This window comes from Nicotiana tomentosiformis, chromosome 5 (assembly GCF_000390325.3).
Source record: "Nicotiana tomentosiformis chromosome 5, ASM39032v3, whole genome shotgun sequence".
Taxonomy (NCBI): Eukaryota; Viridiplantae; Streptophyta; class Magnoliopsida; order Solanales; family Solanaceae; genus Nicotiana; species Nicotiana tomentosiformis.
In genome coordinates, this window is record NC_090816.1 from 120109263 (window position 1) to 120181030 (window position 71768).

A 71768-nucleotide genomic window follows, 5' to 3' on the forward strand; every position below is an offset into this window, starting at 1 on the left:
CAACGGTGAAATGTCACCCTTATCTTCCCAAAATAACAACTCACACAACACAACAATTTACACGGAAAATTATCACAGCAACATAATAAAAATCAATTCATATCACAATTTGCCCAATGGCCACAACCAAATTCCAAAGCTACAACCAAGTCAATTAATTTCACAACAAATAGCCAAAAACTCCACATAATGCGTACACCAACCCAAAAACAATCAATGGAGATAAAAAATTACTCAACATAAAACAAAGTCTTCATAAAAATCAAATTTCTAATAATTATATAAACACCTCTTCTTAAGCTCATTTAATTAATTGTTTGCAGAGGGGAAAATCCAAAATTAAATTAAATTCCAATAATTATCAAACAAGCAAATTCACAAAATTTCATAAATAATCAAATAACAATCACATCAAATTGTCATATAACAACAGAGTCAACAACAAGGATTTAGGCACGCTAAGTAGATGATTAAATATACACCAACAATTATCCAATTTACTACAGAATATGCTCAAGACTTTAACTCAATAAACTTTGCACATATAAACCAAGTACGTACTTGTCACCTCGCGTACATGGTTTTCAATTACACAAATTGCACATAAGACTCAATGCCTAAGGGAAAATTCCCCCACTCGAGGTTAAGCAAGACACTTACCTCGACTTGCTCCAATTTAAATCAAGTAGTATGCCCTTTTTCTCAATTTTTCCAACTCCGATCGACTAGAATCTAGTCATAATTAATTTGATACAGTCAAGAAAAATTATAGAATCAATTCCATAAGAAAATACTATATTTTTTCAATAAAAATTCGAAATTAACTCAAAAATTCGCCCGTGGGGCCCACGTCTCGGAATCCAGCAAAAGTTATGAAATACAAACACCCATTAAATCACGAGTTTAACAATACTAAAATCATTAAATTTCGATATCATTTCGTCCCTCAAATCGTGATTTTTTTATTTTAAAAGTTTTCTTCAAAACTAACATTTTCCTCAACTCAAAACACAAATTCAATGATAAAAATGAAGATAAAAAACGTGGAATATATTAAATACTAAGTGAAGAATACTTACCCAATTGAATTGCTTGAAAAACCCACTAAGAATCGCTAAAAAACGAGCTCTATAAATCAAAATGTGATAAAAATAGCCTAACCCTCGATTTGAAAATCTTATATTCTGCCCAGGTGATTGTGAATCGCGAATCCGTAGAAGGGATCGCGTTCGCGAAGAAGAAAAATGAATTGTCCAGTTGTGCTTCGCGAACGTGATAGGTTGTTCGTGAACGCGGAGAGGAAAAATCTAATGGCCCACGACTGACTTACGCGAACGCGAGCAAAGGGCCGCGAACGCGAATAATAAGAACATGAAACCTTCGCGAACGCGAGATGCTCTTCGCGAACGCGAAGAAGAAACATGAGGCTGCCATGAAGAGCTTTGCGAACGCGAGTGTCTAATCGCGAGCGCGGTGGAGGAAAAGACGAACATTCGCGAACGCGATGGGCTGAACGCGAACGCGAAGAAGAGTTATAAGGTGGTCAGCAGTAACACTACGCGAACGCAAGGTGATCTTCGTGAACGCGAAGAAGAACACCATAAAACATAAACAACAGTTCGAAAATAGTCCGTAGCCCATCCGAAACACACCTGAGGCCCCCGGGACCCCGTCTAAACATACCAACAAGTTCCACAACCTAACACGGATTCGCTCGAGGTCTCAAATCACATCATATAACGCCGAAAATACAAATTGCACCATGAATCGAACTTATGAACTTCCAACTTCTAAAACTCATGTCGAAACCTATCAAAGCAACCCGGAATGACGTCAAATTTTGCAAACACGTCTCAAATGACATAACTGAGTTGTTCCAACTCTCGGAATTGCATTCCGACCCCGATATAAAAAAGTCAACCCCCCGGTCAAACTTTTCAAAATTTTGAGTTTCGCCATTTCAAGCTTAATTCCACTACGGACCTACAAATAATTTTTCAGACACGCTCCCAAGTCCAAAATCATCATACGAAGCTAACGGAGCCGACAAAACTCCATTCCGGAGTCGTCTTCACACAGTCCGACAACGGTCAAAATCCTAAGACTTAAGCTTCTTTTTTAGGGACTAAGTGTCCCAAATCACTCTGAATCATCCGTAAATCGAACTCGACCACACACGCGGGTCATAATACATATTGCGAGGATGTTCGAGACCTTAAGTTACTGAACGAGGCATAAATTCTTAAAACGACAAGTCGGATCGTTACAGATAGAGACATGCCTTATGCAGGAGTTTGTGAAGATCCCAAATTTGCTGGTACCACTGGTGACACGCAGGGAATCTCGGGTGGATGTGATGGATTTGTATATGGAGTTTCATTAGGAGATGAAGTATGAAGGGGGGGGGGGATTCTGCCGTGGGTTCAACTTCATGGATTTTATTTTGTGTGGGGTTTATAATGGGTTGGGGTAGTTCTGAAAATAAGGGGAATTGAGAGGTGGGTTTTGTGGGTTCTTTATTTATGATTTTATCCTATACCAGTCTATGTGATTTAAGTGCAATATTTGAAAATAAATTTTTGAAGGAAAAAATATTCTCAAAAAATTGCACATCACGAGATAAATAAATTCTTGATGACACATGATCAAAACACTGGTGGCAATGATGGGTTACAGAGAATCCGAGATAAGCACATGGAGTGGACCTGGGTTCAAGTTTATTTTTAGAATAAGGTTTGAGCCAAGGATATCACAAACAACCAAAAACTTTAAGGGCATCATAATTGGGTATTTCACCAAATAATTTTTGAAATGGGGGCTGATTATTTAAAAGTGGGGTGGGAAGACGATTGATTAAATAAACAGCATGTTGACACGCGAATGACCAAAAAATTGATGGAAGAGATGCCTCATAAAGTAGCGTTCTTGTAGTTTTAATAATATGACAATGTCGTCTCTCTGCAAGAGCGACCCTTTGAGGGGTATAAGGTGGTGAAGAAAGATGCTCGATACCGTGAAGGGCGAGATAAGAGTCAAGACTTTTATACCCCCTCAACCATCAGTATAAAGTGATAAAATTTTGGTATCGAAGTGCTTTTCCATTAGAGGATGGAATTTTTGAAAAAGCTCTTTGACCTCACTTTTATTTTTTCAAGTGTACAACTATGTATACCGCGTGTATTGATCAACAAACAAGCAATAATACAATTCTTTATCAATGGATAGAACTGGAGAGGGTCCACATAAATCACTAAAAATTATTTGAAGAGGTTTGGAACTTATCAAACTCAACTGACTAAATGGTTGCTGATGGGCTTTATTAGATAAACAAGAATTACAAAAAAGAAACTTGTCTCGCTCAGAGAATGGAAATGAAAATTTATTCAAGATATACTTAAGAACTCTAGAATGCAGATGACCTAGTCTTCGATGCCATATGGTCATAGAAGCAGTGGTAGAGGATATGTGAGCTTGCGGAGGTGGTGGTGGATATGACTTGGGCCACTCATAACGTTCTTTCAGCGTGGTTTTTGTCTCGGTAAGCTGTTTTATTTATTTATTTCCGTGACTTTTTCATATGTCACTGTTCTTGTGAAAGCTTTAACTTGCACAAATTCCACCAGATGGTTTCGCTTTATTATGCTTGCATGCTAAAAGTAGAGGATCCCTCAAAGAAGACCTTCGACGAAAATGCAGAGAATATTGAAGCACCACTTTTGGCATGATACTTGAGGCATATGTAGCCATTATACTAAAATTGTCTAAGAAATAGTCCCAAGAGGTTGCATTTACAATGCCAATTAGTCCAGTCTTCCTACGATAGAGCTGTAAATCTTTTTGAAGCTAAGTCTAATCTAGGTTAGAAGAGGTGTATTAATCTTGTAATCTAATTTGTTCTCTGTTTGGTTATTCTTCAATGTACTTCATTTTTTTGTCTCAATTAAAATGTTAGTTTGTACTTTGTACTCTGAACTTTACATGGAAATGGGATTATGGATATATTGGTAAATTCAACAGCTTGCTCACAATAGTAACGAATATACTGTGTGATACGTTGGTTAGTGGTAAGAACGCAAGGTATGATGTGTTGGTTAGAGCATGTAATGAGTTTGAACCTTGCCAAAGACAAAATTATGATATTTAAGTGGTGAAGGACAGAGGGACGCCAAATATCCACTGAGTTTTGAACTGTGCGCTACCGGGCCTCGAGGATTTCTCGGTTATTAAAAAACAAAATAAATACTTAAACTTTACTATAAACTGTTCAAAGTAAGTCTGACCTACAGAGTTGAAAGCTCCAAATATAAATTAGGTTTAGAAATGAAATAGTTATTCTCTAGAGATGATCCAAATGGGAATTCTTTTGTATTAAAAAAAAGAGATTTAGTGCTCAAATGCTACTTTTAGGGTGTGCATATATGAACACTTGAATAGATGATGGAAAGGGGTATCTCTTATTGAATGCATAGTATAAATACAAGTTACAGTAACCAACTTTTTAGAGTTTTATGTAAACCAAATAACTAAAGAATCCTATCTAAATCAAATAGATAACTCTGAAGAACTAACTATGATATCATCTAGTCTAGAAGATAAATGCAATCTAATCTAAAGAGATAAATACTAAGAACAAACTAATAATTACTAGTAATAGAGGTTGTTGGTCCGATACGCCCCCTCAAGTTAGATTATGTGTCACTAAGGCTAACTTGAACAGATTGCGATCAAAGGCTGGTTTGGCAAGTGCTTAAGTAAGCGTATCAGCTAGTTGGTCAGCTGAATGAACATGAACAACTCGAACCGCCTTGCGTTCAATATGGTTGCACACAAAATGAAAGTCCACCTCGACATGCTTCATGCGACTATGAAGGCCCGTATTCTCGCTTAAATAAGTGACACCAATGTTATCACAGTAGATTGTCGGGGTATCTCTGATAGGAAGCCGCATTTCAAGCAATAGGTTTCTCACCCATAACAGTTCGGCAAGAGCATTGGCAACAACTCTATATTCAGCTTCAGTTGACGAGCGAGTGACAGTTTTTTGCTTTTTTGAAGACCAACTGATGAGGTTTCGGTCAAGGAACATAATATAACGAGACGTGGAGGATCTGTCAGTGAGATCTCCAGCCCAATCGGCATCAGAATACACGTGCAGATTGAAATCAACGTTCGGGGACACACGCAGGCCAAACTGAATTGTACCACGAAGGTACCTGAGAACACGTTTCACAGATTTCCAATGAAGATCAGATGGCGATTGCATAAACTGGGACAATTTATTGACTGTATAGGAAATATCCGGCTTTGTAAAAGACAGATATTGAAGTCTGCCTAGGACTCGATGATAGCGAGTTGCATTTGTTAGCGGAGCCCCATCAGAGTTTTAGCAACGCAGAGGCACTCATTGGTGTGTTAGCGCTCTTACAATCAGCCATCAATTCATCATTCAGGATCTCATTAACATAATTAGCTTGAGAGAGAATAATATCATCAGAACTCCGAACCACCTCAACACTAAGAAAATAATTAAGATTTCCTAAATATTTAATTGAAAAATGAGAGGGAAGGGAAGATATAACCTCATTCACAGTGATAGAGTTGCTACCAGTAACTATGATATCATCAACATATACCAAAATAAACATGAAACCAACGTTGCTATGCCGAGTGAATAAGGAGTTGTCAGATTCAGTCTTGACAAATCCCATGTAGGAAAGATGGCCTTTGAGTGCATTATACCAAGCCCGAGGTGTTTGCTTCAAGCCATAAATTGCCTTGCGCAACTTACAAATATGAGTCGGATTATTACCACAAGCAAAACCCGGAGGTTGCGTCATGTAAACCTCTTCTTCAAGGTCACCTTGAAGAAATACATTGTTGACATCGAGCTGACGAAGAGGCCAGTGAAAACGAAGGGCAACAACAAGTATGAGTCGCACAATGGTGGGTTTGACCACTGGACTGAAAGTGGAGTGAAAGTCGACACCCGGCCTCTGAGTAAATCTCCTCGCAACCAGTCTCGCTTTGTAGCGATCAACAGAACCATCCGCTTTCCTCTTAATCCTGAAAAGCCACTTACATGAAACAAACTTCTTAGAGGGATCATTTGGAACAAGTTCCCAAGTGTGGTTATTCAGTAAAGCATCAAATTCATTTTTCATTGCAGCTCTCCACTCCGGATGTTTTTGGGCTTGTTTGAAAGTGTGGGGTACGAGTGTAGGTTCCAAGTGAGTGAAGTAGTCAAAAAGCTTTTTTGGTTTTTGAATGTTATTTTGTGAACGAGTAACTATGTGATTGGGAGAGGAAGGATTGTGCGGCAGGAGTGGTTCTACTTGGTGCTCAACGGGAGGAACAATGGTGGCAGGTGGGGGGGGCATCAAATTTGGTTTGATTTTGGGTTCGGGGTGCCCCGTTGATACACTAACAGTGGTGGCGAAGAGGTTGGGATGGATTTGGTTGATGAATGAGGTAAATTATAGAGAGTTTAAAGGGTGGCAGAGGTCGGGCAAAAGATGAATGCGACGAGGATGGACTCGAATAACGAGAATTGTTAGGAGGAGATAGAGTAGGAAGAGATAGTGTCACGACCCAAAATTTCACCACAAGCGTCGTGATGACACCTAGTCTCTAAGACTAGGTAAGCCGATTTTAATTACCTTTTCAAGCCATTTTTTTAAAAACTAACAGCGGAAATAATTACAAAATACAACCTCCCAAGACTGGTAGTACTGAGTCACAAACTCTAACTGAATACATAGAATAATCACGAGAACCGAATATACAATACTGTTTGATTACAAGTTAACAGTACAATAAAATAAAAAGATTCAAGGGACTGCGACGACCAAGCAGCTCTACCTTGAATCCTTACGATCCCTCTTTAACTCTGCTCAAGTCCGTTGTCTTCAATACCTGGCTCTGCACAAAAATGTGCAGAAGTGTAGTATGAGTACGCCACGGTCGGTACCCAGTAAGTATCAAGACTAACCTCAATGGAGTAGAGACGAGGTACAATCAAGACACTCACTAGTCTAATAACCTGTGCAATATAATATACAAAATAATAGGAAACAAATAACAATAGGGCAACATGAACAACCACTAATATACACAGCAGACAACAAGAATACCATTAATATCGCTCAACAATTAATAAGTACAATTACACCCAATTAAATCAAGTCCTTCAAATAAATGTCTTTCACATATAATTCTTCCAAATAATTCTCTTTCAAATATAATTTTCTCAAATAATTATTTTTCATATATAATTTCCTTAAATAAATATCTTTCCAGTACAATTCTTTCCTATAATACTTTCTAAGTAAAAATACTTCCAAATAAATATTTTGAATATAATTCTTTCAAATAAAAAGTCACCATGTGACACCTCATTTCATAATCATAAAAATACGGGTCTAACCTCATTTTCATATTTTTCGTAAACACAAGTCTCAACCCATTTTCATATTTCCACGACACCTCGTGCCCATAATTAAATCATCATATTTTTCCGGCACCTCATGCCCTTATTTCATATCACAACTGCACGAACAATTCGCGTGCCAATTATCGTTATCATTTCATAAAACAGATTGTTATCAATTTACTATCAACAAGACCTATTGCACAAGGCATTAAAATAGACACAAGAAAAATTACAACATCACATAAAAATTATCAACACCACAACCCCACATCATCACATATCGTCCCTGACAATAGCCACCCTTATCGCTTCTATTGCCACCCTTATCGCTCCTATTGCCACCCTTATCACTCCTATAGCCACACTTATCGCTCCGTCCAGACAATATCAATAGCCACCCTTATCGCTCCTATAGCCACACTTATCGCTCCGCCCAGACAATATCAATAGCCACTCTTATCGCTCATATTGCCACCCTTATCGGTCCTATAACCACCCTTATCGCTCCGCCCAGACAATATTTCAACAAATACAACAATAGTAAAATGTCACCCTTATAACCACATAATATCAACGGTGAAATGCCACCCTTATCTCCCCAAAATATCAACTCACACAACACAATAATTTACACGGGAAATTATCACAACAACATAACAAAAATCAATTCATATCACAATTTGCCCAATGGCCACAACCAAATTCCAAAGATACAACCAAGTCAATTAATTTCACAACAAATAGCCAAAATCTCCACACAATGCGTACAACAACCCAAAAATAATCAATGGAAAAATTACTCAACATAAAACAAAAGTATTCATAAAAATCAAATTTCCAATAATTATATAAACACATCTTTTTAAGCTCATTTAATTAATTATTTGCAGAGGAAAAAATCCAAAATGAAATTAAATTCCAATAATTATCAAACCAGCAAATTCACAAAATTTCATAAATAATCAAATAACAATCACATCAAATTGTCATATAATAACAGAGTCAACAATAAGGATTTAGGCACGCCAAGTAGATGATTAAATATACGCCAACAATTATCTAATTTACTACAGAATATGCTCAAGACTTTAACTCAATAAAATTTGCACATTAAAACCAAGTACGTACTCGTCACCTCGTGTACATGGTTTTTAATTACACAAATTGCACAAATTCCAACTCCGATCGACTCGAATCTAGTCATAATTAATTAGATACAGTCAACAAAAATTATAGAATCAATTCCATAAGAAAATATTATATTTTTCAATAAAAATTTTAAAATTAACTCAAACATTCATTCGTGGAGCCCACGTCTCAGAATCCGGCGAAAGTTACGAAATACGAACACACATTCACTCACGAGTTCAACCATACTAAAATCATCAAATTCCGATATCATTTCGTCCCTCAAATCGTGATTTTTTCATTTCGAAAGTTTTCTTCAAAACCAACATTTTTCCTCAACTCAAAACACAAATTAAATGATAGAAATGAAGATAAAAATCATGGAATATATTAAATACTAAGTGAAGAACACTTACCCATTTGAATTGCTTGAAAAACCCACTAAGAATCGCTCAAAACCGAGCTCTATAAGTCAAAATATGATAAAAATGGCCTAACCCTCGATTTGGAAATCTTATATTCTGCCTAGGTGATTGTGCATCGCGAACGCGGAGAAGGGATCGCGTTCGCGAAGAAGAAAAATGAACTGCCCAGTTGTGCTTTGCGAACGCGGAGAGGAAAAATCTAATGGCCCACTACTGACTTACGTGAACGTGAGCAAAGGGCCGCGAACGCGAACAATAAGAACAGGAAACCTTCGCGAACGCGAAGAAGAAACATGAGGCTGCCATGAAGAGCTTCGCGCACGCGAGTGGCTAATCGCGAACGCGGTGGAGGAAAAGATGAACCTTCGCGAATGCGATGGTCTGAACGTGAACGTGAAGAAGAAGTATAAGGTGGTCAGCAGTAACACTATGCGAACGCAAGGAGATCTTCGCGAACGCGAAGAAGAACACCAGAAAACAGAAACAACAGTTCAAAAATAGAAGAAAGTGGTTCGTATCCCATCCGAAACACACTCGAGGCCCCCGGTACCCCGTCTAAACATACCAACAAGTTTCACAACCTAACACGGATTCGCTCGAGGCCTCAAATCACATCAAATAATGCCGAAAATATAAATCGCACCACGAATCGAACTTATGAACTTCCAAAACTTCCAACTTCTAAAACTCGTGTCGAAACCTATCAAAGCAACCCAGAATGATGTCAAATTTTGCAGGCACATCTCAAATGACATAACAGAACTGTTCCAACTCTCGGAATCGCATTCTGACCCCGATATCAAAAAGTCAAACCCCAGTCAAACTTTCCAAAATTTTGAGTTTCACCATTTCAAACTTAATTCCACTACGGAGCTCCAAATAATTTTTCGGACACGCTCCCAAGTCCAAAATCATCATACGGAGCTAACGGAACCAACAGAACTCCATTCTGGAGTCGTCTTCATACAGTTCCAACTACGGTCAAAATCCTAAGACTTAAGTTTCCTTTTTAGGGACTAAGTGTCCCAAATCACTCCGAATCATCCGTAAATCGAACTCGACCACACACGTGGGTCATAATATATATTGCGAGGCTGCTCGAGACCTTAAGTCACTGAACGACGTATAAATTCTTAAAATGACAAGTCGGGTCGTTACAGATACATGAGTTTGTGAAGATCCCAAATCTGCTGGTACCACTGGTGACACGCCGGGAATCTCAGGTGGAGGTGATAGATTTGTATATGGAGTTTCATTAGGAGATAAAGTATGAAGGAGGGGGGGATTCTGCCGTGGGTTCAACTTTGGGGATTTTATTTTGTGTGGGGTTTATAATGGGTTGGGGTAATTCTGAAAATAAGGGGAATTGAGAGGTGGATTTTGTGGGTTCTTTATTTGTGATTTTATCCCATACCAGTCTATGTGATTTAAGTGCAATATTTGAAAATAAATTTTTGAAAGGAAAAATATTCTCAAAAAATTGCACATCACGATATAAATAAATTCTTGATGACACATGATCAAAACACTGGTGGCAATGATGGGTTACAGAGAATCCGATATAAGCACATGGAGTGGACCTAGGTTCAAGTTTATTTTTAGAATAAGGTTTGAGCCAAGGATAACATAAACAACCAAAAATTTTAAGGTCATCATAATTGGGTATTTCACCAAATAATTTTTGAAATGGGGGTTGGTTATTTAAAAGTGGGGTGGGAAGACGATTGATTATTTGCTTGCTTGAAAGTTTGATTGCTTGGTCCCCCTTAATAATGCTTTAAAAACAATCAAAGTTACATGACTATACCTATGAAAGTTGGAAAATCACACTTAAAGAAAATGCAGCAAAACTACTCTATATTTACAATGAAAAGGACTTAGTCTTCTACAAAGCAGAAACAAGTCTGTTGGCAGCAACTTTGTCTTTAGCATCAGGGTTTGCGTGCGCGACATTGTCTACGCGTGCGGCGCTGTTGGCATCTACCTGTGGCTAGGCGCTGGTGATGGCTATCGGTGGGGTGACAGAGGCACATGCGCGCTTGTCACTTGGAGATGCCGAAATCACGGGGCCGACCGTGGTGACGGGCGTTGGGAGGCTGGCCAGGACGCCACTGGGCGCGTTCAAGGGGTCATGGGACATGGTTGGAAAGCCGCCCATGACATTCTCCCCCACCTGAGTTGGCGACGTCCTCGGCGCCTTCCTTGCAAGGTAATCATCAATCAGGCTCTTATAGGCTTTGAGGTTTGTTCCCCTATCCCAAGTATTCTCCTCTGCATCACATCTCTGCCATTTTACCAAGAACTCCTGGTGATCTTTTCTTGAGGCTTGAATCACTCGATCATCAAGAATAGCTTCAGCACGCCTTTTTCCGGTTGAATTGGGACCTCGAATACTTGGTATTGTGAGTTGGCTTCGTGAAGGATCCTCCATATCTTTCCGAAAAGGTGTCAGGAGACTGACATGGAAAATAGGATGGATTTTCCACCAAGCTGGGGTATCCACCCGGTAGGCAACTTTCCCAATGCATCTTTCAATGGACAATGGTCCAATATATTTTTGCAATAGGCGAGGGTCATGGACCCCTGCAAACAAGTACCGCTTTGGGATTTTGACCATCACTTTGTCTCCCACCTGGTATTCAACAAAGCGGTGATTCTGATCAGCATGCCTCTTCATCCGTTTTTGGGATTTGACAAGATAGCTCTGCACTATCTCCAAATTTTGCTTCCATTCTTTTGAGAAGCTAGCCGCCCGAGGAGATTTTGACATGTTTGGTGCGTTCACTGTGTGTGGGAGTAGCGGTTGCTGTCCGGTAACAATTTCAAAAGCGCTTTTATTGGTACTTGAGCTCTTTTGTGAATTGAAACACAGTTGAGCAGCATCCAGAAGCTTCACCTAGTTCTTCTGTGATCCGGTCACAAAGTGTCGGAGATATTCCTCTAACATGCCATTGAATCGCTCCGTCTGGCCATCACATTACAGATGAAAACTTGAGCTATGACTCAATTTTGACCCGAGACACTTAAAGAGTTGGGTCCAAAAATTGCTAGTGAAGCGTGAGTCCCGATCACTAACAATGTCTTTAGGTAGGCCCCAATATTTGACGACATGAGAGAAGAATAGTCGAGCTGTATCTTTTGCTGATATATATTATGGGGCTGCTATAAAGGTAGCATACTTGGAAAACCGATCCACCACAACCAAGAAAGTTGTGAGATCTCCGACCTTGGGCAATCCAGTGATAAAGTCCAGGGAAACGCTTTCCCAAGGTCTTTTTGGGACAGCTAGTGGTTCTAAGAGCCCTGCCTGCGTCAAGCGGTCTGACTTATCCTTATGGCATACTAGGTAAGTCTTCACATACTGAGCGACATCATCGACCATTTGAGGCCAATAATATGCACGGTGAAGCAATGCCATGGTGCATTCCTCACCGGGATGACCGGCCCACAAAGTATCGTGGCATTCCGCAGGAAGAGCCCGTCGCAGATCACCTCTTTTAGGAATATAAAGTCGGTTCCCTTTCACTTTTAGGAAACTATCTTCGGTGTAGAACTGGCGAGTCTTACCCTGTCCTACCAAATCAACCAAATACTGTGCAGCAGGATCCTTGATGAGTAGATTATGTATTTGGTCTTTTATGGTGGTGGTTACTTCGCTTCCCTTTAGGGCAGCGAGTACACACACCGATGCTAGATCAGCTCTCCGACTGAGTGCATCAGCAACATGATTTGTCTTTCCACTTCGATACTCCAGGTTGAAGTTAAATTCCTCTAGGAGTTCCTGCCACCTAGCCTGTCGACCATTCAGCTTTGGCTGGGTCATGAAATGGCTAACGGTTGTGTTATCTGTCTTGACCACGAATGGGGCTCCCAGTAGATAATGCCTCCAAAGGTGTAAGCAATGAACGACAGCCAAAGGCATAAGCAATGAACTCATGGGCAGCATAGCGCCGCTCTGCATCCTTCAGTTTCCGGCTCTCGTACGCTTCGGGATGCCCTTCTTGTAGCAATACTCCACCAAGTGCATAGTCGGAGGCATCCGTTTGCACTTCGAATGGCTTCGCCAAGTCAGGGAGGGCCAAGACTGGGCTATTAGATATAGCCATTTTCAATGCGTCGAAGGCCTCTTCCCGCTTGGGGCCCCAATCCCACGGGGTGGCCTTCTTGAGAAGTTCTGTCAGCGGCACTGCAATGAGGGAGTAACTTTTCACAAAACGCCGATAGAAGTTGCATAGGCCAAGGAACGACCTCAAGGCATGGATATCCTTAGGAGGAGGCCATTCTGTAATGGCCTGAATCTTCTGCTGGTCCATCTTGATCCACCCTTCCTCGATGACATGTCCGAGGAAGTCAATTTGTTTCTGAGCAAAGGAGAACTTGGATAGCTTCGTATATAATTCGTGCTCTCGTAATCGGGCTAGGACCTTCCGCAAATGCTCTAGGTGTTCTTCCAGTGTCTGGTTATATACCAAAATGTCATCCAAATAAACCACGACGAATTCATTAATGTATTCTTGGAAGACTTGGTTCATCAAGGTGCAAAATGTGGCTGGCGCGTTAGTCAAGCCAAAGGGCATAACCAGGAAGTCGTACGACCCATATCTTGTCACACAAGTCGTCTTGTGCTCATCACCCTCTGCAATTCGAACTTGCAAATAACCTGTCCTCAGGTTTATTTTGGTAAATACCATCGCACCACCCAGTCTATCAAACAAGTCTGCCATTAGCGGAATAGGGTACTTGTTTTTCACCGTGATTTTGTTTAGAGCCCGGTAATCCACGCAGAGTAGTAAACTACCATCATGTTTCTTTTGGAATAGCACAGGGGACCCGTATGGGGACTTGGAGGGCATGATGATCTATGTGTCTAGCATTTCCGTCAATTGTCTCCGAAGCTCGGAGAGTTCGGGTTGTGACATTCTGTACGGTGCCCGGGCAGGTGGCGTCGCACCCGGCACCAACTCAATCTCATGGTCCACAGTTCGCCTAGGCGAAAGACGCTTTGGCATGTCTTGTGGCATGATGTCTTCAAATTCCAGAAGCAACTCCTTCACGGGTGCAGGAATGGGACCCAAGCAGCGTTCTATATCTTCCATGCAGAGGGTAGCCAGGAACGTGGGTTCATGTCTTTTTACCCCCTTCTTCAACTGCAAGGCCGAGATGTTCTCGGTTGCCATCTTCATGGGAATGCACGAAATAATGCAGAACTTAGCTCCATTTTCTCCCATCATCAGTAGCAATTCTGCATACGGTGCGGGCTTGGTATTGGTCTATCTCAGGAATTCCAACCCCACTATCAACTCGAAGTCATCTATGATCACCACTCGCAGGTTGAACTTTCCTTCATAAGGTCCAAGTTTCACCGGTACATCTTTGGTTATTCCACCCACTGGCTGAGGTGGTGAGTTGATAGCCTTGACACGACCTTTGCCCTTTCCTACAACTAGGCCGAGGCACTCCACATGAGTCAAGGCTAAGTAGTTGTGGGTAGCACCTGTGTCTATCATCGCCCGAATGGGCTTGCCATTTACCTTCATGTCAATGAACATTACGGTACTCTCTTGATGAGGAGGAGTCCTCCCGTTCGCCTTATTTTTCCCTTTCTTGGCGATTGGACATGGGTCGTTCTTATTACGGATACCAGCATTGGTTCTCGCTAGGGGCTCAGAAATAGAGCCAACAATGGCATTGAATGCACCAATTGGTTCGGTCTGGTCCGCATAATCGGCATCATCATCCGTCCCATCCTGAAAAGCTTGATTGGCGTTCATCTGTGCATGTGGGCATTCATTATTCCAATGTGATCTACCGCAATGACGACATCCTGATGGGGGTTTCCTCCCCCGATCATTGTTGTTAGATGCAGCGCTAGTACTGCTTGAGGAGGGAGCCTTAGATTTGGTTGCACTCCGATCTCCTCCACTTCTGCTAGGGCCACCAGTCTTCGGCTGGCCTCCTTTGAATCCTCCTCGGACAGGTTGTTGAGGCATGTCCTTCCGGGCTTCCACCTGATAATCTCCAAGGCACTCTGCTGCTTGGATTGCCTTAGGTAACGTGTCTACCCTTTGTCTTTGCAACTCCATGCGGTCATAAGGTTTCAACCCTTCTAGGAAGGTGAAGAGTTTGTCTTTGTCCCCCATGTCGTGGATGTTCAACATGAGCGCAGAGAATTCCCGCACGTAATCCCGCATTGATTTGGTCTGGCGGAGCTCCCATAGCTTTCTCCTAGCATTGTACTCAACATTTTCGGGGAAGAACTGTAGGCGTATGGCTGCCTTCAATTCTGCCCATGTCTCGAGGGCATCTTCACCAGCCTTGATGGCTTCGTATTTCACCCGCCACCAGAGTTTGGCATCACCCTGAAGGTACATGGTAGCAGTTGCTACCTTCTTAGCTTCTTCTAGGCCCCACACGGCATCGAAGTACTGTTCGATGTCTAAGATGAAGTTTTCCACTTCTTTGTCATTCCAAGCTCCACTGTATGGCTTTGGCTCAGGAATTTTCAGTTTTTGGGCCACATGGGCGAGGTTCACAATACTCCCGGTTTCCACCTCCTCGAAGCAGGCCTTGTAAATCAGCATTGACAACATTGAGCTGGCCTGTCAAGTTGTCTATAGTTTGTTGCATGGCAGTCACCTTGTCTGCCTCTTGTGCCCTGTTGGCTAAATCCTCGGCGCGCTCCTGTTGGAGGACCTCAAATTTACCAAAACTTCCAGTTGCCTCTGTGGCTGCCGTTTGCCGGTCTCCTTCAGAGTCGCGACTGATGTTTTCTATGTCAACTTCGGCCTGGATCAGTCTGTGGTCCAGGTCATCCAACATTTGCACTAGGCTGGTCTTTAGGTCATGCACCATTTCCACGATGGGTCGTAATGCGTCAACCGTTCCCTCAAGGGTCGCGATGTGATCCCCATAATTCACCATGGTCAGAAATGGTGGTAATTGCAATGTAATCCCTCGTCCGATGTCGAGCCTAGGCTTTGATACCAACTGTTACGCGACGCCTTCCTGAAGTTCCTTGGAAGGGCGACGTAAGGCTAAGCAACCGATGTCGGTGCGATTATTGTCCGCCAACTGAGATCTCCTCCGTACGCTAGACTAGATAGTCAGTGCCGTACGGGAAAACTAATGTTGTGATCAATTCAAAGAGAGAGCAGAAAAGAGAATTGAGAATGAAAAAAAATCTTGATTGCATTGAATAAAAGCTATTACAGAAAAATAACACGGTATCGGGGGGAGAGACACCAGTACAGAGAATTGTTTGCTTGCTTGAAAGTTCGATTGCTTGGTCCCCCTTAATAATGCTTAAAAAAAAAAAACTAAAGTTACATGACTAGACCTATGAAAGCTGAAAAATCACACTTAAAGAAAATGCAGCAAAACTACTCTATATTTACAATGAAAAAGACTTAGTCTGCGCGCGCGGTGCCGTTTGCATCTGCCTGTGGCTGGGCGCTGGCGATGGCTATCGATGGGGCGACAGAGGTACATGCGCTCTCGTCACTTGGAGTTGCCTAGACCACGGGGCCGACCGTGGCAACGGGCGTTGGGAGGCTGGCCAGGACGCCACGGGGAGCGTCCAAGGGGTCATGGAGCATGGTTGGAAAGCCGCCCATGACAATAAGCATGGAGAACTGAGCTTTCCAAGTGGAAAAATTGTGACTGCCACTAAGTTTGATTGGCAGTTGGGAATCGGGGTTGAATTGAACTATGGTGTTAATACCAGTAGTGTTGTCAGCATTGATAACTCTGGAAGTGTTTCCATCTTTCGTCATTAGAGGATTTGGTGCTTGAAAGAAAGAAAAAATAGGATCGTGCTCGTTAGAGTTGTATAGACTTAGATACCATATGAACACTTGAATAGATGGTGGAAAACTGTATCTCTTATTGAATGCATAAATGAGTTTAAATACAAGTTACAGTAACCAACTTTCTAGAGTTTTATGTAAACCAAATAACTAAAGAATCCTATCTAAATCAAATAGATAACTCTGAAGAACTAACTATGATATCATCTAATCTAGAAGATAAATGCAATCTAATCTAAAGATATAAATACTAAGAACAAACTGATAACTACTAGTAACAAGGACTGTTGGTCCGATAGCATCACAGTCTGAAGTCATTAATTTTGAAATAAGAAAACACTTTGCTTATTTTAATTTCGAAGCTGCCTTACTGGAATGTTTGCCCAACAATCGAACATGAGTTCAGTGGTATAGCAGCACATAGGGAATATACTTATTTATATTATTGTATTTACGTTAAATTATATTTAATTTATTATTATTTAGTGAAAATATGAGATGAGAACGTGCATAAATTAAACATTATGAAGTGACAAATCTATTTGCATATTATATATTATTTATCGATTTGATATAAACGTGGAATAAACTTTTTTTTTTTTTTGAGAGACTGAGTTCGACTATTAGCACTCTAGAAACTGAGTTCGACTTTCGAGCACAATAAAATCCAAACTCTACGTGACTTCCAAAAGTTTCTTTTCATTAGAAAAATATCAATTTGTTGTTATTTAATCTAAAGAATCTTTCAGAATGTCTTTTTTTTTTTGTCGTTATTAATGATAATTTTCCATTTTATAACGTATTCTGCGAGAGACAACGATTTGTAAGTAAAATACTAACCATTAATCGAGACAAATGCTCTTCATGCGAAGGTTCCATTGAGAAGAGATTTTTACACGGTTGCTCACTTTTCAAAGAGTTTTCTCATAAATAATAGTAGTATTTTCTCTGCTTATTCCAAAAATAACAAACTTTTTTATCATTTTAGCGGATCTAATTTTGAATTTAAAATTGAAAGTTTGACCAATTCTATGAAGTCCTGAAAAAATTTCCTGAATTTAAAAATAATTTTTCCTACTCCCATACCTGCTCTTTGCTTTGTCAGGGAGACTTTTGGAAGATATTTCCTTCTCTTTCTTACAGAATCTTCGCTAGAATGGCTTGGAGCACATTAAAGAGGAACTAATATGATAAAATATAAAATTAATATACTAGAATACCACTGTAAGTTATATATTAATACTATTAAATATCATTATTATACCGTGTATATAATATAGTAGAATACCATTGTAATTTATACACCGTTAAATACCATCATTATATCATGTATATAAATATTTATAACGTATATATATATATATATATATATATATATATATATGTGAAATAAATACACATTTTATACATACAATGGCTGAAACAATTTATGAATGATATGATAGTATTTTATATATATATATATGTATGTATATGTATTATATTGTATGTGTATATCATAAATACGTCATACATGATAGTATTATATATATATGTATATACCATTAAGATACTATGAATATATACTAGTAATGTATATTCATATATAACATTACTATTCATCATGTATTTAATAATTATACAACACAATGTATTATTAAAGTTAATATATTATAAGTATAACAATTAGATTTAAAAGGTGAAGGAGAAATGAGACCATCTTGAGGTAATGCATTAAATGAGGGAGAGAAAGTTGTGGGAATGATTGTTCGAGCGTTATAGGTTTGTGTTAAAAATATAGTTAATTAGCTGTCATGTTTGTTAATTACTTATTATTGCTAGTACTCTATAAATTTTTTTTAAATATTGGCTAAATATGTTTTTTCCTCATTGAAAAATGCGTAAATAAATAGTTTTGGTTTTACCTTTTGAGTAGGATTCCAACTAATTATGTTTTTTTAAAATCTAATTTTAAACGATGAGATTTTTTTTCGAAACACATGGTCCTACAAACACCATTCTCATCAATATATTTTGGTTTCTTTCATTTTCTTTGTGGTCCTTCTCTCATTAAATTATTGTATATCATGGTCGTTCTAGTTATTTTTTCCAATCAATAATCTTACTTTTCCATTACCTCTTGATTCCATTTGTATGAAGTAATATTATTTAATGAATTAAACAATTTTATTTAAATATTACTATGTTTTAAATGGTTTTGAAACTTTTACAATTCTTTGACGGTGCTTCAACTTATCAAGGATATGGCACTTGACATGAAAGTGTGGAGGTCTAAAATTAATGTAGAAAGCTACTAGGTAGTCAGAAGTGTTTCTTTCCCGTTAAGTTGTATTAGTGTTAGTCTTGTATTTTATTATTGCTAGACTTCTATTATTACATATTATTTCTTTCGCTTCATTATCTTATTATTTTTTTGTTGTTATTTGCTTGTTACTATTGCTTTATTTTTATCTTTCCTTGAGCCTAGGGTTTATCGACAAGACGACAACAAACTCTCTACCTTCCAAGTAGGGGTAGGGTTTGCGTATACACTATCATTCCCGAGGCAATTTTTATTCGACAACGACACATTATTTTACTCAACAAGTGCCCCTAAAGGCTTTTAGTGTTCAAGGTGCCAAATACTTCAAATTAATCATATTCAATGTATATAAATATACATATACAAGATTTCTGCCGAAACTTACGGCGTCCCGTGACCCCTCACTATAACACATAGGTCCGCATCTGTATCCTTCCCAAGCCCCACTGAGACTATACTGGGTTTGTTTTGTTGTTGCTGGCATAAACATAATAGAGGTTTTTCTCCTTTCTCTTCTCTGTGTTTTTGCCTTTCCAATTCCTTTTAAATTGTGCTTCAAATGTAGCAATTGTTACAAAACTGATTGGATTGAATGGAAAGGGAAGATAGGGAAAGCTTTCAAGATTTGTCTTTCCTGTGTTTTGCTTAACATGGAGTAAAAAAAGAGAACTATAGCTAGCGCCTAGCAGTAGCAGCAAGTACATGAAAAGCGTATCTTTTTTGAATTTAATTAAGATGTAAATATATTTACACAATCAAATTATTCAAAAGATAATTGGATGTAGTTCTATTTAATAACATTGATTAGTTACCTATAATAAATAATAAATAACCTGTTATAATATATTAAGTTACATTGATTTATAAAAAGTTTATTATATCGTCTGTTTATATAACTCAAGTCATTTTTTTATGTAAGATAATTATATGAGAGAGATTGATTTGAGTTTGATAAAAGATAAAGTATGAATCTTATTAATTCCAAGTCTTAAGCGTCAGCCACCAGCTCTTCACCCACAAACAATCCCTTCACGGAAAGAGATAGGGTTTTAATTAAATATCAAATTTATTTGTTTGTTTGAATCAAAGAATCATATGCAAAAAAGCATTAGTTAAGAATATATAAATGTGAATAAAATATTTTACTCATTTGATTATAGCGTCATTGTCCCAAACTTGGAATTTTCTTTTTCTCTTTGAGTTTCCATAATTAATAATTCTTTTTAATGGATTTGTGGTTCATTGCATGCATTGTAATGATTAATGAATAATATTCAATGTTCTCAACTCCCGAACTTTAATAGGAAAAATTGAATGAGCAAACTTCAATTTCTGAGGGTCTTAATCACCCAATAGAAACTTTATGTTATAATATTTATTATTGCAGCCATTTTAGAACGAGAAAATGATAGTCCACAGAGCAGAAAAAATTAAGCAAATCATATCAAGAAAACACAAACGTAGACTTAAAGCAATGCAAAAGCAAAAACAAAAGAATTGGTCTCCTTAACGTAGCATCAACGACTTTTATGATTCCCATCGCAAGTGTTTGTCATAAAGCAAATCTTTTTACAGCCATTTACAAATAAAACTTATTCGTACGTGGTACATTTACGCTAGATCAATAAATATAATATATTTGTGTTTTTTTATATATATGTAGCCCGGTGTACGAAGAATCCTATGTTTACGTAGGGTTCGGGGAAGGGGCGCCGCACCCTAAGGGATGCGATGTAGGTAGTCTACCCTAATACAAATATCAGTGGCTGATTCCACGGCTCGAACCCGTCACTTATAAATTATACGGAGACAATTTTATCGTTCTCCAAAGCTCCCCTTCATAATTAAATAATATGTATTCATATTTTAATTTTTAGCTAATAAAGTTAAATTATTTGATTTGATGTAAATTATTGGGTGCAAGTAAATATTTATGGACTCTCACTACACTTTTGGCATCTCCAAGAATCTTTCTAAAACGGCAATACCAAGTAACCCAAAAGTTTCCTTTATATTTCACGTACCTTTCTTTTGTTTTCATCTTTTAATTTCCAACCCCACCAACTAATCCACACCTAAAAACCCTCTCAATTTTCAATATTTAAACCTTCATTATTCTTTACCATCAATCTCATTTCTGTTCCGATCTCTTCGCCTGTTCACGTACGCACATTTTCAACTTTGACGTCTTTAACGATTGGTTTATATCTTTGATTAGGTCATCTTCACTTTCTTGAATTATTTATAAGCACATTTCGTCAAATATATTGTTGTTTTGTTTGTAGGTATAAGGTACGTAGAGATATTGTTGTGGCATTGAGCGATTGATTTGAATAAGTCGATCGCTCATAATTCATTGTCGTTCGTCTATTTCTTTTGGAGAATTGCAGTTTATCGAAAGATAAAAAAAAGATGGCAGAGGAACAGAGAATGCAAGAAGCAGGAGGGCATAGGCTTTGTGCCAACAATTGTGGATTCTTTGGCAGCCCAACAACTCTAAACCTCTGTTCCAAATGCTATAAGGATCATTGCATGAAAGAACAACAATCGCGAGCGGCCCAACTTGCAATGGAAAAGACTCGCCCCCAACAACAACAACAACAATATGAATCAACATTTTCGTACACGCCATGCATGAAGTCATTGCCAATTCTTGAACTCTCACAACCACGTCATGTGGTCGAGATGGGGGGCCCACAAGTACAGTTGGATACTGTATGTGGGTCCCCTAAGGTTGAACTAAATATTGCAGCCGAGGTCCCTCAGCTGCAGTATTCAACTGCAACTGAAGCCTCATATCAGGTGCAGTTGGATACTGCAATCGAGACCCCTCAGGTGCAGTCGAATCGTTGTGCCACGTGCCGGAAGCGGGTTGGTTTAACGAATTTCAAATGTAGGTGTGGGGTCACATTTTGTGGTTCACATAGGTACCCTGAACAACATGGTTGTACCTTTGACTATAAGTCAATGGGAAGGGTGGCCATTGCCATGGCTAATCCACTAATTAAGGGTGAGAAGCTTCACAAAATTTGATTAATTAAGGAGAATTAATTTGATCATTTGGTCCATGAAGTGGTTGATCAAACGGCCAAGATGTCGTTTTGGTGATGCTCATGGATTGGATTGATGATTTATAATATGGAGTTGTTGCTAATTAACCACAAGCTGGTGGATGGGCTTTGAATTATACATTTTCTTTAATAATGTAAGTTAGGATATTTTATTGGTTGTTTAATAATTATAGTTTAGGATATTTTATTGGTTCTTTAGTAATTATAATGTATGGTAGGACATTTTATTTCTCTAATTTTCTTAATTTGTTGATTCTCGTTAAAGTTATTTGCTACAACAGTCAAGATAACATAGTTTTAATTCCATAACTACTTATTTAATACAAAACTTGCTTTTCTCATTCTTTCATCATATCATTATTATTTTCTTATGTTATAATGTGTGTGTGTGCAAATTGCATAATTCTCCAAGTATCTTTGATTATATTGAATACACATACAAAATGTGTATGTGCGCGCAAATTGCATATATATTATAGGAACTTGGCTTGTTTTTCCTACGAAGTGACATAGAAAAATCTGAATGTATGAAATTGGCTTGTTGTATTCAGTTTATCAATTTTTCTAACAATTATTGCATAACAATATGTAAAATGTTCATACTTGTGAGTGCATGTTTGTTTTTAATTGATTCAGATTTATAGAAAGTTTCAATAAAATTAAAATTATTTCATCAAGTAAAAATATTATAACGGAGTGCTCGTACATTTTATTGTTGTTTTTTCCCAATGTGAATGCTATTCAACAAAGGATAAAATAAATGTGATACTATTTCTTTTTAAATTTGGTAGCATCTCTATTTATCTTAATTAGAAGGGGTGTTTGAAGAGCACAAAATCTATAGTTACGTACATTCTTGATGAAGAAGAAGAAGAAAGAAATTAAGGAAGATGGCTAACAATTAATAAGTACATTCAAGAAAAACAAAAATTCTAGAATTTTGGTAGTAAAATAAAATTTGCAATATAGTGGTTGATCATAAAGAGGAGACTTTATTGAGTCTGACAAACAGTAAAATGATTGTTTTTATGTAATATTCTTAGGGTAATTTCTTGTTGAAGCAAATGCTAATATAATAATTAAAAAAAATTGAGGGTTTGGTCAATGACAAGCAAGTGTTGTTATCATCGTATTCAAGTGTCCTAACACATATTTTTCTCGAGAAAACACTCTTAAAAGAAAAAATATCCAAAAGATTTCCTAAACCTGTCCAAACATCAATTTCCATGCACAAAACTATTCCTTTTTTGGGTTAACTGGATATATATATATATATATATATATATATATATATATATATATATATATATTTACAAAATTACATCATTTGCAAACACCGGAGGAACCGTAAAAAATTGGGTCTTAGGAACTACAAAAAATTGGGTCTTGTCAAAAACTTATTCTTAGCTCCTTCCTTTGCGAGGAGGTCCGCCACTTGGTTATGCTCCCTGTAGCTATGGCTTATGGCTGGGTTCCCAGCTGCTCCATCAGATACCTGCATTCAGAAATTATGGGATTGTGAGTCAAGTTACCATGTTTTAACATTTTCAGCACTTGTTCATAGTCAATGTCAATCACAAGGGGTGACAAGCCCTGTTCGAGAGCTATTTTTAGCCCCATCCATAGGGCATGAAGCTCTGCCCTAAGACTATCCGTGTTTGGGAGCCCCCTCATGAAGCCTACCCAGTCACCCATGTTGTTTCTGAATACCTCCCTCCCTCCCCCCCCCCCCCAATACCCCATTTTCCTGTATTAAGGCATGTAGCCCCATCAATGTGCAACTTATAGAAGTCCCTATCTAGTGGTTGCCACTTTAGGTATAAAGTGGTTATGGTTATAACAGGTTTAGATGTGGCTGCAATATGGTGGTATTCAACAACCTTTGCAATTGTTTGGTGCACATTAATATAATTTCTTTTCTTTTCAAAACATTAGAGTTCCTAGTGAGCGAGATGGCCCAGAGGCAGAAGGGTCCAAACACACTCACGCAAGTATGCGTGGTCGTCAAGTAATAAAGTAGTGAATAAAGTATCGTTCCCACGAAGACTTATGATTAACTTTTGACTAATTCAAACTCGAATAGCTTATTGATTCGAAATATTTCTGACAAAATATATAATTTTCTAAATTACTACCTAAAGACTATCAAATAATAAATTGCTAAGAATTAAACACAACACTTAAATAATTTTGAATAACAATCAATAGGATATAATATTCCAGGGTCACGGGTCATCTAACATTCATGTTGCATTCTTAGTTTAAAATAACTAAATGATTTATCTGAATTGTTGATTCACAGGGTTAATTTCACTCGTAAGAATCTGTCGAGTTCTTACTCGCCTATTCAAGTTAACTTAATACCTATATGTCTATGGAATTAAGTTTAACAAGAACGCATTTACAATTCCTGTATTGCAACCGAGTAAGGCAATTAGGTATATGTCTATCCTAATCGCGAATCCGTTCCCCGATGCCCGGGTTTGAGAACTTACTCTATTTACTTCTATATGCAATCTAGGGTTCCCACTTTCGAGTTAAACTCTAGATTCGTAGATAGTATTTCACTGTTAGTTACTCAGCAAAATAATTAAAAACAGAATTAAATAAACAACCCAATATGATAAACCCAACGTCGTCAAATTAAACTTCAAACATCAACATTCATGTATACCCATGACCCTAGAACAATAGGGTTCTTAGCCACTCATATTCAGGCAATCATCCAAAATTTCATAAGAGTGCATAAGAATCAATAAAAGAAAGAGAGAATAAGAACTCAAGACGAATTCCGTGGTTTTAGAACTTGGTTATAGCTTCTTTTCCTTCTCCAATCTATCTGCCCCCCAAAAAAATGTTTTTTTAAGCTTATATATTGCGTCCAAAAGTCGTGGGCTAGAGTTCTCCTAACCCTAGTCCAAATCGGCTTCAGGGGTTGATGCTAAGGTGGATGCGACGCATCCACCTCGTCCTCCATTTCTTAACTTTGCATGTGAGGGTGGACGCGACGCATCCACCTTCTCTTCTACTTCCCAGTTTTGCATGCGAGGGTGGATGCGACGCATCCACCCTTCTCTTCTACTTCCCAGTTACGGATGCTATGGCGGACGCTATGGGCCGACTTCACTGCTAAGGATGCACGAAAGATGATGTTTTTTTCTAGGTTGGATGCGACGCATCCAACCCTTCTTCCTCTGGCTAGACCACATTTTCTTTATATTTTTGCACTCCAAACACCTTAAATCGTCACACATAACTTAATTAGTCATAAAACCAATAATTAAACCATGTTGGGCATTTTAAAGATCAAATAACAACAAGAAGCGGTTAAAATATGGGCAAAGTAACATCAACACATATCGAAATATGCCGAACATCACAAGCATTGTAATCAACATTTTGAAGCTTATGCCACGTGTCTTCCCAGTTTGGCATAGAAAAGGGATTGACACTAAGGTTAGGCTTATGGTTGCACATGTACAGCAGTTGCTGCGAGAACTCCTTGACATTAGCACATTCAAAGAAGATGTGGTTTATGTCTTCTATGGAAGAATCACAGAAGTAGTAGTTTGGATTAATTGTTAGACCTATGTGATATAAGTGGTTCCATGTAGGCAGCCTGTTTTGCTGCATGAGCCATATAAAGAACTTAATCTTATTGGGGGTCTTTAGTTTCTAAATCCAACTATATTGGTCTTCATGAGAAGTGTCATTATACATGAGTGCATCAATGAAGGAGTAGACAGATTTGGTACTGAACAAGCCATTGAGGTTAAGGTTTCATATGAGTTTGTCCTCAATTGCGGTGGAGGTGGGGATAAAAGTATTTTGGATTATGATGTTAATGTCACGAGGAATTGGGTTGGGAATGGAGGTAAAGTCCCAAGCCCTATTGGAGTACACTGTATTTATCCTGGTATTCATGTCATTTTGGTGCCATGGACCATTAAGGATTTTATCCAATGGTTGCATTTTGGGAATCCATGTGTCAGTAAGGAATCGAACCATATCCTCTTTGTGAACCACCCATCCAGTAAAATTAGTGCATATCTCCCCCCTGAACATATTTTCATGTCCTAGTTATAGCCTTAGTCCTATTACCTCCTCCACTGCAGTGCTTTCCCATAAGCACCCTAACCCAGATGGAGGTAGTGTTATTGTAGAGTCTCCAAGCAAGGTTGGTATCACAAGTTTTGTTCTTTAGATTGGCATGTTGGAGGTCCGACCCTGCCATGTTCTTTGGTTTGGTGACAGTGGCCCACTTGACCATATGGAGCTTCCTTTTTGCAAGAGTTGTTCCCTAGATAAATTTTCTTTGGATTTTATCAATTTGGTTGGTAATGTGGGAGGGAAATTGAATATATTGTATTACATGGTTGGGAATGCTACTAAGGAATGATTTGGCCAGAGTGGTGCGTCCAGCCATGTTCAGGAACTTGATTTTCCAACCTGCCATTATACTGTTGAGATTATCCAGGATGAATTAGAAGTCACTATTTCTAGGCCTTCTATGGAAGATGGTGAAATCTAGGTATTTTCCAAAGTCTCTGGCACCCTTGATACCTAGTATGGCATTGCAGGTTTTGGCCCACTCTTCCGGTAGTTGGAAGAAAAGATTACTTTAGATTTCTGAAAGTTGACTTTCTGCCTAGATGCAACATTGAAATTACCTATGATGGATAAGATTGTCTCACAGTTTCTCCTATTGGCTCTGGCAAACATAGTGAGATCATCAGCAAAGAATAGATGGAAGATTCTAAGCCCTCCCTTGTTGACGCTATAGGCAGGAGCGGATCTACTAAGGAGGGTGGGGGCGGCACGCCACAAGACACCTTGGTCGAAACCTTATATATATATATATATATATATATATATATATATATATGTGTGTGTGTGTGTGTGTGTGTGTGTGTGTGTATATATATCAAAAATTGTATAGATAGATAAAGTGGCACCCTGTTTAACAACTGAATATTTGGTGCCATTGCGAAGAAATGTATTTTCCGCCAGAAATACTCGGGATCGAGTCCTGCCTGCTACACTCTTGAAAACTATTCTGCATTTAGGAAAGCTCACAGGAGATTCGTTCTCATTTTTCTCTTCTTCTTTTCCTTGTTTCTTCTTTTCTTTCTTTTTCTTTAATTGGTGCGGATCTCTTTTTTCTTATGAGTTCCTTTTTAACTTCATTAATTCTTGCTTAATTTTAAAATCTATAATATTTATTAACTTTTTTGTTTTGAGCATTTAAAAATGCATCTATAGCAAGTTTTAGTTCTATTGTCCATCCTTGAGTGAGACGATAGTTCTAGAATATGAAAACTCGTCGATAACAAACAAACAACAACAACCCAGTAAAATCTCACTAATGGGGTTTGGGGAGGGTAGTGTGTACGCAGACATTACCCCTACCCTGAAAGAGTAGACATGTTGTTTTTGAAAGACCCTTGAAAAAAGAAAAAAAAAATACAAAAGGACAAAAATGAGACAATATTAGTATCACAACAACAATCATAGAAAAAATAGGAACACCATAAAATCTAGAAGAAAGATGCAAATCAAAGGAAAATCCAGAAAAAAACTCGTTGATGACAATTACAAATAAATAATATTTTTTTGTTGATATTAGTAATATTATTGAATTTTTATGCTTTTTTCTAAATTGTCATAATTATTAAATTATTTCATTTGATCGGTTTATATGTATAAATCAAAAAGACGAATAATCTTAACCGAAACTTAAAATAGATTAAATTGAAGCCCAAAGCCGTGTGGCACCCAGAACCTATAAATCTTAGATCTGCTTCTGCTGATAGGGAGTCAATTTTTATCAGTTACAGCATTGCCAATATTTTTGGAAAGCCTTTCCATGCATATGATGAACAAGTAGGGAGACATGGGACCCCCTACCTAATGCCTCCACTGGGCTTGAAGTATTCAGTTTGAGTACCATTTATAAGGATGAAAATAGAGCTTGTAGTTAGACAAGACACGATTAAGGTGGTTAATTTGGTGGGAAAGTTGAAGAAGATGAGGGATTCTCTGATGAAAGACCATTCTAACCTATCAAAGGCCTTCTCCAAGTCCATTTTTAGAATCATATTGGCATTCTTACCTTTCATATTTTGGAAGTGGGTAATGTACTCTTGTACCACAATGGCATTATCAACGACCCTTCTATTAACTAAAAAATTGGCTTGAGTAGGGCCAATGATATTCTATAGAAAAGGTTTGATTCTATGATAATGATCTTGGTGATCAGCTTATACATGGTGTTGCACTAACCTATTGGCCTAAAATTTACAGCATGGTGGCATTAGGGCACTTAGGGATGAGGCGGAGGTTGGTTTTTTTTTATTTCAGGAGGGATTGTACAGTTAGAGAAGGCAGTATGACAGTATTGGATTACCTTACCGGAAAGAATGTGCCAGTATTTCTGATAGAAAAAAGGGTGAAAATCATCAGGCCCAAGTGCCTTCATGGCCTTGAAGAAGAACATGGCACACTTGATCTCAGAGAGCCTAAGGGTAGAGTCAATGGTGCTCTGCTCCTTGGTAGTCAGGACATTTGCACTATTAGTAATGTGGCTCTTGTTCAAATTTGAGCCTTGGTGTTCAGTGGTATAGATCTTAGTGAAGTAGTTAAGGATTGTATCTTTAATGTCTTGGGGATCCAGTATACTGTTCCTCACCTTATCTTAGAGAGACATGATCTTGTTCCTCCTTCTTTTGTTAAGTGTGGATATGTGAAAGAATTTAGTGTTGGCATACCTCTCACTTAACCAATTGATTCTGGATTTAAGCTTCCAGAAGTCCTCTTCACTCCTAAGAATGATATAGAAATCTTGCTAGAGTTTGGCTTCTAGGTCCTGTAGGAAGGTACTAAAGAGATATGCATTAGACTTCTGGATGCCAGCTAGTCTAGCAAGGATCTGTTTTTTCCTATGGAAAATGTTACCAAAAATATGTTTATTCCAATCAGCCACCCTATTAGTAAAAACAGAGGTGGATCTCAGGATATCAGTACTGACTGCAAAAATATCTTCCACAAGAGGAAGAAAGTCAGGGTGGTTGCACCATATAGACTCAAACTTAAAAGGCTTGTTGGCCCTCTTCTGACTTTGATGGATTAAGCTTAAGAGAAGGGGACAATGATCAGAGTGAATCCTAGGGAGATGGGGAGATGGGTAACAGTTGAGTCAGGAACTCCTCTATCCAATCATCAGTGACAAAGCACTTGTCAAGTCTTTCTAGGATTAGGTCTTGCATGTTGGTGTCTCTTTTTTTTAGACTAAGTATATTTTAAACCTTTAAATCCTAGATTAACTAATTTGCAATTGTTCAAGCATTTCCAGAATCTGTTATTTCTATTAGTGTTCAAGCTATTACCCCAAACTTATCCTTGGTTGTTAGGAGTTCATTGAAGTCCCCCCAGCCCACCCCTACCAACAAGCCAACTACCCTATAGACAAAAGTCAGGTCCTCTAGTGTATTCCAGAGTTTATTTCTACTGTTAACACAATTACTAGCATATATAACAAGAAGGGAAAAGAGAAGAAATATGTCATTAAGTTAGAACCGTCCCTTTTTTTTTTCCTTGAGAAAAAATAAAAAAATTATTCATCTATATTAAATATATTAATCTTTTATTTTGTTATATTATAAATTACTCATACTTTTTTCATTAGCAAAATATATAATATTTGTCGCTGATCCTAACAGAGTTTCAGCTTAAAGTAAAAGGGATTATTTTAAATTATAGTTAAAAATAGCTTTCGTTGAACACATGAAATTCACAAATTGAATTCTCTTAAAGTAAAGGGAGTTTGCTAGCGTCAAAGGTACCAATAGCCCTAAAGTACAATGAAAAATAAAATTAAAATATTTTTGTATAGTAGACTAAGCCGACGTTTGGACATAAAAATTTTGATTTTTGATAAAAATATAATATTTGAAGTTAATCAGTTTTGTGAATAAGGAAAAAAGTTTTTTCCGAAAAACTTAAAAAAATAGTCAAAGCAACTTTTGGAATTTGAAAAACTTATTTTTGAAAACTTTCCAAAAACTTACAATTTTCCAAGGACACACAGAATTAGGGTGATAAATTTGGACATTTCTCCTTTCTTTTCTTATGGGAAAAATAAATATGAAATACTATGTAATGGTGGCAAAGTTTTAATTCTTTCCCCTCTTTTTATCAGTTCTGAGAGAGTCGAGCCATGGAAGTGACTGTACCTCACTTATCTTCTTCTCTCTCCATAATCCCAACATTATCTGCTAAACCCCACAAAACCCATCTCAAATACACCTTAAATTTTCCTAATATATCATCCAAAAACCTCTGCTCCACCATCTCTTCTTCCAAATACTGTTGTACTTACCGAAACAGAGCAACTTCAATTACAGCTTCTTCTTATTCATCTATTACACCCATTTCTCTACATTTGCCCACTTCTTCTAACGCTCAACGCCACTGGATGGTGCTACTGGAAACCCCGCCCAATGGGGTCAGCTCCAAATCTGAGGTCATTGATTACTATGTGCACACCCTTCAAAGAGTCTTGGGCAGGTAAAAAATATAATCTTTTCTGCATTTCACCAAGTTTAAGTGTTTTGGTTAGTGCTTCTATGATTGGTATAATATATTTTATTGATTGATGGTAAAAGATTTTGTGCTTGACTAAGAATATATGCTGATAAATTGTGGGTAAAACTGTTTCTTTCTTTATGTCGAATACAATTGGACGCTTGTAATTTGAATTATGCAAGTGTTAGCCAATCAGCTAGCCATTACCCATTAGAGATGGCAATATTCAGGTCCTCCATTGCTAGGATGAATTCAAAGGGGGGGAGAGGGTTTGGGTCCTCTTGTCTAAGACCTCTTTGGGATGGAAACAAACTATCAGAAGATCCATTAATAGGAGTTGAGAACTTGGCAGTGCTGATACGAAAAAGCATCACTTCCTTCCAAAACCCATTTCGTTAAGATATTGATTAGGAAATCCCGATTGACAAGGTCAAATGCTTTCTCACAATATCCAATTTGGACAATACTTCAAGAATCTGACCTTTCGCATTGGCTACAATGCTGCATCCATAGTCAATCTATGCAAATCAGTTACTTCGTTAACTGGATGTAGCTGAATCTTCCTCCAGTTAACAGGTAAGCCTGACATTGCCTCAAAAACTATTTCATAACATAGAAATTTAACTTTGAAAAGCATTGGCTTTACTGCCATGTTTCACTGTAAGATAACAAAAGCTCGTTCTTAAGTTTCTGCAGTTTTGTTCTGTTCCTTTTTGTAAAAATTGTTGCTAGGGCATCCCAAGCGCCTTTTGGTGTCCAGTCTTATTAGTTTTTTTTTGCAAATATTTATCCTTTTAATGTCATAGGGAGTGCATACAACGGTTTCAAGCCTAATCCTTCCACATTCGTGCTGCTTCAACATCAGTTGGTGTGTGGTGTCTGAGCTGCCCATTTTATCCAATAACTCGTGACTGAGAAAATGATATTGTATTCCTGTGCTCCACTATCCATAATATGCATGTTGAGCTTCTCGACGCTACTGAGAATACTTACAAAATCTGCCACGAGTTGGTGTCTCTAGACAGATACAGTCTCTGACTATTCTGGTAGAATCTTCCCTTGAATTGCTACTTATCAGAAGAGCTTTAAGTATCTTACCCCGATTGATCCGCTCTGGTACCTCTTGTTAGAATAATTGGATTCTTGCAATTTGAATTGTACTTTTGCTATCTAAAGATTAGTGTTAATCTTCAAGATTTCATCTCAATTTTCTTCACAAACTCATATTAGCACTTGTCACCTCTTTTCCTCTATTTACTTTGTTTCTTCACTTTTTTTCTCCTATAATCACAATCTAAATGCTGCCCATATTTTGTAGGATGTGATGGGAGCATCTAGTACTTGAAACTTTTGCTCCATTTATTTGTTTTCCAACTATCCAATTTTAGAATTTCTCTAGAGTTCTTACTTGAGTTATCTTAAAAAATGTCTTTCTATGGGAGTTGGTGCTGATTTTTACAACTATCAATTCTTAATGAAACAGTGAGAAGGATGCTCAAATGTGTATGTATAATGCTTCTTGCAATGTCCCGTATGGATTTTGCTGCGACATTGATGAGGATGTAGCTAATGAGATTGCTGGTAAATTTCTTGTCTGCTTTCTTGCATGCCCTCCTCTATTGTTATTGCCTCGTAATTTAGGTGCAGTGCATACTAATTATAAAAAACTACATATATGTTTTGGATGTTCTTAAAACTTTCCCTTTTTGTTAAGACTTGAAGCAATTGTTCATTTTTCTACTTTTTTGAATCCTAGGTATGCCTGGGGTACTATCAGTTATACCTGACCCTGATTTTAACTCAATGGTGAAAGACTACAGCTACCCGAAGGGTCAGTTAAGTTCCCTATCAAATTCATATGCCGATGGCTCATCGTTATTTCCAGCTGGGACTTCTAAACATTGGCTTGTTCGGATATCCAGGCCATCTGTTGGAGTCATAAGAAAAGCCCCGGTGGTTGACTATTACGTTCAAGTTCTAACCAAAGTTCTTGGGAAGTAAGTATTTGTTTCTGAGCATTAATATATTGTTATTTCAAATTCATTATTAACATTTTGCTAAAAGGACGGATTGGTTTCTTGATGACAGTGAGAAGGATGCACAGATGTGCTTATATCATGTGTCTTGGCAATCCAATTATGGATTTTGTTGTGAATTAGATGAGGCGTGTGCTCAAGAATTAGCTGGTGAGGTTATCATGTCATACTAGTAATCTTACCTGTAATATGTAATAATTATTTTTATAGTGCCAGTAAATGTCTTGATGTACCATCACAGGAATGCCTGGAGTTCTATCTGTTCGGCCAGATGAAAATTTTGACTCGGACAATAAAGACTATGGAGGTTAGAGATCATATCTGACTTTTACCCTATTGAATGCTACATCTCTGATGTTGAGGATTGGGCCATCTAGAAGATATCAAATGGAAATATAAATGTGAAATGTCATAAAATTATTGACCTTAATTTATTTTGACACAGTAATGCAGTATATCAGCCAGGTTATTTGAAAGAAAAAGATATACTAGTATATAAGGATCAAGTCAACTTAGACATTTTTTTCTTTTAAATTTTCTTGTGCATGCTCTTTTATTAACTTTAGTTTCCAGGTTCTATCCGTGATGATTCTAACTATATAAGATGATTATATGATCCCCTTATCTGGGATAGATCTTCTTCTTCTAAGGGTGAATAAACCTTCTTACCATATAGAATATTACATGTTGACCTCTCCACAATATCCCATTGGCAGTCTAGTTCTTGAAAGTGGGATTACACTGGGTTTGTTGTTGTTGTAGTCTGGTCCTTGAAGGTGATTTTAGAAGTCTTGCTCAAAGTTAATTTCCAGTAACAACACGTTATTATAAAATTCTTCCATCAGCAAAGAGTTGTCTCCCTTAGGAAACGAACCTTTGTAATGATTTTCCTTGAAAAATTCAGTGAGATGTTTGCGCTTTTGAGTGTCAATTTGAATCTAGTGTACATCGAGCAAGATGCATGGTCATCTTGTTTGTCACACCTCTATGGTACAGAAAAGCATGTCCTTTAAGAATAACTGAGTTGATCGGTTAAATATGGATGAAGCTATCGATCTTTTCATTTGCCTTATTTTTAGGGAGACGAAATAGCAGAGAAAACTAGTTGTGAAAAGCGGTGTTCCAAAAATTTTGGTAAACAGATTACATGTAGTATCTCTATTTCTTGAAAGTTTGAATACCCATGGTTTATCAGGTGGGAATTTGAAGCTGAGTGATGATTCCCAGCAATCTGCAGCATCAGACAGGGAAACAGATGTTATAACCAAGAAGCTTTTTGTGACTGGTAAGTTGCAATTCTGAATTCACCAAAAAAAACTGCTGTTTATTTCTTACATAACTAAATTACTCATTTCCCGTTTAGCACAAGACTCAAGAGATTACTTTGCTGTAGATTGTTGCTTATTTCGATGATCTAACTATTCGCGATGTACCTTTTCTCCACAGGTCTGTCATTCTATACATCTGAGAAAACGCTGCGTGCAGCATTTGAAGGATATGGTGAACTTGTTGAAGGTGTTATGTTTATTGTGTGAAGATATCTGCTTCATAGCATAGTTGTAGGAGAAATCATTGCTCATTAACATTTTTATGTATCCTAACAGTTAAAATCATAATGGACAAAATTTCCAAGAGGTCGAAAGGTTATGCTTTTGTTGAGTACACAACAGTGGAGGCTGCAACTACTGCTTTCAAAGAGATGAATGGCAAGGTAATTTTGGAGCAAAGTGCTTTATTTTACTTCCACAAAATCATCTGTGCTAACAGAAATGATAACTTTATTGATTTTTTGTTTTGCAGATCATTAATGGCTGGATGATAACAGTTGATGCCGCTAGGACGAATCCTCCAAAATACAGCAGAGGACGACCCGGAGCAGCTAGGTAACATTATAGAAGCAGAGAGACTATAGATAGGAATAGAGAGGGAGAGCTGTTATATTCTCTCGGCATTTTTTGGAGATACAGGGAGCTTAGAATCTGGTTTGGAGCCTTAATGCACAACCGATCTACACGTAGAAGATTACCACTTCGTTTCTTCTTTGCATGATACTGTATCCAAATATTCCCGTGTAATATTCACTGCTCAAATGATTGAGCCAGTTTTGAAGGTCATACAGTAAGAGGTGGACCCGGGATTCGAATTTGATGGGTTCAATCTTGATGTTTTTACGGTTGAACCCATCAATATTATGCGGTCAAAATTTTATATTTATTAAAAGTTTAGCGATTTCATATATATATTTAAGTTCCGTGTTGAAAATGCTAAGTTCAGTTGAAACCGTACCTTCTAACTACATCCACACTGCATGCAATGACAATCTCTATCACAGAATCCTGTAAATTGTCCTAATGACTTTTCATTCTGTATGTAGAACTGCAGATGATTTGCCTAAATACAGTTAATATTGACGCTCCTTTGCCATTAAACGATGGTCTGAACGTGTACAACTACATAAAATGCTTTTTGACAAAATAGCCTTAAGCTGTACAGCAAAGCAAAAGCTGCAACCGCTGAACATCAGCTCAATGGTCCTTAAAGTAAGAACCATGACTGATTATTTTTCTTCATCACACGGCTGCTAGGTTTTATCATCTGACTATAAATTATTTCGGTTCAATAATAGTTACATAATTGTGTAGAAAACCAAAGAGCATTCATCCTTCCTCACCGAACTCCTTCGTGAATCTCTCGTGCACCTCAAGATCTGCTTTGCTTACTGTTGGCTTCTGTTTCCATAGCACTCTGTCAAAATCTCTTATGCTGATTGGCGGTGGTGTTATCTGCAAAAGTATCAATCAGTAATTGGTAATCAACAAACAACCATACTGCATTAGTTACTTTATAATGGTGTCAATTCTTAGCCTGACCCATCATAACGCCGGATATCTATTATAATAGTGTCTTAATAACTTCTCCTACTTTGTTTTTCTTTCTGTTCAAAAGTTTGGCTTTGGAGACTTGAAAAACTATTTTATGCTTCTGCCATGTCTTATTATAAATCTTGTTGCGAGACCATTGCTCCTAGAGTGCCAAGTATGACTGTAAATTTCAATTGCATGTAGTATGAAATTCATTTGCAGAGTTAACACGTGGCATACTACGGGCAGCATTATAGAAGGCATGACTATAAGTAATATCACAATGTAATCGTCTATCTGCCAGAAGCAACTTATGTCGTTACCTTTGAGGCCAGGCCTTTTGCAGCAAGCTCCTGCATATTAGTCTGAATGGCACCTGGTTGTCTGGGCCCACAAGGCACCCACAACCCATCACGGGTCTTAATGAAAAACTCAGCGTCTTGAGTTTTACGTACAGGTTCAAACAAGACTTCGTTTACCTGTCTCATTTAAAGGAAGATGAGAAAAGAGCAACTCCAGCTACCTTTGAGAAGCATTGCTGACCGTATTTCTTTGGAATATTAGACCAGCTAGTATTCAATAAAAACACTTTATAAAAGTATGATACTTACACATACAGAAATGTCTGAACCTGAAAAACCTTCTGTTTTCCGAGCTAGTTGCTCAAAATCACTTTCTGTCAAGTTGTGAGGGGTATCTCCTAAATGTACCTGCTCATGAACGTAAATAAGATCAGTATGTCGCAACATCTGAGACCAATGCTCCAAGAGGATTCCTGATATGCTTAAAATATTCCCATGTACCTTGAACATGTGCTGCCTTGCCTTCAAATCTGGTAGGGGGATGTAAATTCTTTTGTCAAATCTCCGCCTAATAGCCTGAGGAAAGCTACTCGTTAGACAGGAACGGAGAAATAAGTCTTAACAAAACATGAAGTTAAAGAGTGTTGAAAGACCCTTCTAACCTGGTCTAATGAGTAGGGAGTGTTTGTCGCTGCAAGAACAAGAACTTTTTTGTCATCATCATGCCCTACACCCTAGAAGGTATTGAAGAAAATCAGCATAAAGCAATATGGGAAGTACTTTGCAATTTAGAAGTAAGCAATAGAAGAAAAATAGAAATAGAGATGCATGTAAAAGTTTGCTGCAGGTAATACCAGATTCCCCCAGGAAATTTCCATGAATCGCGTGATGTTGTCCAGAGGTAAGATTTAGCTAAAGGGAAAAAGTAGGAAGGACCTAAAAATCATTTTGATACATGTCACAACAATTTAAACATAGGGGAGCCCCAATGACAGAACTTATCCTTTCCAGAGATGTATTCTAAAATCCTGCAGTCAATGTTCAACCAACCTGGGGGTTTTCTTTTTTCCCCTCAGTATCCCTTTTATTTTATTTTTTAAAATATGTCTGATTCTTATTGAATTGTGTCCACAAAAGTACTCTGGAAGGGTCCATTTCTAGTTAATTGAAAATTTTCCTTGTATCATCTTAGATAAAACTTACTTTTGCAAGCTCAAAAAGAACTTTATAACTGTAATGAGATGTACACAGTAGTTATAGGGTTTAAAATACTGAAAATGCACTGCAAACAAGGGTAGGGAATGATAGAATGAAAAGGCTTTATGTTGCATGATGGCTTAGAAAAGGTCTAAGAACGAAAGAGGCTTGAAATTTTTTGAAAACTACACCTGTTTTCAGAACTGAAAAGCATCGGCAAGTGCTTCTTTGTAATTGTATTTTAAGCCAAAGGAAGCACCAAAAACTCTGAGATCTCTTAACTCCGGCACAGTTGCTTAAAAACTCTGAACTTCATACCAAAAAATAAAAAACAAAAAATAAAGACTCAAAGCCCTATCCTATTGAATACAGTTTTTCTCAAATCCCAAACCAAACTAGGATATAATGTCTAATATCTATCTACTATTCCTATGTAAATCCAAGCAAAAATCTATGACTAGTTTGCTTAGGAATAAATCTGCCAGTAGCTAAATAGTTGAAAATAAGAACTCAAAGAATCAAGAAAGCAGTTGCCATATATTCTCAGAACAGAAATTACCTGCATCTGTACGAGAAGCTCAGTTTTGATACGTCTCGATGCTTCACTCTCACTACCCTCACCTCTTTGGCCACATAAGGAATCAATTTCGTCTATGAATACTATTGAAGGAGAACTTTCTCGGGCCATTTGGAATAGATTTGACACAAGTTTTTCACTTTCACCCATCCACTTTGAAACAAGGTCTGACGAAGAAACACTGCATAGCCGAAATAGGACAATTTCACATGCATGATGTTTGTTTTTTAAAGCAGTAAAATATATGAGGTTGAATAAAACATTGATTTCTTGTCTCTCTAACTCTTCCTCGCCTAGGCAGTGTCTTTGCATGCTTGAGTGTGGGAGAGTGATGAAGAGGAAATGGATAACAAGCAGATGCTTTCACTTTTTATGTCTTTACCTTTTACTTTCATTCAATGTTTTTGCACTTAATGATAATGGACACCAATATATACACAAAGCATTCCCACTAAGCGGAACTGAAAGCATATCTTTTCTCCAAAGGTAGAGAGTTCCAAAGTGATGCAATGGGAAATGGATAAGAAGGAGATGTGGTGAATAAAATATATCCTTTGCCATTAATAGAATGCAGAAGAATCTGAATCCCGCGCACCAGTTTCAGCGTGTTACCTGAAAAAGGTAGAATCAGCTTCTGTAGCAACAGCTTTTGCTAGGTATGACTTTCCTGTTCCAGGCGGGCCATATAACAAAAAGGCTCTCCACGGTCGACGCTTGCCTGATAGGAAAATGCACAATGAAACAGAAATATTAACTCAAGAAGCTATGAACATAAAGGACTTCTATTTATATTTTCATACAGTTCTTGACTTCTCGTAAGGAAGTGGCATGACTCTTGAAGTTGCAGTCTGAAAACCTTCTTTAGAATCTCCAACTAAATACCATAAGGGACCTCATGGTTAGTGTTTATAAACTTTTGTTTGGTTACTTTCGGTAGTGTAAAACTTTGTTTGATAAGGCTTTTAATAGTGTCACCTATTATGAAGCCACTCATAAGTTAGTCGCTTTCTTTGTTGTGATGATCATCCATCCCGTGAATCAAAAGTAACTTTGGTATATGTCATCCGATTAATCCAGTTAATTAGCCGATAAAGTAATTCTTATCAGACATGATATCATGAGACAAGTAGTTACTAATAGCTCACACAAGTTCCTTCACTGCAGAGACCAAGCAATTATGTTAATTAGTGTTTCACCAACAGAACATTCACTTCCAATTCAAAGCATTAACCATTGTTTAGGGAAGAAATTACAGCGATAAAAAATTAAGAATTGCAGACAGAGCCAGAGGAATGATATCACATTTTAAACCTTTGTTCACTTCTTTATATCAATCTTGAGACTAAGTTATGTACAGAAACACGGGAAAAAAGGGGAGGACTAACCAGTGAAAAACTGAGGAAACTTAACCGGCAGTATAACAGCCTCCTGCAATGCCTGCTTGGCACTCTCAAGCCCTGCTACGTCGTTCCACTTCACGTTAGGCTTTTCCCTTATAATAGCGGAATTAAGTCCAGCTCTTAACTTTACATTCTCTGCATCATCACCCTCTGCTCCTCCATTCTTTGGCTTTGACTTTGCACGAGACGCAACAGCAGCATCTCCATTGGATGCTGGTGGCCCACCTCCTCCCTCGTCTAGAACAGCACGAATCTCCTCAGCCCTCCTCAAATACTCCACAAACTTCTGCGTAATCGCTTCCTTAATCTTGGGATTCTTCTCATACTTCAAATGTGTTTTAAAATACTCCAAAGCATTCATATACAGTGAGAACGCCTTTGCATAATTTCCAGCGTTATCTTCCTCAACTGCTTGCTTCACATACGCTACTGCCTGCTCCTTGAAATTGCTATACATCTTCTATTCACAAACCCTCATGCAAAATTCAAAGATTGAAACTTTTGACAAAAAAAGCCGAACCCACGAGCAACAAACTATATCTCAATCCTCCCCAACTACTTTTCAAGATTATGATTTCCTGTTCACCAAAAACTAGTCAGTAAAAGCCAAGTTATTATTTTTAACTACTTTTTTCAAAAACAACAACCATTATTTCATATGATCAAAACCAAAGAAATTCAGTTCACAAAATATCTATGTATTTCAATGAAAAACAAATATAACTCAATTGGATCAATCAACAATTCTAGTTTGAAATTTGATATCAAGCTCAAACCTTTAAAGTTCTGTTATTAAAAACCACTCAGTCAAGCCAAGTTCTTATCTATTTCACAATTTCTTCAAAATAAAAAGCACCCCTTTTGCATCTGATCAAAAATAAACAAACCCCAGTTCAGAATTACCTGAATATTTCATGAAAACGACATATATAACTTGATCGGATTAAATCTAGAGTTCTAATTTATATGACCAATAAGTAATATTAATGCAAAGGCAAATCCAAAACCAACTATGAAAAGGGTAATTGAAATTGAGGGCAAAGAAATAAAACAAACCTTTAAACAAATAGCAGCTCCAATTGAAGAAAAAATTATGTCTAGGATTCAGCTTTTCAGCGGACGCGTTATAAGATTCACAGTTTGGAAAAGTCAGAGAAGGAATAGTTAAATTGAGAGTTGGGATTCGGTGGTGTCCAACTTCCAAATCACAATTTCCAGCAAAGGCACTCTGGCAATTCCTCCTCCTTTCCTTTTTTTTTTTCCTCTTCTTTTTTGGGGTTTTCTCCTTATAATGTTTCTTTTTATTTTTAGTTTCCTTGCGGTTTCGTCGTAAAAATGAAGGAAAAGAAAAGTTTCCTTGCTAATTTGATTGAATATAGTATTTAAAAAAAATTAAAAGTTCTATTTTAAACTAAGATATAAATACTTCTATGATTATTGTTAGTATCGGAACCCGGGTGGTGCGGAATTTAGCCAAACAACGGTATAATGACAATAACAAAAATAATTGAAGTTGATAACAACGACAATTAAAGCATATAAAGAAGACACCAATTTAACGTGGTTCGGTCAAAGTGACCTACGTCCACAAGCGGAGAGGAACAATTTTACTATACCAATAAGAGTACAAAAAAGAGTACAAAATTAGAGTAAATACTCTAATTTATCCCAAATACTCTAAGGGAATAACCTCATAAGATCACTCCAAAGAAAGGGTTCCCACAAGTGTTTCTCAACACTTAACTCTCATACAAAACACTCTTAATAAAGGAAGAAACAAGAAATGAAGACTCAAGTCTTGTTGGTGTGTCTAAAATGAACTAATGACCTTCCCTTTTATAGGCAAAAAAGTCTTGGCCTCTTAGGTGTAAAAGAAGAGATACAACTTGTGCAAATGATGTCCAACACACAATGCAATATTTTTGGGTCCCAAAGAATATTGCCAACAAAATCTACACTTTGCAAAGATGCTTATGCTTATGTGAGATGGATTTCATTAGCCAAAATATTGGTCATAATTATAAATCTCCACCTTGGCCTAATTTTGGCTGATATAGTAAATTTTCTCCACCTTCTCCGCAAAAGCCCCAATGGGCATATGTCAAAATTTAATGCCATCAAAATCATACAAGTTGTCTGATACCGAAACTAAGGCCTATAATAGTAGATCCCAATAAAGTATACAACGAATCAAATCTGTGTGCTATCATGATCACAAGAGCACCATGAGAAACTTTCAGAACTCCACCTTCACCTGTGTACTTGCACCCAAGAGACTCTAGAGTGCCCAAAGAGATGAGATTTTTCTTCAAGTCAGGAACATGTCTAACATCAGTGAGAATTCACACCACACCATCGTGCATTTTGATTCGGACTGTACCTTTTTCAAAAATTTTGCAGGCAGCATTGTTGCCCATCAAGATAACTCCACCTCCAATAGATTCATATGTGGTAAATAAATACCGATTGTGACGCATATGATAAGAACAACCCGAATCTAAAATCCACTAATTGTTAGATTTGAAACTATTATTAGTTGCTAAAAAAATAGTTCCCCCAGTCTCATCAGCAGCTACACTTGCTTCGGCAGTGTCAGTATTTTTGTGCTCATTTTTCCTTTCTTTATGCTTTTCTTTATTTTTCAGCTTATAGCATTCGGAGATATTGTGACCTTTCTTATGACAATAGCGACACTCTAAATTATTGTATCTGGATATGGAGTCGGATTTTCCCCTAACAAACAAGCCAACTTCCATTTGAGTTCCACTAGCTTCCCCAGAAATATCACTATCTATCTGTTCTTTTGATTTGAAGATAGATTTAATATCCTTATAAGAGATATTATCCTTTGCATAAAGTATAGTATCTCTTATATGCTTAAAAGATGGGGGTAAAGAACAAAGCAGTAATACGGCTTGATCCTCATCTTTAATTTCATCATCTATATTACTCAAATCCATAAGAATGGAATCAAAGATGTCAAGATGAGAGAGAATAGAGGTACATTCACCCATACGAAATGTATAAAGCTTCTACTTCAGGTAAAGTCTATTTTCCACCGTCCTCTTCATATATAAGGTTTTCAATTTTTCCCACATGCCTTTAGCTGTGGTTTCTACAGAAACTTCACGTAAAACCTTATTTGAGAGATTTAAAATAATACCTGCTTTTGCCTTTTTGTCTATGATGGCAAACTCCTCGTCCGCCATTTTATCCGGCTTCTTCTCCTTTTCTTGCAACGCCAAGTCTAAGTCATCCTGAATTAGGATAGCTTCCATCTTTAATTGCCACATTCCGAAGTTTGCACTTCGGTCAAATTTCTCAACATAGATCTTTGTTAGAGTCATTTTTTGCTATTGAAACTAGCCCGGTTAGATCCGTCCCTGATATCAATTTGTTAGGATCGGGAACCGGGTAGTGCGAAATTTAGCCAAACAACGGTATAATGACAATAACAAAGACAATTGAAGTTGATAACAACGACAATTAAAGCATATAAAGAAGACACCAATTTAACGTGGTTCGGTCAAAGTGACCTACGTCCACAAGCGGAGAGGAGCAATTTTACTATACTAATACGAGTACAAAAGAGAGTACAAAATTAGAGTAAATACTTTAATTTATCCCAAATACTCTAAGGGAATAACCTCATAAGATCACTCCAAAGAAAGGGTTCACACAAGTATTTCTCAACACTTAACTCTCATACAAAACACTCTTAATAAAGGAAGAAATAAGAAATGAAGACTCAAATCTTGTTGGTGTGTCTAAAATGAACTAATGACCTTCCCTTTTATAGGCAAAAAAGTCTTGGCCTCTTAGGTGTAAAAGAAGAGATACAACTTGTGCAAATGATGTCCAACACACACAATGCAATATTTTTGGGTCCCAAAGAATATTGCCAACAAAGTCTACACTTTGCAAAGATACTTATGCTTATTTGCGATGGACTTCATTAGCCAAAATATTGGTCATAATTACAATTATAAATTATTTTATTAAAAATAAAAAAAATTAAAATTAAATTATTTTTAAATATAAAAACTATTATTTTATTCTACAAATTTAAAAAGATCTCGTAAATTGAAATGAAAGAAAGTCATTTTTTTCATCACTATTTTTTTTTTCTAACCAATTTCAGATTAGGATCACTAGGAAATTGGTTTGTAACATAATTCTTTAAATCATTAGTTGGATTACAACATCCGACTTTCTTTAATCATAGTTTTGAAATTGGTTCACATAATTATCATTTTTGCATGCATGAAACAAATATCAATTCTGATTTACGTATTTCAATAATTAAGAATGCAAGTGGAAGCAAGTGGAGAGATAAATAACCTTTTATTTGAAGCAAGTGGAGTATTTGTTTCTTCATTAACTGTTCAATTTAACTTTTCATTATAAGTTGGGTTCATTCACACAATCACACTCTGTTGATAACTTTCCGTTTTTGTCCTTACCATTAAGAAAACTATACAAGTGAAATGAGTAAATCCATGTATGAAACATTTTGAGGAAAAAGTTCTAAAAATAGTTTCTACTTTTGACTATATTTTGAAATTACCTTCTGTTACCTAATACTGATTGAGATTAGACCCAAAGTATAACAAAAAATAAAAGTTAGCTCGAATATGTTTGACCACTTCTTCTCAGAGATTGTATAGCATGCGCTAATTAAATCGTGACACACGTCATAACTCAAGGGGAGAAAATATATCCCAATTGATAATATTTAAATAAATAAAAATAAATCAGAAACAAATCCTCCCCACTTGTCTCTTATACTGATATATATATATATGAAAATTTTCACATAAGAACTATTGCGCTCCCTACTTTTCAATATTATAGCCCACATTTTAATTTACAACCAACTAACCCAAAAATAATAGGCTAAGATTCAACATCCAACTCCAATAGGTTCTCGAAATTACTATTTAATTTTTAAAAAAGATTGTTCAAGATTTTAAGTTAATTTTCGAATCAGTAACTGTGACTCAAATATTAGTTCAACAAACAAAATCTGCTTGGGTGATAAAAATTAGATTTTTAACAAGTTTAAATATGTGAGTTTAATTCAGAATTTGATTTTGTGAGAAATTTAGAGTGGGTGTTATTTAAACTTGTTAGAAATAGTATAAGGAGGTTGTATATAAAATTTGAAACCATTTAATGGAGATTTGGACTGGTTTTGAACAAGAATTGTAACTGAAAATCATGGAAGAAGTTCGTCTACAGACGCTTGTATAAAGGTGTATAAAAGTGTATAAAAGGTGTTTATACACTCATATACACTATTATACAATATTATACATAATTATACAAAAACTGACTTCGTCTTCTTCCTTGCGTATTTTCTGAAATTTAACTCAAATATACTCCAAATCACTTCAAATTTAAATTTTAAATTCCTTTTGATATTTTCAATCAGTTGGAACAAAACCCAATCCAAACAACTAACAAACTCAAAAAATCATATTTTCGAAAGCAAAGCTTTGAATGGCCTTCAATGGTGAACTTCTACTATTCAATTTTCTTACATTACAACCAGGTGCACACAAGAGGAGAAGTAGAAAATGCACGACCCCTTGAAGCATATGTAGAAGATGTGAGAAGAAGAGAGAGTGAAAGTTCTAGTTGTGAGAACATAGATTTTAACTCCATAACTTTTAGAAGCAATGGTTGTAAGAACACAGATTTTGAATTTACTAGTGCTTTCAAAACATGTACAATATGGGTTAGATCGAGTAAAACTTAAAAATATGGGCCATTTTTTGTTTGGTATGAAGTCACGTGTATTTTCTTGTAATTATTTCATATATATATATATATATACTTCAATTAGAGATCCAATCAAAGGAGAATTCCGCTTTACAAAACTAAAAATGTCCAGGTCTATGAAAATTTCTTGCGATTCCCCTTCTTTCTTCGACGAAGGCATACACACATGGATACGCAAGCCAAAGAAGAGCTAGAAAAAGGCTTTTCCACGCCATCGTCCCCTTCCCATCCCCACCATTCTTTTCTCTCTGATTGATCGCAAAAATACCCTCTTAAAACACCCTATTTCTCCCATTCTTTAAGAAAATCCCGAATTTCTTTAATTTTATTTTGATTGATATACGAAATGGATTATCAATTTTGCACTAGTTAAGTTATAGTAGAAGTGTGCAATGATTCCTCCTCTAAAACCTCAACAACACTGACATAAAGAACCCACAAGAAAAAATCCATTGACTCATTTCTTCTGCCACTATCATGTTCATATAAATGAAGCACCCCAACTTCATTAATTTTTTTTTTTTTTTCAACTTGAAGTAGAATCTAAACTATTTTACCGTCCGGATTTTCAAGCAAAACTCCATTTCCAACCAGCAAAAGATAAAAAAGAAAAGGGTTTCACTACTAGAGAAAAACACGGGCGGAGATGTTAAATCCAATTATTGATATTCTTTTATAATGATAAAAGGAAAAATGATAAACAGGAAAAAAAATATTTAGACCTTTGGATCAATTTGTTCAAATTTACACCGTTCAAATAAAACTTCATATGTTCATTTTTCATCTTTTCACGCGCGTGTAACTTACCTGGTCAAAAGTGGTGTGTGTTAGGCCCATTTTAAAAAGGTTAAGTGTGTAAGGTAATTTTCATTCGCAAAGAATGTGTAATAGGGATTTGGTCCATAATTTAGGGGTAACTTATATATTTTACCTATTTTAAAATTACCTATCGTTATTCTTTAGGCTGGAGCTATGTTAGAGCTTAAAGGACAAATTAACCTAATGCTTATTGAGATAAGACCCAAGTATAACAAAAAGATAGAAGGTAGCTCAGATACTAGTGGGACAAATTTGACCCTTTCCCACCCTTTTTTATAGATCGTATTATATAATTGAATAGCTAACGCACCTGCGAAATAGCTTGAACATGTGTACTATACTTGCACCTATTAAAAGATTGCATTATGGAGTTTCAAAATTTTATTTTGTGTAACATATTGGTTGTTATTTAGTCCACTAATAGGAAACTGAAGATTTTAAGTAGGTAAATTCAAATTCCAAAATTTTTGAAACCAAGATAAGTGGCCTCTAGTCAATTTTAACAGATTATAGATCCGTACTAACAACTTTCTTCCATTTTCTTTGTGATTGAGTAATAAATATTAAACCGATATTAAAATTTCCTTTTTCATTGTACATAAATCTTCATAAATTAATTACTTCAACTTTCTTGAAAAAAAAAATACTTTTTAGTTCTTTATAAAAAAAAAAGATATTTCAATTAGTTTGATGAACTTAAGCTATCTCAACACGTCCTCTATAACCTATTAACCACTACTCCGAGAGTTGTTAGTTTTTATTTTAAAAAATAAAAAAAGAAATCTTAAAGAAATGTCCCAAATAAGTCCCAACTTACAAAGTTCTAACCATTAATCTTAAACTTACCAAAACTAGCCAAACACATATAAAAATTAAAAATCTAAATAAATAAGGTTCTTCCTCTCCAAGAATCACACGCAAAGATCTCCTTCCATTTTTTTAAGCGTGATTAACAATATTAGATGAAAGACAGAAAGGAAATTTTATGGATGAGGTAGCAAATAAGGCGATGAAATACAAAAATATATATACAACATTCCAAAAATCCAAGTAAAAAAGGACCTTTTTCAATTGACGTGGTTGAAATTCATTGAAAATATATTTATGAGTCAATACATAAAATTTGAGGAATATTGGAAGTAATTTGAACTGATTTGATATCAAAATTCGTAGTTAAAATCGAGTTCAAAAAAATCTTCTGCGACACATATATCAAACATGTATCACGCGTGTATCTCACACACATGTATACATGTGATACACATTTGATACAAATATGATACATATGTAATACACAAATGATATACAGTGTGATACACATATCATTTTTTCATGTTAATCTTCTACTTCTAATTTTCAATTCAAACCACCTTAAAACTCCACGAAATTATCCCAAAACTGATATTCAAGCTTTTTAAGATGTATCCAATCTATTCTAATAACACTCATTCAAAAGAAAATAAAAATATAACCTTTTTTGGCTACAAATAACTAATTGGCTAATATTAATAATATTTTATAAATTGGCTAATTTTTATAATAACCTACTTATAAATGGACATAGCTGGCAGTCACTATATAGCCGCTCTCAAAATAATAGCCGAAAAATATATATTTTTTTGTATATATATATATACATTCTGTATGTTTTATACAAATTTTATACATTTTTTCGGCTATTATTTTTGCAGCGGCTATACAATATCAATTTTTCACAAATTCTTCTGCGACACATGTATCAAACATGTATCACACACACATGTATACATGTGATACACATTTGATACATATGTGAATAAACAAATGATACACAATATGATACACATCATTTTCCCCCCTCATATTTCATCTTCTACTTCGAATTTTCAATTCAAAGCACCTCAAAATTCTGCCAAATCATCCCAAAATTGAGATTCAAACTCCTTAAAATGTATCCAATCTATTCTAATAATATCCACTCAAAAGGAAGCAAAGATTTGACTTCTTTTCTTTTTTTGGCCACAAATAACTAATTGGCTAATTATTGATAATATTTAACTAATATTAATAATATTTAATCAATTGATCAATTTTAGTAAGCTACTGATAAGTGGACATAGCTGATAGTTTTTCATAAAATTATTGACGAACGAAAAGAATCCCAATCTAATGAAGATAACATTTTTCTCATTTGACCTTTTATTGCTTACGACAAGCTGTAAGGCCCGTATACTTTGGACATAGACGCATAGTTGCTGGGCGGAATTGGCACAGTGAGCCACCTCTAGAGCTGTTTAAATCAGTGTTTTAAAAGGCGTGAACGTAGGACGAGACGTTTTATATATGTCTCAGCGAGGCATAAGTCTCGAGGTACAAGGCGTAAGCCCCATATATATTTAATTTTTAATATTTTATAAAATAGTATAATGACAGTAAATATTTATAAACAGGTAAAATTGCATAAAAATTGAAGAAAACTATAAATATGTGAAATATATATGTGTGTGTGCGCGCGCGCGCGCTCCATCCCCACAAAAAACTAGTCAAAATAATCTATTATACTCTACTTACAAGCACAAGTAACTTGAATCTAAAAGAATAAAGTTTTCTACATGGAGGAACAAAAAAGACGATTAACGTGCAATTTGAACTTCGAACTTGCTGCTACGAAGGAAAATGGAGTTCTCTTTGTATTTGTAAAAAAAATTAAATATTCGTTACTTTTGGGAGATATTAGCAGACTAGCGGACAAGATAAAGAATTGGGAAAGACTATGAATTAGGGCTTCAATCAATAAAAAATGTCTTGACTTTTAAATTTAATACTTTTGAGTTCCCTTTTAAACCTTTTGAGTAATTACCAAACTGACTTTTGAGAATTTGGGTATTATATAAAGGACTTATTCAACAAATTTTGTTTTAATTTGAAAAAGTCTCTAGGGCTTACTACTCACTAAAAAAACGCACCTCAAACGCCCCGAATTGTTGGGCGTACGCCTCTTGAGACTTTCGCCCCACACCATCGCCCCGGAGCGTTTTTGGTACGCTTCGTCCCAAAAACGCCTTTTAAAATACTGGTTTAAATGATAGTCAATATATGCGAAGTATATAAATTTTAACCACTTGTATTATTAATTAGTGAATAATATGGAAAACTAGGGGTGTCAAATTGGCAACTTAAACTTGGGTTGGTTTTGGAAGAGTCAAAATGGGTTGAATTAATAAATGGGCGGGTGGGGTCAGTGACCCATCCAAAAGTTACTTGGGCTGAGATGAACTGGGTCAAGATGGGGTAAAATTTGGGTCATAACTCAACCCCCAACTCTTATCAAGCTTTAATTAATGTGTATTATTTTTTTATGAATTGTTTAATTATCAAATAAGTTTTTTTTTTGTTATGGTCATATATAACATATCAAACAAAAAAAAAGAATTAATTTAAAGATATTTTAGCAAAGTTATTCATGGATCAATTTGGACTAAAATTAGCCCAACTTTAAATGAGTTGTGTCAAGATAGACTAAGTTCAATAGATAGGCAGGTGAATGACCGGCCCAACCTTGGGCGGGTGGGCAGGTCAAATGAGTTTGGGCTCCCAATGGAACTGGGATTTATTTCAAGCCATTGTTGGTTTGAAGATCAGAGACTAGGGTCTTTTATTTCCCTCTTGCTTCTACTTCATTGTTATTTTTCTTCAAAACTGCCTATAGTTCTTGACATGTTTTTCTAGGTCAACATACAAATATTTTATTTTATATACTCATATGTTACTTATAATTGGTATGCGGAGTTCTTGGATCGATGTTAGTCTCTTAGGATCAGAGAATATGTTATTATAAGATATTTGTTCTCATTCAATAATTATTTTAGAACTGCCCTTGAGATTTTAGAACTTCTTCGACTATCTTCGCTTCTCAAATTCCTCAACCCCACAATGTTATTATGATGCATTGCTATATATTCTCGTGTCCAAATTTTAGAATAATTAACATACTTTTCTTTCTTGTTCATTCCTTTTTCGTTTAAAATGTTGCCCTTGTAAATGCCAACTCGGCTTAATGTTGCAACGTTTCGTTAATTGTGAACCTGTTTAAGCATAACCAAGAAGAAAAAAGTGGGAAAAAAAATAGGACTTGATTAGTTTGAGAGACTAGGGTGTCCCATTTTTTCTCGTAAATAGATATATCAAGGTTTCTTGAAAGAATGACCAGAGAAAGAAGATATGGTTAGTTTAGAAGGTTAATTGGGATTTTCTAAAATAAGTAAATGTTGGACTAACTAATGAAGGAAATATGGAAAACTTCTGTTTGCTTTTGAACCAGCGAGGGAGCTAGGAAATATAATTAACCCTAGTCTCACGCTAAGTTTGTAATTTTGTTACACGTAACATCTCAAAGAAAGGACCCTCTATATATATACGTATCTCATTTATTCTTGTTGCCTTACATGTTATGATCTTTAACGTTTAACACTTCCACAAACAGTTTCCATCTCCCCTCCCCCCCCCCCCACCACACACACAACCCAAAACCCAAATGGAAAACAAAGCTTGCTTCATCTGGTGCTTATGTCTCTTCACTTACATGACCATTTTTCCGGCAGGTTAATCATTTTTATATTAAGCATATATATAGTTAGATATACATTTCAGAACTTACGTATCATTAAGTCTATATTAGATATGCAGGTACTCAAAGGTGGATCCAACTATCTATATATATATATATATATATATATATATATAAAATATGTTTGCAAATTTGGGAAATTTTTTCGTATTTCGAGGTTGAACTCTATATATAATAAGCATATTTACGGTTAGATATATATTTCAGAACTTACTCTCTAGATTAGAAACCACGATAATTTAGCGTTTAAAATCTTAATCCCCATCATTTCCACCTACGTACCTTTCCCAAACATAATTTTTCCGATGTTTGGACTTCATAATAATTGTAGCATGTCTTGCTCTTTTACTTTGTTGCAGTGGACATGTTTGATCTGAAGGTTGATACTGTCAAAAGACACAATGGGAAACATAAGCTGTTTGTTTTCGGAGACTCGTACGTAGATACAGGGAATTGGCCAACATCTATGTCTAGTTCTTGGAAAGAACCTTATGGTCTCACTTACCCTGGTTCTCCTTCTGGCAGATTTTCCGACGGCCTCGTTCTCACTGATTTTATTGGTATTTTCCCTCTATCAAGCTTATCAAACAAAATCAATTTAGAGATACTTCTAATTATCCTTTTTCTCTTCTTTTGGGCAATACATTTTTTTTCACACAGTGATTATACCAAATCATAGTAATTTACGTTTTATACGATCAATTGAGGTGAAAATGTATATTAACTAAGTACATTTTCTTGCACGAGGTAGTTATACCAAATCACAATTATTTACGTGTTTATATGATCAATTGAGGTGAAAATATATATTAAGTAACTAAACTTTAGTGATAGCTCATGACATTTATTTATCGAATTGATGTAAAGATGATTGTGGATAAATTTTTTCTTATTACAATATATCCTTAAATTTACTCTCTCCATTTCAATTTATGTGACATTATACAATTATTAAATATATTCTAAGAATGACATATTTTTATATTTGAAAATAATTCAATTCTAGAATCAATGGATGAATGAACTTAGAAAATGCATGTCAAAGAATTTAATTATTAATGCATATTCAGCTGAAATGTACTTTTTCCAGGCACAGGATTCTCAAAAGGCAGCTTAGGAAAAAACATTATGCTCTGATCTTTCCGAATTTAATAGAAAACTTCCTTACTTTGTAGGCTTGGATATAATATATAGTAATAGAACATGATTTTTTAAACGCGGATATTAAATTATCAATATTACTTTTAATTATTTTCTTCATTTGTCCTCCACTATTACCATGACTTTTTTTAAAATTTCATTTATTTCCTTTGGGATATCATAATTTAAGCTAATTAAATACGTTGCTGATCACTTTCTAAATGCAGCTTCATTCCTTGGCATAAGATCACCTTTACCTTATACTAAGAAGGGATCTGATGGGAAATCATCAGTAAAAGATGGAGTGAATTTTGCATATGGAGGCACAGGTGTATTTAACACTTTTGTTAACCAACCAAATATGACAACACAAATAAATTATTTTCAGCAGCTAATTCAAGAAGAAGAGGTGTATACAAAAAAGGAAATGAGTTCCTCCATTGCTCTTGTGTCTGTGGCAGGCAATGATTATGCTACTTTCTTGACCAAAAATGGCAACAATATGGACGTAAGTTGTTAAACTAACCTTACCTATATATCACAAGCACTGTTTGGTGATCAGTATATATATATATATATATATATATGGACTTCGTATATATTCTTGCTTTTGCTAGCTAACAAGTGCCTTCATAATTAATGGTGAAGCAACAATGTCTTGGTTAGGGAAGAAAATTATATTGATTAGATGTTAATTGTGGTAAATACTTATTCATATCAAGTATTTTTACCATATCGTATTAATTTATCATGATTAATTAATTAATGATGTGATAATATATACTCCTAATTAACCATATTTAAGTGATAAAAATGTATGTGTAAGCATACGATATATACATCTATTGGCTTCAGAGGCGTATCCAAAGAGAGGGATATGGGTTCACGTGAACCCATACTCCTTTTCCTAAATCATGTATCACAATATTATATTTTCTCAAAATTATTTAAATATATGTGTATGAACCCATGCTCAAAGACTATTATGGTGCAATTATTATTGAGTGCACCTCTACAATTGAAATTGGTAGTTCGTGAGGCTTGCTCAGTTGGTAAAAGCACCTCCACCTACGACCGTTAGGTCCTGGGTTCGAGTCACGATGGAGGAGAAGTGTGGAAACACTATAGATCCTCCTAATTTGGGAGGAGTTTAAAAATAAATAAATAAATAAATAAAAATTGACAGTTCAGATCTCACTCTAAACGGTATTGTTTTCGGCACGGAGTATAAATATATACGTGAAAATTACTAAAATTATAAAAAGAATATAATTTTAAAAGTATAGTAGGTCATGGTAAGAGACTAAAATTAGACCAGTCAAATATAAATTCTAGATCCATCTCTTCACAATAGTGCACTCACCCTCTTGAAAATCTGGATCCGCCTCTGATTGGCTTGGTGTCAACACCTAGTGTGAGTAAGTTTTATTGCTCTTGATCTTATTACTGTTTGATGAGAAATTGTTCTGTATATTTCTTTATACTCCATTTATTAGTTTCCCATCCCAAATATTAGTCCTTACAGAATTTGTTTTAAAATATTTGACGTTTAAAAAAAAGTCATATATTATATTTGTCAGAATCTACCCTTATATGATTCTAATTAGTGGAGCGTTAATTAACTAAGACATGTAATAAAAGAGATTTAATTGATTGTTTAGACATATTCGATGATTAAATTTATTAAATGTAGCGGCTTAATGTTACATGGACCGGGGGATTAGTAACTCTAAAATGTTTTCAATATGAAACATTTATACCTTGCGCGAGAGCTTGATTTAGATTATTTTGTTTAATGTTATAAGTTAAAAGTTACAAGTAAACTTTCACTTTTCATTCTTCTTTTCGTTTGTTCGAGGATTTGTATAGGTTCTAACATATTGTTTTGGGAACCCATCAACCTTTGACTTCTATCAAGATTGTGTCAAACATATTTAAGTTTGCTGATTCATGAGGAATGTAATATAATGGTAGAACTAGTACTCCTTATCAAGTTTTTTTTTTTGTTTCTCGCCTAGTATTGGTACCCGCTTTAGGACTCGATTAATGCAAATTTGCACAAAAAAGTTCCACGTTGGGAATAAAACACTCCCTTATTATTCTTTTCTTTTTTGCGGTTTGAAACTTATCCTATAAAAAATCCATTAAGTTTATTGGATTTAATTATTGTAATTTGCATGATATATTGGAACTAAAATATCAGTAAAACATTTGTAATTTGCATATTTTGTGTGTGCAGGACTTGGGCGATATAGCTAAATCAATAATAAGTCAGCTAGAATTAAACCTTAGACGCATACATGGATTAGGAGTTTCTAAAATTGGCATCACAGCAATGGAACCCATAGGATGTTTGCCAAGAATGACTGCTGCTTCTTCTTATGAGAATTGCAGTGATTCTGCAAATTCTCTCTCAAGATTTCACAATGAAATTCTGCATCAAACTATAGAGAAGCTCAATAATCAAACTGGTAAACCAGTTTACGTCATTCTTGATCTCTACAATGCCTTCATTTCTGCCTTGGACATACAGCAAAACCATCCAGGTAATATATGCATTAAATGTATATTACACCATTTAAATCATTGAAGCTATTCCGAGTTTTTTTGGGTTAATTTCACGTATATATATGGTGCCAGCCTAGATTTTTATATTAAACGGAAGTTTTAAATCTTTTTTTTTTCCTTTTCATTTAAGTGTTTTTAAATTGTCTATTGTTTAAATTATGGGCAATAAAAGTTTTATACGGAGGAATTTTTTATTTTCTAATATGGAATTTATAGAGTTAAGCATTGACGAAGTGAGTGATGTGTCATAACCCGACACACAAAAATTTAATCTTCCAGTCATTTGTAGTTTTTAAGCAATGATCACATATAGTTCACTTAATTTAATATGACAAAAAACAGTTCCACGACTACTTTACTGTTATAGTGAAAATAGTGATCGAAGATAAAATTAACCCGGCATTTTGCACCTTAATTATGCACTATTTATCAATTCTATAATGTATTTGATTATTTTAATTTATTGATTTGGTCCCTAATCTCTCTTTCCTTTTCTTTTCTTCCCATATGACATGTATATGATTCAATTTTTTTATATATTAGGAAATTCAAACTTTGAGAATCCACTGAAACCATGTTGCTTGGGAACGAGCAGTGAATATTCATGTGGAGACAAGAAGGGAATGAGGAAAAATTACGTCTTATGTCGAAATCCAGAGCTTTCATTCTTTTGGGATGTCATTCATCCTTCTCAGCAAGGCTGGTTTGCTGTTTTTTCTGCTCTAATGCCTTCTCTACGTTCCCTACTGTAAATCATAGGCTAGTCTGAAGAGTCAAAGTCAAGATTTAAAATTTATGAGTTCTTAACTTATCGTTGAATCCATAGATTATTTTAGTTATTGAGATTGTAATTAAATATTTATACGTATTTAATGATTTTTCTTTGTTGCTACTGAATTCGTCCGAATCCATAGGTAATACTCTAGCTCCGCCTCGAGGATAGATATCCCTTTTATTGTTACCTTTTCCTAATTTTTTACTTTCTATTTGCTTGAATAATTTTGATGGTGTGTTAAGTCTTGGTAAGTATATATGTTTGTGTGAAAAAGAAAAAAAAACTCGTCGAGTGACTTCAAAATTAATTAGTACGTAGTAATTAAACTATCTTTGATGAAACTCTAAAATATTTCCTTAATCTCGTGAGACGTGAGTCCCATTTTGTGTGTTATTAACTGACGAATATGTGTAAATTGCTTTGAGAGTTGAGGCAGTTGTTCATTGCACAAAAATTACATCCTTGTAGTGCTCTTCAAATCCTCCTCTTTGCTCTCCATTGTTGTATAGACTAGCTTGCACTCATAATAAGTTGAGGGACTCATATGTTAATATTAGAAAGTTAAGTGGTCAAGTGTTGGTTAGTTAAAGGTGGTTAGAAGTTGGGTCTATAAATACCCACTCACGTGTATCTAACTTTCAGTTAATGAGTATTACCAGACTTGTCTTCTTCACCTCCGTGCTTCTCTTCATTTCTTCTTCCTTAATTCCTTTCTTTCGATCAATTGCATGTAAGATTAGTCAGTGCATTCAACTGATTTTATCATGGTATTAGGGCGGCAATCGTGAATTCATGAGTTTCAGCCGAAATTCAGAAGATCAGAGCTCCGACGAAACTGAGATTTAGTCGGCCATGGCAGGAAACGAAGTCGCCTCACCAAATCACAATTATCCGTTGTTTTTACAACCCTCAGATGCTCCAGGTCTCGTCTTAGTACTGCTCAAGCTCACAGGGACAGAAAATTACGCTCTGTGGAGCAGAACGATGAAATTGACACTCGAGGGAAAGAGTAAGCTAGGGTTTGTGGATAAAACTTGTGTAAAAAACACATACAGAGGTGAATTGGCAAAGCAATAGGAAAAATGCAATGCAATCGTTTTGTCATGGATTGGGAGCACTGTATCGAGTGAATTAATGCCAAGTATTGTTTATGCCTCAAATGCGAGGAAAATTGTGAATGATTTCCAAGAGAGGTTTCATCGGTCGAACTTAACAATAATCTATCACCTTTTGACAGCCATAGCAACTTTAAGGCAATGTACTCACTCTGTCACTAGTTATTTCTCTAAAATGAAGGACTTGTGGGATGAACTTGATGTGTTAGCACCACTATCTTCGTGTGATTGTGAAGAATCTAGACCCTCGGATGAACAGTATGAGATCACAACGTTTGCTACAGTTCCTTATAGGACTGAATGAAAGTTACAACATAAGGAGTAATGAGTTGGCTAAGAGACATGTTGTGACTGTTAATGAAGCATATGCAATAGTTACTCACGAAGAAAATCAAAGATCATTTTGTATACATATACTAGAATAGCATGAGAAAAATCAAAGATTATGTCCAATTTGAAGCAATCTCAATTGATCCCTCGTTACTGCTCCTTTGAGCAGTAATAGGTAGGCTTTAGGTGTTGTTGATACACAAAGGGAATCACTTACTATGTTGTCAGGAAGAGGTCAGGACATTAAAGCTAAAAATGCAGGCCTTATTTGTGAGCATTGTGGATATAAAGGGCACCTTAAGGAGAATTGCTTCAAAAAACAATTGATTATCCAACTGACTTCAAAAGTAAAGGGAAGAGTCGGACTGGAGGAGGAAAGGCCTATGCCAACAGTGTGAATGCAAATAGTGAGGAAGGGAAACCAGGAACAATGCAGGTGCAAAGAGCTGGACAGTTCTTTATAGAAGAGCAGTACCAATAGTTAGTCAAACTGATATCAAAACCAACAACTGCAGAATGGTCTACTAACTTGGCTGGTATAGTCTCTCTATTATCCAATATAGGTATGTGTGATTGAGTAAGGAACAACACACCATGTTACATATTGTAAGGACATCCTAAACAATATAAAGAAGGCAGATGATCAAGGGAGACATGGAGTACAACTTCCTATAGGAAATAAATCACAAAAAACTCACACAGGAGAGGCATACATATTAGGAGTAAGACAGTAACAAATATCTTATATGTGCCAGGTTTTAAATTCAACGTGCTCTCAGTATCAAAACTCACAAGGGATCTTTGTTGCTCCGTCACATTCTTTCCTGATCTCTGTATGTTTCAAGATCTTTACAGTGGAAAGTGTGATAGGGATTGGTAAAGAGAACAATGGATTAAGACATTCTTTACTAAAGTCAATGCAACACATTCCATAATTGCAGGTTAGACAATGTAGGTTAAAGTTTCCTCTAAGTAGTACTAGTTCTACTAGTAGCTTTCAGCTTATTCACTTAGATGTTTGGGGACCTCACAAAGTTCTTACATATGATAGGAAACATTATTTTGTTACCATTATTGATGAATACAATAGGTATACTTGGGTATGTTTAATTCAGTCAAAATGTGAAGTGTTGATTGTAATAAAAAAATTTGTTGCAATGATACAAAATCAATTTGGTGTCACTGTAAAAGTGTTGAGATCAGACAATGGTACAAAATACTTTAACTCTCAGTATAATGATGTGTTAACATCTCTAGGAATTATACATCAGTGTAGCTGACTATATACCCCTCAACAGAATGGAACAGTTGAAAGAAAATAAAGGCACATACTGGAGGTGGAAAGGGCACTAAAGTTTCAAAGCTTAGTGCCAATAAGATTTTGTGGTGACTGTGTTAGAACAACTTCTTATTTGATAAACAAACTGCCCACATGAGTGTTGCAAAGCAAGTGTCCATATGAAATGTTGGATAGTAAACTAGCAAAAATAGATCACTTTAGGGTATTTGGATGTCTTTGTTTTGCAAGCAACATGCCTAGAGGTGATAAGTTTGCACCCAGGGCAAGAAAATCTGTTCTTAGTGGTTACTCAGAAACACAGAAAGGTTATGGGTTATATGATCTAGAGAGTAGAAGAGTATTTGTTAGCATAGATATATAATTTCGAGAACATGTATTTCCTTTCAAAGAAGGTATGCATGTCGCAAAAGATCTCTTTCCAAGTGAGGCACCTCAAGTTATCACATATGAGCACCTACCTGAACAAATGGTTCATTCTCCTTATGATGAAGAATAGGCTCCTAATAAGGCAGCAAGAGCATCAGACTTGGAAGCCATTCCAGTAGAAGTTGATTTTGAACATCCAACATCTGGACAGGCTGTGACACCAATAGCAGATTCTAATGGTAGAGGGACCATTCAATAGTCTCCAGCACCAGTTGAGGCAAAATCAAACACAGGTCAATCACTTATGGAAGAGGGCCTTGAAGATGAGTTACATATCAAGAAGTCCAGTAGAGTTTCAAGACCCTCCATTTGGCTAAAGACTATATTACGATATGCATCTCACAGAACAACCCATATTGCATTTCAAATTCTATTTCTTACACACATTTGTCAGACAACTACCAAGCTTAGTTGGGAATATTTTCAGTTGAAATTGAATCAAAGTCCTTCAAGGAAGCCTGTCAAGACAAGAATTGGATAGAGGCAATGTCACAAGAGATTAAGGCTGAAGACAATGCTACTTGGGAGGCGGTTGACTTGCTTGTCGGCAAAAGAGCAATAGGGTCTAAATGAGTATTTAAGATAAAATATAGAGCAAATGGGGGGGGCTCACCAATGGCCAAAATGGTCACTATGAGGACAATCATCAGCATTGCAACCTAAAAAGGATGGACTTTATTTCAAATGGATGTAAATAATATATTTTTGCAGAGAGATCTTTATGAAGAAGTTTATACGGAATTGCATCAAGGTTTTCAGAAACAAGGAGAGCAAAAAATTTGCAAACTACTAAAATCACTATATGGCCTTAAGCAGGCCACAAGGTAGTGGAACATTAAGATGATTAATGCTTTATTGGAGGGAGGTTACTCTCATAGTGCTCATGATCATTCCCTCTTCACCAAGAAGACAGGCTCATACATTGTCATCATTCTAGTGTATATGGATAATTTGCTCATCACTGGTAGCAATATAGAACTAATAGAAGAAGCCAAACAAATCCTACATAGTTCTTTTAAGGTGAAAGATTAGGAGAACTTCGATATTTCCTTGGCATTGAAGTTCTGATATCAAAGGAAGGAATACTACTCACAAAGAGGAAATATGCTCTCTGGTTGATCTCAGATGTTGGGCTTATAGCAGCCAAGCCATTCTCTACTCCTATTGAATTAAATCAGAAATTAACCACTATTGACTATGACATGCATATAGGGGTCATATGAGATGAAGAATTGAAAGATTTTGGGAGTTATCAATGGCTCATTGGGAATCTACTTTACTTAACCATCACTAGACGAGACCTTAGCTTAGCAGTACAGGTACTCAGACAGTTCATGCAACATCCCAAACAGTTTCATTAGGATGCAACACTGTGTGTAGTTAGATATGTTAAAACAACCCTAGGTCTTGGAATTTTGTTGAGCACATTGTCATGTCCTTAATCTTGAACTAAGCGCATGTGCGTCACTTGACAACTCACTCATGATCTTGCACAACTCAGTCATGATCTTGCACAACTCAGTCATGATCTTGCTATGCCAAGTCAGCCTAAAATACTACACTCAAGATCGCTAAGGGAATGTTAGATAAAAAGACAAGAGAAATTTGCCAAAGGAAGCTTTTGTATTAGAGAGAACTTTATTATTTTGCTTGATGAGTTACAAATAAATAACCCCCTTTATATACTAGTTTCATAGGAACTAGTAAGTAAATAATTATTATTATACAAGGCCCTTATTATTTACAAGTAAGTCTCTTCTCTAGAATATTCTACATATCTAGAATCTTCTAAGGACTTTCCTAGCAATTTTATAGGGTTCTAAGGTCTTCCATGAGAAATCTCCATATTTCTCTAGAACCTTCCCACATGTGCTAGTCTATTTCATATGTAATCTTCCACATGTCATTAATATATGTCAAATGGCACCTACGTGGCATGATGATGTGGTAGGTCATGACACTCTCCCCCACCCAATTTTGTGTCGCCCTCGGCACAAAGCATTGACACGTACGCGCGCACCTCACCATGGTGTCACCGGAGATCTTTGTCCATTAGCCATGATGCTCTATGGAGCGGTTCGCCTTCCCATGTCACAAGGTACTGCTCACCTTTCTTCTTGCCCTGTTTGTACTTTGGATGGCTAGCAATGATGGCCTCGATCCTCCGCCCATCACATGCCTCTCCTTGCTCTTGGCCTGAATTTCCCCATAACTTGACCAAGTCTAGCAGCTTCTCAAGCATCAGGTACATGCTTTCACTCCCTATTTGGTTGCCCTCTGTGGTCACAGCTTTACTGGCAAACTTGACCCCTCTGCTTGGTGCTTCGTCTAAGTACGATAGCGTGCCATCACTTTGTAACTCGCCATCCTCCTCAACTATGACCGCCCAACTTTTCTTGCTGCCACTATGCTCCATTTTCATGGTGCCAAGATAGGCTTTGGAATCCCCTACTTTCGGCTTAGATTCCAATCGCATCCCCCCAATACAAGCGGTACCTCTTGTGTCACCCTTGTGTGCTTGAGCAAAGTTCCCAATCATTACTGCAAACCTCCCCAAATCTGGGCATTCATTTGCCGGATATGATCCTTTACAGAAGTAGCACCCTCCCTTAGGCACGTACTCGCTAATGTTTTTTGGCCCCTTGTCGTTTCTCTTGGACCCCTGTCCGTTATAGGATGGGCCCTTGCCATTGCCCTTGTATACTCGGATATGCCTTTCCCATTGTCCTTGTCATGATCTCTCTCACCCCTCTCGGCATTGCCTTCTTTGGACTTGGCAGGATCCATCTTGAATTCAACGAGCGACTCGGCTACCACTATGGCCTCGTCCACGTTGGCTACTTGATGTCTTCTTAACTCCTGCTTTGCCCAATTTTGCAACCCATCTATGAAGTAGAAGAAGGAATCTCCCTCGAACAATGATGGGATTTGCAGCATTAAGGTAGTGAACTCGCGCACATACTCCCAAATTGTGGCTGTATGTCGGAGCTCCCTTAGCTTTTGCCTATCCTCATACACCACATTCACTGGTAGAATTGCTTCTTCAACTCCTTCTTAAACTAATCCCATGTCTCAATCTTGCATAGACCCTTCTCAATGTCAACACACTTTCGATGCTGCCACAACGCGATAATCTCTAAGAGGTACAACACAACAATGTTGATCTTGGCCTCGTCGTCTTTCACTTTGCCGTGCCTGAAGTAGTTCTCCAAGTGCCAAAGGAAATTCTCCACTTCTTATGCATCACGAACACCTTTAAACATCGGTGGTTTATGAGCCTCGATCTTGGCCTCTCTTGTCACAATAACAATATCGTCTGCCTCGGTTACTCCAGCATTGACATATTCCTCGAGTAATTCTATCTTTGCATTCGTAGCAGCGATAGTACTCAAGGCCTCCATGAGTCTGCATTCCAAGGCAGAGATGGTTTGCCTTAGCTCCATCTCATTCTGTGTACGTCCCTCCAAGTCATTTCGGATACTCTCAATCTCCTCAAGAGTGTGTCCCTCAAGAACTCTAAGGGTGTATTATACCTTCCCCAACTGTTGGCCAAAGATCTTGACGGTGTCCATTCCCGCATTCACCTTCATCACGCACTCTTTACCGAGAGAGATGTCCTCCGACAGGACCTCCACTTCATCCTCGCTTACCTTAGTAGCAGTTGGTTCTTGGAATGTAAGCCCCTCGTTTGGCATAATCTCGGGCGGCACCTCCTGGCTCTTATTTGTGGTATTTCTCTTTTTGTTACAGCTCTTCTTGCCAGCACCATCCTGGATGACGTTGGCTTGGGTGTTGGCAATGTTAATTTCTCCGTCCTTCGCCATTCCCTTAGTTTCAACCTTTGCTCTGATACCACGTTTTCACGTCCTTAATCTTGAACTAAGCGCGCGTGCAACACTTGACAACTCGTTCATGATCTTGCATAAATCGGTCACGATCTTGCTATGCCAAGTCAGCCTAAAATACTATACTCAAGATCGCTAAGGGAATGTTAAATAAGAAAGACAAGAGAAATTTGCCAAAGGAAGCTTTCGTATTAGAGAGAACTTGATTATTTTGCTTGATGAGTTACAAATGAATAACCCTCTTTATATACTAGTTTCATATGGGCTAGTGAGTAAATAATAATTACTACACAAGACCCTTATTATTTACAAGTAAGTCTCTTCTCTAGAATATTTTACATAGCTAGAATCTTCTAAAAACTTTCCTAACAATTCCATAGGGTTCTAATGTCTTCCATGAGAAATCTCCATATTTTTTTCTATAACCTTCTCACATGTGCTAGTCTAGTTCATATATAAGCTTCCACATGGCATTAATATATGCCAAATGGCACTTACGTGGCATGATGATGTGGTGGGTCATGACAACATGTCATATAAATAGTATGTATGCCTATTGTGACTCAGACTAGGCCTCTTATACAAATACCACGAGGTCAGTCACATGCTACATCATTAAATTAGGTGATTCCTTGCTTTCCTAGAAAACCAAGAAGCAACAAATTGTCGGTCGAAGTTCAGCAGAAGTTGAGTACATGAGTCTAGCAGCAGCAGCTGCAGAGATCACATGGTTTTTGGGGTTGCTAAAGGAGCTTCAAGTTCATGTTCATCAGCCAGTTCCTTTGCATTGTGACAGTAAGGCTGCCCTACAGATAGTTGTCAATCCCATCTTCTATGAAAGAATTAAACATATTGAGATAGATTGTCATTTTGTTCGAGAGAAGATCAAGAATGGACAATTGACCCCACAATACATTTCCACCAACTTGCAATTAGCTGGCATGATGAGCAAGGGCCTTGGATCACCTTAGCATCACTTCCTCTTGTCCAAACTCAGAGTGTTCAATTATTTCACCCTCCAGCTTGAAGGGGAATACTATTGTATAAACTAGATTGCACTCATAATAAGTTGAGGGACTCGTATGTATAGACTAGATTGCACTCATAATAAGTGTTGGTTAGTTAAAGGTGATTAGAAGTTGGGTCTATAAATACCCACTCACGTGTATCTCATTTTCAGTAAACGAGTATTACAAACTCGTCTTCTTCACCTGCTTATCTTCATTTCTTCTTCTTTAGTTCCTTTCTTCCGATCAATTGCATGTTAGATTAGTCGGTGAATTCTATGGCTGTCTTCACTTTGGAGTTTGGACCATCATACACATATTATTATAATTTTTATTATTTTGTATATATGTTTGTTACAATGTCAAAAGTAGAGATAATAAAATCAACCGATTTTTTAGTAATTCGTTCCGTGCACCTAATAAGTTTAGATGGGTTAAAAAAATGATTTATTTGTCGATTTGACTTAATGAGCTGCACACAAAATGATTCTTTTCTCTATCTATATAGAGCTGCACACAAAATGATTTATTTGTCGTTCCGTTCCTCTCTTCCGATTTTGTTTTCCTTTTATAACATATTGCACTGTTAAGTGAAAAGAAAAAAGCAAATGCATATATACATTCATGTATCTAATCTATATCTATATCTATATCTATATCTATATCTATCTATTTATCTATCTATATTATATTAAAAGCACGAAGGCGCTATCGAAATGTCGTTCGTCTTTTTTACCCTTGAAAAATAGAGTTTACTTAGGACAAAATTATAATTAATTAATTTTCTAATATTTAAGACTTCAAACTTAACTAAAATTTTGATTATTAAATCTTTCCTTATTTGAATAATATATAAAATCCTTATATTTAGGACTTTAAAAGTCGAAGTTGGATTTCACTAGAAGATTTCAATTATACAAATCCTTACCTCATTTAGATAGTGTAAAATAAAGCTAACGTGAAAGTCGAGTATTTTGCCTACAATATAGGCCTTCGAAAGTTATAAAATTGTAACTATATGAAATATATATTTTTCCTGGTAGTTTGAACACTGTAATCTCACATGGATATATAAGAAAACTTTGTCCGTCTCTTACCATATGAAGGGTTTCGTTGGTGACCTTTCTACACGAAACACTAAGATAGTCTTTCTACGAATAATTTCCTTCGTAATATGAATTTTCTCCCATAAATCAATTACATGTATATATTTATATTTATCAATCCATCTCTCTATCTATCTATCTATCTATCTATCTATCTATCTAGATAGATAGGAAAATTGGTGTCGTGACACTTAGAGCGATTTTCTTTAGAAAATTCGAGCTCAACAATTTATAGCGATAACGTTAAATCCTTAAAAATTATTTTTTGTGATTTTTGTGGCAGTAAATGTTGAGCATCTTTTCACCAATTTTCAATATCTTTGGTTGTAGCTAGCTGGCATTTCATATTAAATTACTATAATTATGTATTTTTTTTATTTTTTTTGATTTGATAACATTAATTATTTCTTTGAGGTAGGATTAGTGTCACAAAATTTATCAAAGAGTGTAGAGAAAATTACTTGAGAATATTATACATTAATTTAATCCAATAATGGTTAAAAGTCATGAAGAAACAATGAATTTTCAAGAGTTAATTAACAAAACAATAAAAAAAATCACAACTTAAATGAGATAGAAAACTTGCCTATATGCGTACAGAAAAGAAAGTGTGTTACAAGAGGAGAAATAATTAATATGGAGGGCATTAGACTTGGACTTCTTCAAATGCTCTTTACTACTTAGAAAAGTAATTTAGTACTTTCAGTTTCAGCGTTCACTTAATCTTTACTCTCTCTTTTTTTCAGACCAGTTTATGAAGATTCAACAGCTCAACTGTCAGCTTTTATCCAACTTTATGAAAGAAAAAAAAAATTAACCAACTAAAAAACATATTTTAATTTACTAATTTTTCATTTAAAAATCTTTTCGTAAGAATATCGACTCAGATTATTAAATCTTGATAAATAGTAGATTGAATTGAATATTTAGTTTTTCTTCACTACGCATGAATTAAATTAATTAAAGAGTTATAATTATTTCACATTATTCAAATAATAAGTAAATAATTTATATAAATAAATATTAGACACATGATCGCTAAACATAAGAAAATAATAAGTTACCTCAATATGCTTTCTTGTGTCAGCTTCAAAGGTTCCAAAAGCTTCTAAGACCTAGATTTCGCAACCTATAATTGGATGAAAGCACAAGGATAAAACGATACCAAAAAATATAAAAAGAATCCGAGACTATAATTATGTCTTTTAAAAGGGTATTTTAATTGTAGACTTTATTTATGGTATAAAGTGATTCTTAAATTTTTTAGATTTACAAAGAATTATCATTTCTTTTTTCCGTGGATGATTTTTCACCTAATCGACTTTTTACTATTTGAAGAATAAAATTGTTATCGAATAAAAATATAATTACAATTAAATACTTAAAATTTGGTATGGGCTAGCTAATTATAACAACAACAACAACCCATTATAATCCCATTAGTGGGGCCTAGGGAGGGTAATTTGTATGCAAATCTTACCCCTACCCTGGGGTAGAGAGACTGTTTTTGATAGACTCTCGACTCCCTCCCTCCAAGAACTCTTCACCTTGCTCTTGGGGTGACTCGAACTCACAATCTCTTGGTTGGAATTGGAGGGTGCTCACCACTAGAGCAACTCACTCTTGTCGGCTCCCCTAATACTAATGAGCTAGCTAATTAGTATTATTTAAATACTAATCTCACTTGAAAAATGATACTTCCAAACTAAATACACACTTCCTGTTCTAACTTCATTTATTCTTTGAAATGCCTTTTAAGTTGAATTATTTGACTGGTGATTGAGTATTTCTGTGGAGCAGTTTCATTTTTTATTAGTAATATACGACCAACATTCATTATTTTCAAGAACTTATATTTTTATTTTATATATCAAAGATTAATTTTAAATAAATGTTTTTATTGAGTTTGGTACACGCGCAAAGCGCGTACACTAAGACTATTTATCTATATTATATTAAAAGCACGAAAGTCCTTAGCCAAATATCGTTCGCCTTTTTTACCCTTTAAAAATATATTTCACGCACAATAATCATTTTATTATTTTTTCTAATATAAGGAATAATCATTTAATTATTTTCTTTATATTTAGGAATTCAAAATCTAACTAAATTTTTTGTATTGAATTCTCCATTGTTTAAAGTAGGTAAGACAATATATTTGTAAAATAAAAGTAACACCCCAAAAAAATGAAGTAGGAAAGTTTCGTCCACTTGAACTCTTTTTAGATTTAGGAGTCATTATTCTTTGTATAGAATTATAACCAATTACTTATTAAAAATTTTAGTAAAATAAAAGTTAACTAAAAGAAAATAGAAAACTACAAATGAAGTCTCGTGCACATGGAACTCCCTTTTGGATTTAGGAATTCTAATATTATAAAATAGTACTCTTTTAGCGTGAATATTTCAAAAGGTATTCACAATCCACCTTACAACAAGTAACTTTAAAAAATAATTATAGGGAAAGAAGAGATCGGCACGGGGACGACCGAGGATCAGGTGGAGAGCCTTGACTAAGGATAAACCTCAGGAATTGTAGAGGAGGCTATCGGCAGTAGGATCCTGGAGGAGTAGCGGGGACGCGAGTGCTATGTGGGCGACGACGGCACACTATATTAGGGAGGTGGCAAAAGAGGTGTTAGGGGTCTCGAAAGGATACACTGACATGCACAAAGGCGACTGGTGGTGGAGTGAAGTGGTCCAAGGCAAAGTAGAAGAGAAGAAGGCGGCGTACCTAAGGTTAATAGGGAGCACAGACGGGGAGGAGAGGAGAATGAACTTAGAGAGGTATAAGGTAGCTAGGAGGGAGACGAAGTTGGCGGTCACAAAGGCTAAGAATGTTGCGTTTGCTCATCTGTACAAGGAACTGGCGGACAAAGGCGGGGATAAAAAGCTCTTCCGATTGGCCAAGGCAAGAGAGAGGAAGGCTCGGGATCTGGACCAAGTGAGGTGCATCAGAGATGAGCACAACAGAGTATTGACGGGAGAGGCACAAATTAAGAGGAGATGACAAACTTACTTTCATAGATTTATGAATGAAGATGGAGACATGGATATAGTGCTAGGTGTTTTGGGGCATCCCGTGAGTCACCGAAACTTTGGGTATTGTAGACGCATTAGGGTTGATGAGGTCGAGGGAGCTATGTGTATGATGAGTAGGGGTAGAGCGACCAGACCAGATAAAATTTCGGTTGAATTTTGGAGGAGTGTGGGCAAAGCAGGTTTGGAGTGGCTGACTAGGATGTTCAATATTATTCTCAGGACGAAGAGGATGTCGGATGAGTGGAGGTGGAGCACGATGGTACCGTTGTACAAGAACAAAGGTGATATCCAGAATTGTAACAACTATAAGGATATCAAGTTACTAAGTCATACCATGAAAGTTTGGGAGAGGGTGGTGGAAAAGAGGGTGAGGAGAATTGTGTCTGTATCTGATAACCAATTCGGGTTCATGCCGGGTCGTTCAACTACGGAGGCTATCCACTTTATTAGAAGGTTGGTGGAACATTACAGGGATAGGAAGAAGGATCTGCACATGGTTTTTATTGACCTGGAGAAAGCGTATGACAAGGTACCTAGAGAGGTTCTTTAGAGATGCCTCGAGGCGAAAGGCATGCTGGTTGCTTACATTAGGGCTATTAAAGACATATATGAAGGAGCTAAGACCCGGGTTAGGATGGTGGGAGGCAACTCCGAGCATTTTTCGGTTGTTATGAGACTGCACCAAGTATCTGCGCTTAGCCCATTTTTATATGTCGTGGTAATGGACGCACTGACGCACCATATTCAAGGGGATGTGCCATGGTGTATGTTATTTGCTGCCGACATAGTTCTGATTGATGAGACGCGAGGCGGCGTTACTGAGAAGCTGGAGGTTTGGAGACACGCCCTTAAGTCTAAAGGCTTCAAGTTTAGCAGAACTAAGACAGAATACCTAGAGTGCAAGTTCAGGGCCGAGTCGAGGGAAGTGGGTGTGGATGTGATGCTTGAATCACAGGTCATCCCCAAGAGAAGCAGTTTCAAATACCTTGGGTCGGTTATACAAGGGGATGGGGAGATCGACGAAGATGTTGTACACCGTATAGGGGTGGGGTAGATGAAGTGGAGGTTATCCTCTGGAGTCCTATTTGACAAGAAGGTATAACTGAGACTCAAAGGTAAATTCTATAGAGCGGTGGTTAGACCAGCCATGTTGTATAAGGCAGAGTGTTGGCCGGTTAAGAACTTGCATATCTAGAGAATGAAAGTAGCAGAAATGATGATGTTGAGATAAATGTGCGGACACTATGATGGATAAGATTAGAAATGAAGATATTCGAGAGAAGGTGGGCGTGGCCTCAATAGATGACAAGATGCGGAAAACTAGGCTTAGATGGTTCGGACATGTGCGGAAGAGAAGTCCAAATGCCCCAGTAAGGAGATGTAAGCGGTATAGTTCAAAAAGTATAAGATGTAGAAGGTGCCTAAGAAGTATTGGGGAGAGGTGATCAAGCAAGACATGGCGAGACTTCAAATTTCTGAGGACATAACCCTTGATAGGAAAGTGTGGAGGTCTACCATTAGGGTTAATATTATGTCTTCAAAAATCTGAAACATCGCAATGCCCACTAAACTTGTTATGCTATTTTAGATTTGGCTAGGAAATGTCAAGGGCCTTTGGACCATGAACCGCTCAATATGTTATGCTATTTTAGATCAATATCACTACATGAAATATACAAGTTTGCTGGGTTTATGGTCGATTACGAGTCATTTCCTAGCCCAATTTTTCTTTGTCAATACATTCATTATTTTCTTTCAAGTACTTATACTTTTTATTATTATATATTTATCGATCTTATATTATAATTATAAAAGCGGGAAACTCCAATACAAAAAATTGATAATCTTTTCACCTTTAAAAACTAATTTCACATTAAATAAAATTATCATTTAATTATATTTTTAATATTTAAAACTTTAAAAGTAGCTGTTGTATTCTGCTTTTATAATAGTAATTTATTCTTTTCTAATTTGTCGAAAGTAATTCATATAGTAAAACTTGCATAATTTGCTAGGGAGAAAGAAAAAACCCGTCTTACGTAAGCTACGTGACCATGTTTGTGTTTTCTATAATGAACTTGAAAAAAAAAAAGAATTAAAAAGAATTAACTTGAAAATAATTTTCCAAAAAAACAAAAATCAAAAAATGTTTACATCTTCAAAGGCTATGTGTTTTTGCTCTTAATATTTATGTAAATTTAAGAATATTGTACTTTGGAAAGAATCCATTTGTTCATAAATTATTATTTTTTTTCAAAATCTTTTTTTCAAAAAAGTATTTAAAGATTTGTAAGTTGCACAAAATATTTGTAAAATGCATATCCAAAAATAATGTCAAATTCCAAATACTATTTTTTAACTTAATCTCAAATACTATTTTTTTTTAAATCACAAGTCTTATGTCCACCTACTAAATGACTATATATACTATTTTCTTATATGTTTAAATCAAAATGTTATCTCTTATATCCAGATTGAATTTATAATAATTATTTTAAATTCATTGATATTTATTGCACGAACAAATTGTGTGTTTACTAAGGGTGTGTTTGGTATAAAGGAACTTTACTTTTTTCAAAAAAATAATTATTCTTCAAAATTCATACATATTCAAAAGAACTAATGTTCTGATTTATTTTTTTACGCAAAAACAACATTAAAATTTACAATCCATAACTAAAAAGAAAATATTATTTCTTAAATTGAAAAGGAAAGAATAATACACACGCACGCGCGCACACACATATATATATAGAACATTTATACTATCCTTCTAAGACTATACTATGTAAAATTATACTGGATATATTGTATAGTATGTTATTCTTAGGACATGTAAAGTTATTCTAGTAATAGATTGTACAAAAGAATAATAAGAATTACACAAACTAGAAAGTTAACCAAGAAATGTTATATACAATTTATAAAATGGGCACAAAATATTTATGAAATTCTACAAAGAGTCGTAGAAAGTGAACAAAATTTACAAAGAATATTTAAAAAATGTGAAATATGCATAGCTTGTATATTTTGAAAAAAGGAACCAGATTTTAGTGTTGAAATGTGGTAACTTTTTATATATTAATCTTTTTATCTGAACACTTTTAAACATGTCATTATATATTTAAAAATATTGTCAATAATGATAAAATATAATTCAAATTTAGAAAGGTAAATTTGTTAATGGGATCAATTAGTAAAAAATCACGCCATCTAAAATAAAATGGAGGATTAATAAATGCACTCTTACATATTTACATCATCAACCCACCTATAATAACTAAGTCCTTAGAATTTGAATTTATAACTTCTTATTTTAAATTAAAAGTTATTGTTTTTATTACTTTCAATACATTGTTGTGGATATTGTCCTATTACTATATATTACTATATATGAGCTCTGTTACCACATACTCTTTCCACTTTTTAGTGGGGCGGGGGCGAGTGTGAGGATGGGGTAAGAGTGTGGGGAGGTTGGTTGGTGAAGGTTAGATGGGATGAGAAAGATTGAAAAAGAACATTTTCGTCCGAATGGAGAAAAATGAATTGAGTAGAAAAATATTTAAACCAATTAAATATAAAAAATTAAAAAATATTTTCCGAATAAATATTTCTCTAACCAAACACACCCTAATATAAAAATGTATCATACAATAGAGTAATCTTAATAACATATGAGCAGGATTTAAGTAACAGAAAGCTTATTGCTACTAAAGCTAACTATGTCGCAAGACCTGTTCTTTAGTTTAATTTTTGCCCTCAAAAACGAAATATCCAGTGACAATAGAAGGCCTGGAAATTAGATACCAAGGGCAATAATTCATTTTAATGTGTAAGTTTTTGAACTAAAAAAAATAAAAAAAATAAAACAAAACAAAACTACAAATAGAAGATTTTGCAGAAGCATCTCAGACGAACAAAAACCAATTAAGAACTTACCTAATCTTCTGTTTTTTTCTGAAGACAAAACACACATAAATCTTTAAAAAGGTAAAAAAAAATGTGATATTCAAAAAGATCAGATGGTAGTGCATGTTTTTGAATTCATCATAGAATTCTACAGAATAGATGGATAAGCATCATCACACCTTTTTGCATATCTTAAACTTAAAATAATTTTGAAATTAGCTAAACTGAAACAAAAGCTAAAAATTATATCCATAGGAATTTTAACATTTTTATTGAGAGAGAATCAGATATAATGGTGTCAATCACTAATTTTGCATCCAAATATGAGATGCAAATCAGATGACAATAAATAACCATCATTTTCCCTCTCAATAAACATAAAAGCCATACAATTACCGTATACCCTTTAAACAAAGTTGAGGTCTAGAAAATTTTGAAAGAAAAAAAACAAGAATATAAAGAAAATTTGGTAAACGAAAATGAAGAAATGGGGTTTCCACTGAACCGGCGCCTCTTCTTTTGAAGGGGATAATAACAAGACGCTTTACATAAGAAGAGAAAGAGGCAATAGCTAGGGTTTTGGGTAAGGGTTGTAAGCATTTGCATTTGCGGCATCAATAGCCACTTTAAATCTATTATTTAAAATATATTTATAATTTACAATAAATTTAATAATTAGTTAATTTGTCCAAATTTTATGACTAAATATTCTAGACTTTTTGTATTCTAAATTTTTGAGTTGCTAATTTAAAATTCAGGACTACGGTTGTGATTAGTATGAGGGAAAATATTTTCCTAGAAAATGATTGGTTTTATCAATTATTTTTTCATGTTTGGTTGATGAGTAAAAACTTTTTCCGAAAAATATTGTCTAGTGTCT

At 36.0% G+C, this 71768-nt stretch overlaps 7 protein-coding genes and 2 non-coding genes across 10 annotated transcripts; 5 read left to right on the top strand and 4 right to left on the bottom strand.

The window, feature by feature from the left end:
• Positions 1-14252: 14252 nt before the first annotated feature.
• On the bottom strand, positions 14253-15834 carry LOC138893068 (uncharacterized). Its single transcript, XM_070176838.1, has 2 exons — positions 15619-15834; positions 14253-15548 (listed from the first exon to the last, which is right to left on the bottom strand). Exons 1-2 carry the CDS (start codon positions 15832-15834, stop codon positions 14253-14255), a joined length of 1512 nt encoding a protein of 503 aa, XP_070032939.1.
• A 5394-nt stretch (positions 15835-21228) lies between these two features.
• Positions 21229-22469, top strand: LOC104108177 (zinc finger A20 and AN1 domain-containing stress-associated protein 4-like). The gene is made up of 2 exons (XM_070175268.1): positions 21229-22298; positions 22334-22469. Exon 1 carries the CDS (start codon positions 21502-21504, stop codon positions 22120-22122), a length of 621 nt encoding a protein of 206 aa, XP_070031369.1. The 5' UTR covers positions 21229-21501; the 3' UTR covers positions 22123-22298; positions 22334-22469.
• A 7863-nt stretch (positions 22470-30332) lies between these two features.
• On the top strand, positions 30333-35017 carry LOC104108178 (organelle RRM domain-containing protein 1, chloroplastic). Its single transcript, XM_009617165.4, has 9 exons — positions 30333-30725; positions 32227-32324; positions 32500-32740; positions 32832-32929; positions 33021-33086; positions 33975-34064; positions 34226-34294; positions 34384-34490; positions 34580-35017. Exons 1-9 carry the CDS (start codon positions 30376-30378, stop codon positions 34664-34666), a joined length of 1206 nt encoding a protein of 401 aa, XP_009615460.1. The 5' UTR covers positions 30333-30375; the 3' UTR covers positions 34667-35017.
• Positions 35018-35211: 194 nt separating this feature from the next.
• LOC104108179 (protein SUPPRESSOR OF K(+) TRANSPORT GROWTH DEFECT 1-like) lies at positions 35212-40404 on the bottom strand. Of its 2 annotated transcripts, none has more exons than XM_009617166.4 (9): positions 40173-40404; positions 39102-39694; positions 38329-38434; positions 37699-37897; positions 36605-36676; positions 36444-36518; positions 36252-36350; positions 35964-36119; positions 35212-35562 (listed from the first exon to the last, which is right to left on the bottom strand). In XM_009617166.4, exons 2-9 carry the CDS (start codon positions 39571-39573, stop codon positions 35437-35439), a joined length of 1305 nt encoding a protein of 434 aa, XP_009615461.1. In that variant the 5' UTR covers positions 39574-39694; positions 40173-40404; the 3' UTR covers positions 35212-35436. The 2 variants fall into 2 exon arrangements, with proteins under 2 accessions (XP_009615461.1, XP_009615462.1); XM_009617167.4 differs by lacking the exon at positions 40173-40404 and adding an exon at positions 40020-40125.
• A 9777-nt stretch (positions 40405-50181) lies between these two features.
• LOC104108180 (GDSL esterase/lipase At5g03610-like) lies at positions 50182-54925 on the top strand. The gene is made up of 5 exons (XM_009617168.2): positions 50182-50299; positions 50685-50885; positions 51693-51973; positions 53705-54011; positions 54577-54925. Exons 1-5 carry the CDS (start codon positions 50233-50235, stop codon positions 54783-54785), a joined length of 1065 nt encoding a protein of 354 aa, XP_009615463.1. The 5' UTR covers positions 50182-50232; the 3' UTR covers positions 54786-54925.
• An 11602-nt stretch (positions 54926-66527) lies between these two features.
• LOC138893069 (uncharacterized) lies at positions 66528-66947 on the top strand. The gene has a single exon (XM_070176839.1). It carries the CDS (start codon positions 66528-66530, stop codon positions 66945-66947), a length of 420 nt encoding a protein of 139 aa, XP_070032940.1.
• Positions 66948-67700: 753 nt separating this feature from the next.
• LOC138893070 (uncharacterized) lies at positions 67701-68033 on the top strand. The gene has a single exon (XM_070176840.1). It carries the CDS (start codon positions 67701-67703, stop codon positions 68031-68033), a length of 333 nt encoding a protein of 110 aa, XP_070032941.1.
• A 2958-nt stretch (positions 68034-70991) lies between these two features.
• Positions 70992-71072, bottom strand: LOC117279605 (small nucleolar RNA Z195/SNORD33/SNORD32 family). Its single transcript, XR_004510016.1, has one exon. It is a non-coding gene; the product is annotated as a small nucleolar RNA Z195/SNORD33/SNORD32 family (small nucleolar RNA).
• A 96-nt stretch (positions 71073-71168) lies between these two features.
• LOC117279606 (small nucleolar RNA U31b) lies at positions 71169-71252 on the bottom strand. The gene has a single exon (XR_004510017.1). It is a non-coding gene; the product is annotated as a small nucleolar RNA U31b (small nucleolar RNA).
• Between the last annotated feature and the right edge of the window lie 516 nt (positions 71253-71768).

Coding starts and splice junctions, on each gene's coding strand:
- LOC104108180 (XM_009617168.2), top strand. CDS start 50,233: ATGGAAAACAAAGCTTGCTTCATCTGGTGCTTATGTCTCTTCACTTAC. Junction 51,974..53,704: donor AAAATGGCAACAATATGGAC/GTAAGTTGTTAA, acceptor TTGTGTGTGCAG/GACTTGGGCGATATAGCTAA. Junction 54,012..54,576: donor CATACAGCAAAACCATCCAG/GTAATATATGCA, acceptor TTTATATATTAG/GAAATTCAAACTTTGAGAAT.
- LOC138893069 (XM_070176839.1), top strand. CDS start 66,528: ATGTGGGCGACGACGGCACACTATATTAGGGAGGTGGCAAAAGAGGTG.
- LOC138893068 (XM_070176838.1), bottom strand. CDS start 15,834: ATGGTGCATGACCTAAAGACCAGCCTAGTGCAAATGTTGGATGACCTG. Junction 15,549..15,618: donor GGGCACAAGAGGCAGACAAG/GTGACTGCCATG, acceptor CTGATTTACAAG/GCCTGCTTCGAGGAGGTGGA.
- LOC138893070 (XM_070176840.1), top strand. CDS start 67,701: ATGGACGCACTGACGCACCATATTCAAGGGGATGTGCCATGGTGTATG.
- LOC104108178 (XM_009617165.4), top strand. CDS start 30,376: ATGGAAGTGACTGTACCTCACTTATCTTCTTCTCTCTCCATAATCCCA. Junction 30,726..32,226: donor CTTCAAAGAGTCTTGGGCAG/GTAAAAAATATA, acceptor TTAATGAAACAG/TGAGAAGGATGCTCAAATGT. Junction 34,065..34,225: donor CAAGAAGCTTTTTGTGACTG/GTAAGTTGCAAT, acceptor TTTTCTCCACAG/GTCTGTCATTCTATACATCT.
- LOC104108179 (XM_009617166.4), bottom strand. CDS start 39,573: ATGTATAGCAATTTCAAGGAGCAGGCAGTAGCGTATGTGAAGCAAGCA. Junction 36,519..36,604: donor CTCCCTACTCATTAGACCAG/GTTAGAAGGGTC, acceptor AGCTTTCCTCAG/GCTATTAGGCGGAGATTTGA. Junction 36,351..36,443: donor CAAGGCAGCACATGTTCAAG/GTACATGGGAAT, acceptor GTTCATGAGCAG/GTACATTTAGGAGATACCCC.
- LOC104108177 (XM_070175268.1), top strand. CDS start 21,502: ATGGCAGAGGAACAGAGAATGCAAGAAGCAGGAGGGCATAGGCTTTGT.